The sequence below is a fragment of the Lynx canadensis genome, chromosome A1 (genome assembly GCF_007474595.2).
Source record: "Lynx canadensis isolate LIC74 chromosome A1, mLynCan4.pri.v2, whole genome shotgun sequence".
Taxonomy (NCBI): Eukaryota; Metazoa; Chordata; class Mammalia; order Carnivora; family Felidae; genus Lynx; species Lynx canadensis.
In genome coordinates, this window is record NC_044303.2 from 3,877,382 (window position 1) to 3,949,470 (window position 72,089).

Below are 72,089 nucleotides of genomic sequence, written 5' to 3' on the forward strand. Positions count from 1 at the left end.
AACCCTCCTAAGCTTTAAAAAAAAAAAAAAAGCAAACAAAACCTCAAGGCTAAACATGCATTCTATTTTATGAACAGGTGGCAAATGAACATGTTATCCTTCCTTAAATCTGTCTTTTTCCCCCAAACGAGTTTGAGTTTTCACTAAAAAGAAAGCTTTACAGAGTTTTCACAAGTAGCATTTTCTTTTGGTGTGTAATATGCAGGGTGCTTAACCCTGCCATCTGAAACTACTACGTAGGGGTAGGGCTGTCTAATGTTTTATCCGTTTTTAGATTTCGTAGATTCTCACTGATGGGATCTCTCTGATTTCGTAGACTCTCACTGATGGGAAGTTAATTTCCTTACTGAAACTAACACATTATTTCTGGATTGGTCAATAAGGCATATACACTCTAGTGGGATTCAAGCACGACACAATGGTGCTTTATACTTTATTAGTTATATTTTCATGCAACGCCATTCAGTCAGTGAGGGATTCCTGGGGAATTATTTTTAATACTGTTTTTTTTTGTTTGTGTGTTTGTTTGTTTCTTTACCTCATTTCAGATTAGAGTCTCCCACACGGAGTCTAAGCATGGATGCCCCAAAGGGTGTTCATATTAAAGCTCATGCTGGGAAAATCGAGGCCCTATCTCAAATGGATATCGTTCTCCAAAGTAGTGATGGAATGGTGAGTTCAGTGCGCCAGCTCCTGTTGTGTATTTCCTGGTGATCCTCACATCCATTAAGGTATCGTTAAATTTATGGCCGTCTGTACACCGACTGAAAAGAAGGCAAGAGACGATCGTGCATTTCAAGAAGAGCCAAGAAAGGTTAGAGTTATTCTGTACTGGATCCAGACAGTATTCTTTGCCTGGTATCTGTGCTGTCCAGTCTCTTGTTATTTTCATCTGGGAAAGAACACTGCAGATTTTCCAAGCCACTTCCTGTGGATGCGGCTTCTCTCAATATGGCGGTCACTGGGAGCTCCCCATAAATGACAGCCGCCAGCGCGTATTGCCTAGAGCGCTACGCTTTCTCGCACCAAATTAAGTTTGCGTGCAAGTTAAATGTGAAAAATAAGAGCTATAAAAGCCACAAGAAGGATGACATCTGGAACTTCAAGTCCAGGGATAAAACGTCACCGACACAAGCCAAAGTTCATAACAAAGCAGTAGAGCGCTTGCTACTCAATATTGATTGTCCTAGCACCAGGTCAGTTCACAGGTTACCTGTTTGAGTTTGGGGAAGTTAACAGGCCTCTCCGGACCTGGACCTGTCTTCTCATTTGTCAAGTAGGGAAAATAATACTTGCTTAACTAAGTCACAGACGATACCAATGTGATAATATGGGTGACAACATTTTTAAATTATGTTAATTTAATATTAACAGGAAGGGACAGTAGTAGCAAACGTAGACCATGAGAGGTGGCCCACGTGTGTGGACAGGACCTGTCCAACGGCAGCCTGCCAGGAGAATAGAACAGTCATCTGGTGAAGCCCCTTCACGTTGTAACTTAAAACGTTATGATGTCAGGAGCAGATAGATGCAAACGTGAGAAGAATTCTGGTATCTCATTACCACATCATAATGTGACTACGTACTTCAACTGTATGACCTTGACAAAATACATACCAATTTTAATTCTGAAATAATGTCACTTGTTTCCATCAATGAGGTCATGTTTATAATTGCATACAGCCTGACTCATAATTGAAGTTGCTGTCCCTTCTTACTGGGAGCTAGCTCCAAGTGAGGAGATGTCTGGCCTCCCACAAGATATATTCCCGTAAAGACCAACGAAGACGAGCAAGGAACTGGTATGCGGACTACTAAGTGACTAGAGTTTGCTAGAAGAGCAGGAAAAAAATAACTAGAAAAGAAACATCACCAAGTAACCATAAGAAAGGAGAGCAGACAGAACCCAAAGCACTGGACAAGAGCATGAGTAGGTTCCACATTTAAAAACAATACAGTACACATTTCCCTTCTTTTCCTCTGACCGTGTCCCAGACCACAAGGCAAAGCTTTGCTTCTAATACGGTTCCACCCACTACTTCACACAGGAGTGGCCAACTTCCCGAGGGTACAGACTGCACGCATCAGTTTATATATATATGATCGGAGGAGGGCACCCGGATGGCTCAGTCGGTTGAGCATCCGACTCTTGGTTTCAGCTCAGGTCATGATCTCACGGTTATGAGTTCGAGCCCAGCACTGGGCCCTGCACTGCCAGTGCGGAGCCTGCTTGCGATTCTCTGTCTCCCTCCCTTTATGCCCCTCCCGCCCTCCCTCCCTCTCTCTCTCTCTCTCTCTCTCTCAAATTAAATAAACTTAAAATTTTTTAAAAGTTAAAAAAATAAGATTGGAGTTTGTAGATAAGAGTATGTAAATAAAGAAGAGTCCAGCCTTGTTTGCAGAGAAGAACATTCGGCCTGCCTGCGACACACCTTAATTCCTGCTAACAAGCGAGCACCCTGGAGTGGGTGAGATTTGGCTACTCGGTGAGAGGGTTCTTCTTTCTTCGTTCCCAGAATTTCAAACCGCAACTAATGACCATTTGTTTACATTTCAGTTTCAACTAGAATAGGAGCAAAAACCCCAATAGCTTTTACTCGCTTTCAGTTGGCGTTAATCTGTGTGTCTGCTGTTCCTCCACACCTACGAGAAGGCAGCAGAGTTTCAAATATTTGAGAAACTAGGGAAATGGTTGGTGGCTAATCGGATGAATGTAATTGCCTCTTCTAGGAAAACAGAATCAACAGAAATCCCAACATTCACAGGTAAAAATTGTGAAGGGACGCCCGGTTGGCTCAGCGGGTTAAGCGTCCGACTTTGGCTCAGGTCATGATCTCATGGCTTGTGAGTTCGAGCCCCGCATCTGGCTCTGTGCTGACAGCTCAGAGCCTGGAGCCTGCTTCAGATTCTCTCTCTCTCTCTCTCTCTCTCTCTCTCTGTGTCTCTCTCTCAAAAAAAATAAATAAATATTAGGGGCGCCTGGGTGGCTCAGTTGGTTCAGCGTCTGACTTTGGTTCAGGTCATGATCTCCCAGTTTGTGGGTTCGAGCCCCACGTCAGGCTCCATGCTGACCGCTCAGAGCCTTGGAGCCTGCTTCGGATTCTGTGTCTCCCTCTCTTTCCGCCCCTCCCCTGCTCGTGCTTTGTCTCTCTCTCTCAAAAATAAACATTAAAAATTTTTTTAAAGAAAGAAACTCTGATCATATAATGATCATCTAAGACTTAAGTCCCGTGCCTCATTTCATTTTCTATGCGGAGAAAAAACTAATCTGTTTGGAGCATTTGGAGATACGAGTTTCATGCTGTCCCGCTCATCCCACTGGACCACTTCATCTCTTGTTTTCTCCCAAACAGCTCGTGCTTGACGCTGAAACCGTGTGTTTACCCAAGTTGGTTCAGGGGACTCAGGGCTCTGCCGGCAGCTCACAAGAACTCTATGAAATCTGTGTGTGTCCAGATGGGAAGCTTTACCTGTCCGTGGCTGGCGCGGGTACGACGTGCCACGAAAGCAGTCACGTCTGCCTCTAAACCACCTGCATCTTCCACCGAACGCCTGCCTCATGTCCGTGAGCTTTACGGTACCGACCTCAGGCCTTCACACTGAGCAACTTAACATCCTATAAAACCGAGATGGTGGATGGGAAGTCGGAGGACGGAAAAACGTGCCAACGGAAGTAGGATGCAACTACGCGCTCTCAGAATGGTGTCTACTTATGAGACACAGACGTCTAGCAACAGCAAACAAGGAAATGTTTGTTCCACTACATTTATTTTCATCAGAACCGCTGTGACTTTTCCTTTTCTTCCTTGTAGATGATCTACAGTGAAAGATTGAATTGCTGTGTGGAATTAACTTAGGCTGTTCAGTTGTGAATGTCTAATTCCCCACGGAAACAGCATTGGTCTAAATGCCCCCAAAGTTCAATGTGGTCCCATTATATCACTCAAACCCACACACATTTTAACGCACAGCGTGTCAGGTCTCACGAGAAAATCTTCAGGTTTTAAGGGGACTTAGGTGGATCTGATTTTCAACATGTAGTCAAGGGAATAAATTCTACAAAATCAATCATGTTTTCTTTATACATAGTCAACAAGCAATAAAAATCAACCTACATTTTCACAAACTTCAGTTTGTCTTTTATGTCCTCTAATCCTCACTCCGGCATTCTGAGGTAGGTATCATTTTCCCCCAAGTTCCTGGTGATTAAAAAAAGGTTCAGCTAGGACAAGTCAGAAGGTCATCTAATAGCCGGTGAAACGAAACCGAAACGTGAGCCTACATGTCAACGGCTGTTCTCGCTTCAAAAAACTCTGGCATATTGTCTCATTCCATCCAAACACCAACTACATGGTAGCTGTAAATGGGATGATATTCATTTGACAAGTGAAGTAACCCAAGTCCAAAGGGGTTTTGTCGCCCACCAGGATCAGAGAGCCAGGAGGGGGTGGGACTCATAACTGCCCAGCCTGTGTCTTTACTTCTGACACAACAGTAACGGACTGGCTGCTCCTTACACTCTCTTCATTTTTGAAAATATGTTTAATACCAATTGGTTGCACATGCCACTGTAGAAATCAAACAGGACACACTGAGCCTGTGAAAACGGGCTAGCTTTGTGTGAATGAATCGCTCGCTCATTTTGTTAAATGCCGGTCGTCACAGAGTGGTGGCTTTTTGGTTTTTTAATGTTTTGTATTGTTTTGTTTCGTTTTTGTGTTTTACCAGTTGCTGTAATTAGAATCTCCAAGTAGCACAAGACGTGGTAGGACCAACAGCTTTGTAACTTCCTATTTATAGGATTTGTAACTATAAACACCGGTTCAGATTCATTTTCTGCAGTCTCAGAACGGAGAGCAGAAAAGGGAACCCTGTTTCTAATATGTTAACAAGGTGTTCATCTAACAGTGTAGCCCACTTACAACAAATCCTGGATTTTCAAATTGCTATGTGCGTAAAAACTGGAAAGTACAGGGGCGCCTGGGTGGCTCGGTCGGTTAAGCGGCCGACTTCGGCCCAGGTCACGATCTCTCGGTCCGTGAGTTCGAGCCCCGCGTCGGGCTCTGGGCTGACGGCTCGGAGCCTGGAGCCTGCTTCCGATTCTGTGTCTCCCTCTCTCTCTGCCCCTCCCCCGTTCATGCTCTGTCTCTCTCTGTCTCAAAAATAAATAAACATTAAAAAAAAATGGAAAGTACAGAGTGAAAATTACATGTGTCCTGGTTAAGAGCAAACTTGACTAGGGCCGCCTGGGTAGCTCAGTCGGTTGAGCATCCAACTGTTGATTTTGGCTTAGGTCATGATCCCAGAGTCATGGGATCCAGCCCGGAGTCAGGCTCCCCACACTGAACTGGATTCTCCTTCTCTTTCTGCCCCTTTCCCCCATTTGCTCGCCGTCTCTAAAAAACAAAAGAAAACAAAACAAAAACAAAAAACACAATCTCCAGTTTCATAGGGGATGGGTGTTTTTAGATTTTAAATTGGCATTTCACCTTTTTCCATTTAGTTAAGCCCTGATTTTTTTTAAGTTAATGTCTGCTTTCTTGTGACAACATTCCTACTGTCACGGTAAATAGTGTTGCCTTTGTTTTGTTTTGTCACATGCTCTCCTGCTCCCTGTTTGTGCAAAACAAATGTCTTCAAGCTCGGTTGACGCAAGGTCAAGAAAAAGAATCAAGGAGAAAGTATGGGGGATGGAACCCTTTGAATAAAAGACACAAATTAGGTGTTTTTCCGCTCTTTTGCTATCTGGAATCATCATGAAAGAAATTGGTATGGGTGGCTGCATTCTCCAGAGTGGTAAGGAATTTATCCTTGCTTAGAATCAAAGCTTTTAGATAGGCAGTATTCTCAGATGTATTACACACACCTGTCTTTTTGAACACGTCAATGCAGCGTCATTTAAATTTTCATTAAAGGTGTAAGATCATGACGATGACCATCCCTAACGGACATACCTGATGCGTTATGTGCACTGACACTCCTGTATACCAGGTGGTTGTATGTAGGCCATCGAGTGTTGATATGTGACCTCAAAAACAGCCCCTCTTTTTCCATTTCCAAGCCAGCTGAGTGGACACGAGTCAGAGAGGTGAAGAGCAAAATGTTAGCTTTCATAGTAGAAACAATTTGATCTGCAGCAAGATGGACTGGCCTCCCTAAGCCTCGACAGCTGCGTATCACAGGAAGCTCTCCCAAGCCGGGCAGGACTGTGGGCCCCTGCCTTCGGTAGCCGGCCATGCCCAGGGCAGACGGAGGCACCTGTTCCGAAGGCAGCCACATTCCAGGTAAGAGGAAGGGGTGAGCTGCACGTGCACGAGACCTTCCGGCCCATCCACCCACCAGGTTCATCTCGGCTTTGGGGGTCAGCGAGAGAGCAGAAGCTGCTCCTTTCAAGGCAGAGCCAGCCCCTCACACTAAGGCCGTTAGGCGGTGTGAGCTTTAGTCTTTTGCCCCTTCCTTCCCCAGAACGCTTCCTACTCAGTGGTAGCAGTTTGCCCTACGTTAGGTTCCACTTCAGACTTGCTGTGGTTTCAAAACCAAACGCTTGTTATCAGGTAGAACAGGTGGCTCAAAGGGCGGCGCTAATTAAAATCCATTTTTTACCGTGGAGACAGTGCAACTTCGATTTTGTCCTCTTAGATCCCAGCTTTGTGGTCAGAGTATATGAGGGTATTTCCCGAGCCGCTTACCAACCATGAGAGAAAGAATATGCATTTTAAACACATAATTCTTAGTTTTAAATAAAATCTCATGCTGGCTTTAGCACACGAGTAGACTGGGCTCCCAGTGCAAACAGACAATTCTCACTGGTCTGTGCAAACCGACAGCCAGGGTGGAACGCGGGCCTTCACGCCTCCAACACCTGCCCTAACGCCTGCGCACAATGCTGAGGGGCTGTTGAATGAGTGAATGAATGAATGGCACTACTTTCAGCCATATCTGCTCAATGGGAAAAGCTTTGGAAGCCAAAGGGTGAGGACGGTCCACGGGCAGACTGTCTCGGCTTGAGCCCCGCCTGGGGGAGTTGGCCGCCTGTGGTGTCCCCCTGCCCTCTGGATTGCACGCTCGCCAGCCCCCACAATCACGGTCACTTCCCGGAAATAGAGGTCTTCACGTATGTGTATCCGTGCACCTTCTGGTCCTGGGTTCTCAGGTAGAACACTGCTTAATGCAGGACTAATTAAAACCTGTAATCGGTCGTTTCTCCCAGCACTACAAATTTTAACCTTGAGATCTGCAGCACGTCTTTAGTAGGGAAGATGTCCATGGCCACTGACGGGAGAGAATCCCACACACCTGCCTATCAGACCCGTGAACCCCTCTTTATTAAAACGATTTGTACATTTTGCCAGCATCATCCTTGGGCTCTCAGCGTCCCCCCCCCCCCCCCCTACTCTCCCCGCTGCCTTTGAAACTGGTCTGCAGGGGGTCTCCCCGAGTTCCCCGTGGACGCTGTGAACAGCTCAGCCTGCAGGGGGCGCTTCCCTCCCCACCTCCCCACCCCCCTACCCCCCCTTTGGCAGTGAAGAACCAGCCCGCTCCTTCCTGGACTGCAGCTGCAGCACACGCAGGCCCAGTTTCCATTTTCCAAAAGGAGGAAAAGCAAACTAGGGGGAAAGCATAAAATAAGAAAATACAAAAATGAGTTCACGTCAAAAATTCCCTAACCCTGAATTCCAAAGTCCAAAAAGCTCCAAAAATCTGAACACTTTGCAAATGCGTCTGCTGCAAACTACTGGTGGCAAGATCTGCCCTAACTTAAGGTGAGGTTATTTATCACGTCTGCGCGTTCAGCTTAGTGTGAGTGTCCATTGGTTTCCCGGCAGGAATTTAATGTGTTTAAGAGCGCTACCCAACCCTGATGGGAATGCTCGTATTAACTTTCTAAAATCTGATTTCTGAAATAGATTTGGATCCAAGGGTTTTATATAAGGGATTATGAACTTGGTTTTTTTTAAAAAATAAGTATAGAAAAAGAACCCCAACTAACCTCAACTAGCATAATGGCCAGACAAGGTTTTCTGTGTAAATTTCAGTATCAAAAAACAGTAAAATATGTTCCAAGTGCTAAGTGTGAGTTTCAAAGGAGCAAGCTCTTCTCAAGACAGTTCCAGACAGCTAGCGATCCAGAATTTGCTAAACCCCAGAACAGTAAACTCTTAGCTCTGGTCTACCTAGCCTTGAAGACCTGTGCCTCGGGTGTTAATGATGAACATTTTCTGTTAGGGCTCAAGTGTAAATTAGCCCCAGACATGCGGCCCTCTGCTGGGGCAAGGTCAATATCAATTCGGCCTCCACCTATGGAAGAACCGTATTTACTGGGTCTACTTCCAAAGATACATATGTACATATGTATATACACCCATACTGTATATGTCAGCTAATCATATTCCCTAAAAAGGAAAAATGAAGTCTTAACAAAACCAATGAGCACCTAATAAACTCAGTATATATCAAGTACTTTATATTCAATCATAAAAAAGAGCCTACTAAAATGCTAATATAAAATGTAATAAAAAATTCTACCCTAAATATTTCCAATAAACATACATATATGCACATATCAAAAACTTTATATAGGAAGGTACTAAGTTTGCTTTTCAGGAAATACCAGTTACAATAATTTCATATGTACATTTGCTTTATTAAAAGTATGGCACTTAATATAGTAGCAGAAGTAATTACATAGCTTCACATCCAGAAGCAATACAATAGTGGAGGCACAAACATTCCTTATTACCAATAAAAGTAAAAAAGTTTTAATATGTTCCATAAGCCCTTAATCGCATAAAATATTATATTTAGCATCATTTACAGCCAGCACACTTATATAAACTAATAATTATCATTACCTCTCTTTTACATTCTGCCGAAGAAATATGCCGAAGTGAATACGATATAGGAGGACACTCAAGCATGAGAAAAATCAAATGTCAGTTCTTAATCATTCATGGGGAAAATGCAATAAACTGTCACAAGCTACTGGACATTGTCACAAGGATTTCACACTGATTTTTTTAACGTCTTCAAAAGTAAAATCCAAGAAACTCCACTAAGTGCCATGTGGAAAGAAAAGCTTTGTTTTAACTGCAGCACCTTTAGACAACAAAAGATTGCATCCTGTTCAGTCACGCTATATAAATTATGATTATTTGTGGAAAATATGTACAAACAGAAAGCGAATGTTCTAACAGTTGACAAATGTCGTTTTGGTACGCAGTTCTTGGACGCGATATTAACATCTGGTGATGAGAACTGCGGCCGTTTTGAGTTTTCCAAACATCATCTTCATGAGATAAGGAGCCTGTAAACATAAGGTGTAAAAAACCACTTAAAAGAAAGATGTAAAGTGCACTCAGTGCACCCTAAGGAGTACTATGTGCATACTCTTAATCAAGTAATATTCAGGATTAAAATACTGTACCATTTTTTAAATGTACTATTTACGATGTAAAATTGCAACAAATTCATAATCAGATCCAGCTGATAATGATGCATCCAAAAGAGGATCTAATTAAAGAAACGATCAGCTCCAAAGACTTGATTCCCCTTATTTGTTGAAACCAGTGATATGTCCAGTGTTTCATAAGCTCCTTCAAAAATACCGCGTTAAAAACGTAAAAGATACCTCCATCCTGATCACGGACACACACAGACTCGCATCGAACAAACCGCTAAGCTTTGGTTACATAAAGTGCAGTTCAATAATGTGCCATCCTAGCCATTCAAATACATCTAGCAATTCTGCAGCTTACCATCTTCAAATAATTTTCTTTTAAAGTCGGCTAAGGTCCTCTGTTGATACGCATGTTAACAACAACTCCAAAGTTCTTCCCAAACAACCTGCAATGTGCTTTACCATTCTTAAATAACTGGCAATGAAGCCTAAGGACGTACAGCATTCATATTTGTGCTACAACACAGTCAAGGTCTGGCTCTGCTTTTTTTTTTTTTTTTCCTTTAAATACCTCACACCTTCTGTTGTATAAAATTTTCAAGTTTTATGATGATACAGGCGGTACATTCCATCACCCTCATAGCAACCTCAGAAGTGAACCTGTCGTTTGGGATCTGCGGGAAAGGAAGCAGATCAGGGTATCTTGTTTTTAAACTGTCTACGCCATAGGCCTCCAGCGTGTGGACATCATTCGTCAGTCCTTCAAGCTGCTGACTGTACTCCTCTATTTTCTGTGCGAGTGCGGTGGGCTTTACATCTTTATCGGACTTCCCTCTCACAGCGTAGTCAGCGGCGATCAAAGCTAACTTGGTAGAGAGGTGACATTTGAAGCACACCCATTCATTGGCGTTTTTATGAAGGTCATTCCTGGCAGCTGAAAAATTGGCTCTGGCCTGTCTTAACCATCTACGCGCTTCAACCGGATTGCCAACTGACTTGAAAGTGGGAGGGACAAAGAACCTCTGAGAGTAAGTCTGTCCAGCTGAAGGTGTGCTTTTTTCCTTATTTTGTTGTTGCCTTTCAGATTTATGGCTCGTTGCTTCTTGATTCCATGAAGTATAAAATCTTTGAAACGAGTACTTGTCTGACTGAAATCGGGATGCTGAGGTTGAAAATGTTCGCCTTGAGGCTCTGTCTGCATTTTGATCTAGAAAAGCCTGCTTCTCTAGCCTGTTGATTTCGTTCTGCAAATGTTTAAAAACTTCATTAGCAATGTCATGATTCTCTGGATTTTTGTCAGGGTGCCATTTCAAATACAACCGCCTAATAATCTTTTTCCTTTCCGATTCTGGAAGCTTCCAAGCTTGCTCCACCACTGATGTCACTTCTTTTAAAATTTCTGGTAAAGAATTCACCTTGAGCTTTTTGGGGGACGGATGCTTCGAGGATGAGGTCTTTTGGCTCTCTCTGCCGGAGAAAAGAGGAGGAATGGTTCGTAGACCAGGGGCTAGGAACTCGGTAGGGCTGGTCGGTGTAGAAGGGGCACTGTCTCTGCTTTGAGAGCTTTCCTCGGGCCTTGAAAACTTATAGAGATCGAGAGAGCTAACTATTTTATATTCACTGTAACCAATATCAATCTGATAGATCTTTCCCAGAAAACTAGAATTATCAGCATCTTCTCTTTCAACTTCTTGTACGATAATTGCATACGTATACGTTGGCTGGTACGATCCGTAGATATCACCACCTTCAGCATCAACAAGGTACCCAACGTATTCTCCCGGGTAAAAAACATTCATTGGATCCATAAGCAGAGTATAATGGATTTCAGCAGGTATTGGAGTGCCGGGCATCGGAAGTTCAAGTTTCGATGGTTCAGAAGAGTCGTATTTTACTCCTAAACTGTCAAGTTTCTCACTGATCCTGTAAATATCATTGCAACCTAGCATAGCAATTAAATACGAAGTGTCAGAGATCAGATTGTCCGTCGCAGACTTCAGCGTCATTGCCAATGCTAACAGGAAATTAATGTCCTTGCTGTCTGAATGCTGTATGTATAGCAGAATGACCGCGTTGCCAAATCTCTTCAAAAAAGCGAAAGTTTCACTTCTGCTGTGGGGAATAGGGTTAAAACCTTTAACTCTCAGTGTGGTTTGAAGCTTTTCAAAACAGGACACTTTCAATCCTTCTCTTAGGGCTTTGCAAAGTCTTATGGCTTTTTCTTCATTGGCCAGGAAAGCATTATCATTTTCATGCTTCATAATTCTAATCAGTCCTGTGATGAACTGTTCCGAAGACAAGAGTAGCTGCAATCTTCCCTGAAGAGAACACAATGCTCCAAACTGACAAACTTTGGGAGTCTCCTCGTCTAGCTGTTCTTCAAGTATACTGCTCAGTAAACGAGGTCTAAGTTTTTGAGGAAAGAGCATTATCAATTTAGTGTGAAAGCCGTGGTCCTTCCCTAGGTAGCACTGGCTAAGGTCAACCAACATCTGCACGCCGATATTCCCCTGGATTCTACTTTTGTAATGTGGCGCGTCATCAAACACTAAGATGCTCGACTTCACCAGTCTGCCATCCTGGCTTGGAAGGTACAGCGCGAGGTCTCGGACGTTCTCGAGATCACTCCTCACCTTGACCGAATCATTTTGCAGACTCTTGAACAAGCCGGAAACTACTCTCTTAACCGTGCGCATTTCATTAGGATCTAACTGTTTTCCTTCAGAATTTTTGAATATGCGGCTCAACACTTCAACATATTGCTTGGTTGAAATAATATCTTCAGTACCTAGGTGTTTGAACAACTGGTGAAACGTGCCAAGTTCTAAAGGCAGCTTGTACAAGTAAGGTTTAAAGTCGGATTCGTATTCTAGATTTATCACTACCTCCTCAGGCTTCAGGAGTTTCCAACCATCTTCCACCATTACAAAAGCAACACCCCGCAGCTGAAACCGAAACTCCCTTTTTTCTGCACTGAGAAATTCATATATGCTCCTTAAGACCTTTGCTCTAGTTTTTACCATCTCTTCATCCAATGTTGTTATGTTGCATATGTTTCTGCAGTTATTAATGACCTTATCAAGAGGAGGATCCAGGTTAACATTAAGCATACTTAAAACTTGTTCGAGCTGTTCCTGCGGACCAAGGTCACTACCTTCTTGTTCTCTAATGCTCAAGGGTGTGGCCTTCTCTGGAAGAATAGGGCAGGATGTCCATAAGAGCTGGAGCACATCACACTGCTTGAATTTGGGGTTTACTTGTGCCCCATTGAACTTTATGAGAGGAAGCGTTCCATTGACCTCTTGATATTGAGGATGAAACCTAATGAACTCTGCAGGGGCCCGCTCAGGACACAAGAACGGTATTAGAGAAAGTTCTTTCAGAAAATTGCCAGATAACAAATCCATTCGTTCTTGGAATATGTGATGGAGAAGGATATCAACTGTATTTTGCAGTGTTTCCTTAGACCAGTTTTCTGTATTAGCTCTCACGCTGATTTCCTTAGCAAACTGCAGCAACTGTTGCTGAGATAGGATGTACTTTAGTCCAATGTTTCTCAAGAATTCCACCCAGGAGGTCATAAACGTGGCTTGATTTTTGGGCTTTATAAGCTGTTCCAATTTTTTAAAGAAGTCCTTAGGAATAAACAATTTTTCGGGAAGCATAACTTCAAAAACTCGCACCGTTCTATCATAAAAATGTTTCGCTTGCTTTAGTCGACTGTTCGCATCGTGGATTATCAGTAAACTTTCCAGTTTTTCAAAAAGTTGTTCCTTGATCTCTGACAGTTCCTCAATACTTGACAGCCTATTCTTAAGATAGATCAGGTGCTCCAATTTTGCATCGTAAGAGAGATTTTCAATTTTGGGTAAGAGGTGCTTCAAATATACCTCAAGATCATCTACAGGTACACAGCCAAGCAACTCATAGAGTTCTTTTAGGTGTATTTTTTCTTCAAGAAATGCAGATGACGACGACTGTGTCCATTTTTCCACTTCAGCTGAAGGAATACTTTTTGTGAGTACATAGCATGTTCCGAATTTTGCGATGCTCATGTAGCGACCACTGATGGATTTGTAGCATGGAAGTGACTTTAAAATTTTTATGTCGTCTTGGGACATCAAGTGACTGAGATTGCAGTTGAAATACATCAGAAGTGCTTCAAAGTCATTTTCTACTAATTTTTCGGTTCTAAAGGTTGATGTTTGAACCATATAATGTACGGCCTTTAAAATGCTTGTGGGGCTCTCTATGTTTGCAGTGTGATGGGACAACAGAGGAACAAATGCACTGTCTTTGGAGCAGATTTTGTTCAAAGCAAGCTGGATACAGCCAGCTTTCATGAGCGCATGAAAGACTTTATCGCTCTGGGCATTTGGAAAAACTGCAATGTGCATGAGACTCAGAGGAAGCAGAACATCACCTTCAGGGACTACAAGCTGGTTGGCTGAAACGGTGAACTTTGTTCCTGGAAGCAACGCCCAGTCTTTTAGGGTATCGACAACAATGTCAAATGTTGGTTGTGTTTCTTCTTGATCTTCTTTCACGTTTACAGCCTCGCTAATAAAATGCCACGCGTTCTTAAGCCAAGACTCACTTGCAAAATTGTCCTTCCACTTGGTACAATTTTTGGTCTTATACTCACGAGGCAACACAGAGGATAACAAATCAGCGAAGCTGGAGATGTCAAACACTTTTGCAACCTTACAGTTCAATAAAATATTACTGTATTTCAAATATAACGTATTCATGAACAAGTCTTTGCGGGATGGAATCAACTCATGGTACGTTGTTAGAAACTTGGGTCGTTTTGCGTCAAAAGTCTGCAAAACACTGTCCAGTGTAATGAGAAGGGGCAGTCCCTCCACTTCAATCTCATTTTCTTCTGCGTCCTTGAAACAATAATCCACTAAAAGTTTCAAACTATGAAAAAGCTTTAGGTTAGTCTGCTGGAGACGACAAGGCAGCTTCCCAATGTGGCAATTAGTGTCAGGAGAAGAAAAGGTCATTAAAAAAGATCTAACATCAGCAGGGGTGACGTAACTAACAGGGATATCCGCATCTATAAGGCAGTGGTACAGATTGGCAGTTTCATCACAGTTATAAACCAAGTTGAAACCGATTTCTAAAAGGAGGTGTTTCAGTCTATAGACATTCTCTGCCACCGTCTTGCGGGTCGTGATGTTATAATCTGCATTCTTCAGGTGTTGCAATTCATCCTGCAGTAAGTTGTCAAAAAACGGTCTGGTTTTATTTGAAGTAGACATATTAATCCAAGTAATTATAACCGCAGAGTGTAAATCCGAGCCATCGATATTTGGAGCCCGTACAACAGGTAAAAGGCGTTTCATGTCTTCGTGAATGCAGCTGTAAAGTGCTTTCACTAGACAATATAAATCTGGTTGTAGGTCAAGCCTGTTAACTGGGAAAAACGATAAAAACTTCTTTAAAGTATCCTTCACCACATGAATCGGTGTGTTCTGCAAAACCGACAGTGTTGGGTCAGAACCGGGGAAATAGCGCTTTTTTAGCTGGATTAGCAATTCAACATATGCAGGAGCTATTAATGCTGTCATTAAACTGTTATTCCAGTCACTGCGAACACCAACTCCATTATCGTCCCGCCACAGATTTCTTCTGGCTGAATCTAGAGCAAAATGGCCGTTCACGTGGAACGGCAATCCCGTCTCTAAAGAGAGGGGCAAGAAACAGAAGGCCCTGTGGGGTTTTTTGTAGTTGTGAGTAATGCAGGCAGCTACTCCGCCACGTGGAAAGAGAGTAATATCTTGGTTCTTGTGAGCCGATATAACGCTCTTAGACACTTTTTCCATACTTGAAAAACCCGACCTATTACAAATTAGCCACGTAGTAAGATTTCCTTCGGAGTCTTCAGTATCCATAGTATAGGTTATCTGTTGGACTGGTATGTCTTTGAGCTGTCTCTTTTTCGTAACACTATCGATTACAGATGCGTGAAACTGTTTCCTTTTCAGTCTGTCCCCGTCGGTGATTTTGCCCTTTACAGAATACAGCACATTCAGGGCTCCAGTACCTTTGTCTATTTCACAAATAGAAATCTTTTCCATGTGATTAAGAAACATTAAAAGTTCTGCCCCATCTGACCGCAATTTGTCCAAAAGGTTCTGGACCATTCTGTCTGATGACGGAACTGAAGAAATTTCCGAAACTTTTGCCATTTCTGCGTTACGAAGAGGAAATCTAAACATTGTGCAATTATCCAATTTAAAGTGGGTTCCCAAGTAAAGATCCAGGACATCTGAGAACTGTGTCCTAAAATCTGCATCCAAATCTCTAAACATGCGTCCAGGACTGACGGATGTGGCTCCTGGTGCGTATCTGGCATGAGGATCAAAGATACACAGGATGTCATTGCCAGAAATGAAAGAAGGGCAGTCGGTAATATGATACACAGAATTGAATCCTATTCCGTACTGCCCAGTTTTACAGGGATTTCCTTCTTTGGTGCCTTTTCCAAGGTTCTGAATTCCCCTGACGTCATCCTCCGTGAAAGGTTGGTTGTTGTACACACAGAGCGCTGGCCCTTGCAGGGGGGCCCACTTATCATCAAATATTCTGTCAACTGGATGCTGTCTAGGATCAAACACAAAACAGATTTCTGTGGCCTTTGCATCATCGGCATTCTGAAGAAGTTCTTTCAACATTTCCTTTTCTGAAGGATAGGCGTTAAGGATACTCTTGATTCTGCTGGTCAGCTTCTCTTTCTGCCCAAATTCCGTGCCAAGTGTCGTGAAACAGATGTTGGAGGCGTACCTCTCCAAGGCTTTGTGTCGCTTTGGGACGGCTCCTAGTTTCACGGCTACTTCCCTGGGTATATCAGCATGACAGTATTTCACAGTGGTGTCCTTAACTTTTATCCAGGGACAATCGTTGTAGCATAGAGATTTAGCAGGGAGAAGCTTAAGATTAGTATCTGGCAGTAATATTTTGCCATAATTTTTCTCACAAAATTCTTGTTTCTTTTCTCTAATGAGACTCCATATTCCTTCACTAATTATTCGCCGGCAAAGCTGAAAATTCTCTTCTGTTATTTGCTTTGTTCCTTTCTCCTGATCAATAGATTCCAAAACAAGGGCAAAGTCCTCAACAGTAAATGACTGCCGCACGCCCACACTTTCAAAAAGCTCACGGAAATTGTTTTTGTATTTATTAGGCAGCTGATAAAGGTAGGGTGCTGCCTCGAAATTCAAGTGAAAAGACACTTTTTCTGAGTCAACATATGCATTCTCAACTAGAATGAAGCTGAAGGGCTTTAACTTTTCAACAATTGACATCTTAGTGACCTCATTTTGCATCATTGCATCATGAAGGTATTTGTAGCAAGCATTGGTGATGTTCTCCTGGTACAATGTTATCCCATCGTCAACTGACTTTGCAACTTCTTTCAGCTGGTTCACAACCAGATCAACTGTCGGCTTCCTCAGTAATCCCAAAAACTCCTTAACAGCCAGTGACACCGAACCACACCCCCTGAAGGAATGGGAGTTTTCATTTAGAATTGGTTGCAGGAGACAAACTATATCTTGGTGCTCAGCCGTGTAAAGATCAGTTGCTGCAAACATGGTTTCGGGCTTAAAACTGTTACCTTTCCAGTCCAAAGAAAATCCTGCCGGCTTTGTCAGAAATGGAAGGAAGGGGATTGTTTGATATTTTGCAGCAAAATCCTTTGCCCTAGGATCCCTGATTTTCAGCTTTTCATCAATGAGACTTAACAGGATGCTACTTCTCAGACAAGCAGCAGCGTGATCGCTTTTATTAATTTCAGCCACTGACTGTGCACGTTCTAGCATGTCGTCCCACAGAATGTCATCTTTGGCCATACCTAACTGAACCAGCTTAATCAGAATAATAGGATTAAGATAATCCTGAGTGGAGCCATAAGGAAAGCGTCCATCTTTAGTATCAAACAACTTGGCGACGCGTCCTTCAGGGTGGATTAGCCTTGATGGCAAAACCAGAGGATGCCCCTGCAAAGAGCAAGGGATACATGGGGTAACACGAAGAATTCCTGAGAACTCCTCAATTTTCTCATTTAGAACAAAGTTCATTAAAGGATCTCTGAGCTCTGCTTCGATTTCTTGGATATTTGGGAAAAACACTTCAGAAAAAAACTGCTTCTCTGAAAAGGTATTTTCAAGCAGTATCTGTTTGCAGCCAGCTTCTTCAAATCCTGCTTTTACTGAAGAAGGAAGTTCAACAGCACAGAGGTTCTTTGACCCGGTCTTCTTGAGGTATTTCAAAAATATCTTGAAGGCTGCTGGGCCAACATCTTTTCTTTTAAGTATAGAGTCATCCAGAAATCTCACGTTCTTCATGGAAACCCACGTAGATCCGTCAGAGAAGACTTTGGTCAGTTCTTTCCCTTTTCCATGAGCTATGTCTTCATAAAATCCTTGGCAAATGACAGAAAAATCATCATGGACTAATTCAGGATCGGGCCACACCGAGTAGTAAGTATAATCCATTAGCTCCCCATTAGTAGCCAGGTCGCGTAGGACGCTGAGGGCCTCCAAGTAAGCCCGCACAATAACGTGCCTCATGAAGGTGGCATTCCATCGTCCTTTCGTGTCTGTCTTCCAGATTTCTTTTCTGTTTGAAGTAACAGCAAAACACCCATTGATGTGAACCGGCAATCCTGTTTTTATTCGTAAGGGTAAATAGCAAAACACTTCTCCCACATGTGGCTTCACAGCCCACTTCTGGTCCTGGATTTCGGACAGCAGAACCCCCACAGCCCCACAGGGAACCAGCCCTAGTCTTCGCCCGCTTTCATTCAGGGAAAACTTTAGAGCCTCTCCTGTGTCCATGCAGGTGCATATCAGCCATGTGGTACACTCTACTGTTTTTTGAGGCAACTCATCTGACGGCTTTTTCGACTGGCCAGACTTAGCCATCTCGAAGAGAGCCGTTAGGTCATCCTCTGGACCTCTGAAAAGCGGTGACTGCAAATCAGCAATCCTCCTGAACACATGGTGAAATTCTTCAACTGTGACCTGAAGAATGCAAGACGACTTGGGGGCATCGGCAGGAAGCTTTTTATTACTGCTGCTGCAACTCTTCATGAGCCTAGAAGCTTCTTTTAAAACACTTAAGACAGGGGCACTCACTGCTTTGGAAGAGCAGGGGCTTTTCTTAATGATCACCGTATCTTGCGCCAAGCTGGGATTGCTCTCCTCGATTTTCAAGTACTTCAAATACATGGAGTTCACACTCTGAGTGAAAATGATAAGCCTGTGACCACAGAGACTAAATTCATCCACAAGAGAGTAAATATCTGCCGTATTGTAGCAGGTACTACTAACTTCACTCACTTTGGCTTCCTGTTGCGTTCTAAAGGACAGTCGGAAAAGAGTTCCATCGTAGCTGTAAGGGGCTTCTACGGTCAGAGGTAACCGACAGCCAAATACGTCTATAAACGGTTTGAACTGATTGGGAAATTTCCGAAGTCTTTTCTGCTGTTTACTCCAATTAATCTTGATCCCAGGATTAGATTTGTCTTTAATGTGCTTACTGATGTGGTTTATGTTCGGATCGAACATTATCATGAATTCTCGACTCATAATGATGGGAATGTCGGTGATATGGTACACGGAATTAAATCCCAGACCAAATTTTCCAACTTTGTCAACCTCTTCCCTCTTTAAAGATTCTCCTAACCTAGTTATGTTCACAAAATCTGAATCGGAGAATTGAGAATTATTGAATGACCACAGAGCAGGTCCGTGGCAAGCCGCCATCCCCGGGTCTAGAAGATTCTCTCGAATGTCCATATTTCTTCGCATATCAATCATGAAACTGCATTCTGTTGCATTTGCGTCATCGGCATTTTGGAGCAGTTCTTTAAAAATATCTGACACTGATGGGTATTCTTCCAGAATATTTTTAATTCTTACAGTAAGAGGTTCTCTCTGACCTGACTGCTCAAATCCCATGTTCTCAGGATTGATCAGTCTTGTGCTGAGGCATGGAACTTTCAACCATTCTGCAGTCTTCATGGGTATGTCCTCGTGTACCAGAATGATTGGCTCCACCGAATCTTCCAGTAGATCATTGAGGTCATCAACTTTGATGTCACAGTAACAGCATTCATGAATTGGCTTCATGACAAGTTTAGAAGGGTTTTTGCTGTGATGTATAGGAACTGGTGTGTTGGGACTGGCTGGAATCTGATTGCTATACAGCCACCTGATGATATTCAACATAAGATGGAGATTTTGCTTGCTTTCCTGATCGCTGAGATCTTGGTCACTTTTGAGATATACCTTCTGAATGACTACGGAAATATGATCCGACGTCAACTCCTCTATCGAACCACAGACCTTAAACAGTTGGTGGAATTTTGCCATGGTTTTAGGCACACCGTGCAAATAGGGCTGAAGATCAAGATCATGGAATGGTTTTATCACAGCCTGGGCGAGGGGACAAAATTTCTTGCCAGTCCAAACCCACGGAAATCTTAAGGCCCTGAAAGCATCCTTCCCTTCATTTAAATGATCATGCATGAAGCCGTAAATTTCCAGCAAAATATGTTGAAACTGATAGTAGTCCTCATCACTAAAGGTTTTCGAAGTATACCAATCAACAACAATTTTAAAGTGTTTTAAGACCGCACTGATGCTAGGTTCTGTGAAGATGCCCAAAGCTTTTTCCAAGTTCACATGGACGCTCTCAACAAGAGGAAGTGACGAGCCAACCAGGATTGCGTGGGCTACATCACACATATCTGGTGGGGCACAAAGGTCGCAGACATCTCCCTTCCAGACTAACGAGCCTGGATAGTTTGGTGGCCTTTCCTTGCAAGCCGGGACCCATTTTATTTTCTTCAGGGTCATCTTTCCTTCAGATGACTGCAACAGCATATGATTCTTGTTTAAAACAAGTAAGAGTGTTTTGGCTTTCTTTACAAGAACCTCCTGATTCGGACAAGAACTGACCTGTAAGGCTTCGATTTTTTTTGCCACTTGCACAACATCAGCTTCTTCGAGGCTGGCTTCGTTTTTTAAACCAATCTGTCTTAAAGAGTGCAGGATATCTGGTGAGGTAAAAGCTGCGGGTGGGAAACAGGTTTCTTCTTCACTATAAAAGAGATCCTTTAGTACTTCTAGATCAGGATCAAAGAGTTCGCCGGCTGACACCATCCGATCCTGCGAAATCTGAATGAATTTTAATGGCCTTAACCAATCAAGCACATTCGGATTCTCGTTTTTAAGGGAGGACAGATTCTCAAGGGTCCATAACATAAGGCGTGTCAACTCATCATGTGAATAAAATTCATTTTCAATATCTTTTAAGATGAGCTTGAAGCAACTGGTGGTCTTTAACTTCTCTATCTTCAACATGTTTGCCAAGCGAATGGTAGCTTCGCCACTACTGTCTATGACTGAGAGAGAGAGTCGCAGATCTGGTGGAAGCTTGGCGGTATGGTGCAAGACCTTACAGCCTTTTAGTTTTGTATACGAGGAAATGCCCTGACCAGATAAGTGGTTAATCCGCTTGAATATTGGCAACTCCTGAATTATTCTTTTCTCTTTTTCACTGCTATCAGTTAAGGTAGCTAAAAACTTCCTCAGGGCATCTTTGTGCGTGGGAAGTAGCGAAGCTATCTGATTACACAATTTCTGCAGCGGCATCTTCTCCATTATCTGCAGCACGGCACTTGGTAACGGCGAGTGAATGTATTTTTTAACAAGTGGATGCTGTATGGAGGCATCTAATTTCTTAAGGACAATCCCTCCAAGTTTCTGTACGATATCTGCTAAAAATTCAGGAAGCTGCGCTTCGGATTCATCATCTAAAATGACTAACGATGGAGTCCTGAGTCTAATGAGCTCCACGCACGCCTGACCATCTTCTAGTGTAGTTCTGGGGATAAGTGGCATCTCATCAAATAGAGTCAAATCCTCTGAAAAATGTATATAGAGATTCTTCCACACCATTTTAAGCCAAGAAACAGATGGGTGATTTTTGTCCTCATCAGACGGATACCACTGAACAATCAACTCTCGGCCAGGCCAGAATGTATTCATTACTTCTTTGATAAGACGTGCAAATCGTTCTGGATTTAGAAGCTGCAGCTGGGTACACGGTCTTCCTGTAAATCATACACAGAGATGTTATAAATACATACAACCCTACTCTAACTTGTCTAGCCTTCTAGTCTTACAGATTACGTAGTACTACGAAGCCATTTTTAGAAGGTTTAAGGACACTGTAAAAATGCGAACATTCAGCATAACTGGGCTAAAATAAGTTTTAAGTAACGACAGAGAATCTGCATATGCACTTGTATTTATGGGACAAGTGATTCTCTTTGGAGAGTGCTTATTTTAAATCAATCCATAAAATGCATTTACATGCATTTTTAAAATGATCCTGTAAGTTTCTACAAATAGAATCAACACAGAAAATAACTTTCAGTGGTTATCTGTCCACCAAAAAAAGCATCAAAGAAAATGTGGGAAAAGCTTAAACAGGTACCATTCTACTTAAGGCTAAGTAATTTATAAGGAAACGCAATACAAATTTTCCTTTCTCCGTGTCTCCAGGAGCTGCGCAGGATGAAGGGAGGGGCATGATAATGGGGTCCCAGATGCAAGTGACCAGCACTCTCTGAAGCTGAGGCCGTGAGGAGTCTTCCACAGTTTCCTTCCACGTACTAACTGGATGCCTAAGGTAGGTGTCACTCAATCTTGTGGGGCCCTGAATCCTCTCATCCGGAGAGAGGACGTGGATGAGGTTCTCGGTCCCAAGACTGCTCCGTTCACATGCCCGAGTGTAGACCACATTCACAACTTTTCCCGGCAGCTTTTAACCTCTCTACTTCTTACTGACTACGGTGGGCTCTTTGGAGCCCTGGGATTTTTCGGAAATGCTTCGGGGAGAAACAAGTGGGGCAGCCAGGTGCCGCTGGGCAGGTGGGACTGTCCCCAGCCAAGTGGCTCTACTTCCAGGTGGTTTATAAATAAGACTCTAAGATTTTCGTCTCGGGGAAAAGACTGTTGCTGATTTTTTAACCACCGGTCCAGAAAATAACATTCGGGCTTGCCACGGCTTGTGTACTTAGTGCACAAGCATTTGCACCGAGTGCATTTAGTGCCTCAGAGTAGTTATAACACCAATGGGAAAAAAATGTTTACATAATACTGTGTACCTATAGGTATGTGTCAGCAAATAAATAAATAAATGGCATTTCAAATTCAATCTTCTGGAAACCTAACAATTTTCTTCCAACATACATACAATTTCTAGACTCTAAAAGGGTAATTTTGGGGAAAAAAATGATAAAAAAAAAAAAGGGCACACCTCAAGCCCCTTGAAACTCTGGTTTATCACTATTTTTTAACCGAGAAAGGACACCCTTACCTCACAGTCTTACACCTCAGGAAGATGACTTTACCTTCTACCAAGAAAAGGATCCCTCGTGTTACAAGGAGACATTTTAAAACGACTGCCACAGAAATTGAAGCCAGGGCACAGTTTTGCAACCTTTGGGAGATGTCAATACCCAAACGCTGAACACTCTCAGTTTCTACATTGTGTCATTTAGGGTAAGTCACGTAGCTACACTTAAGAAATCCTAAGAGCTCGTCAGCAATTGGACCAATATAGCCTCCTTGACCTATGTGCCCCATTAAAATAGACTTTGTATAATTAAGTTTTAACAACAATGTTCTTAAAAAAAATGTTTACTGAATTGAGTTAATAGACTACCCAAGGCAAGGATATGATTTTGCAAGGGTACAAAAAAGAGTTAGAAATTAAAATTCGGAACACTTTGAAACGAAACATTAAATATGCACCACACTGTTCTATGTTAATAGGGGCCACATGACGTGCATTTTGTAGATACTCCCATCTAGTATCCTTGCGCGCAACCGGCAACTTATAAACATATACCCACCTTCAGGAAAACAATCTAATATTAACATATAAGTAAAATGCCAATAAAGCACCCACACCACATATAACATGCAACTAACACACCAGTCATGCTCAACTGAAAAAACGTACGAGAAAATAAAGGAGAGAGAAAATGAAGTTAAGACACAATTCTAAGTGCTTCAGATAGATTCAATCTGAAGTCCCGATTTCTATTTAGTTTGTATTTAAGCTTTTCACCCTGAAGTATGAATGTTAACGCAGAAAAACATCTTCACTCCCCGGGTCAGAAAGCCGCTGAAAGGCTGCAGCGCCTCCAGCGGTATCAGCCAAGTAAGTCTTGTGCCATTTTGATAAACCACTTGGCTTTTCTCGCCTCGGCCTTTCAGATCATCAGCACTGTCAAAAGAGGTCAACTGTTCAGGACTCGAGGAGTCCCTGCAGACAGAAACGTTTCACCTAACCTGTCATCAGACAGGACTGTCTAACTCCGAAGTGACTCTTTTAAAGAGCGGTTTTTGCTTTACTGTCCATCTTTCCAAACTAGTAACATCAACCCGCTGAATCACTCTTCAAAGACTGCGCTGCTTTGTGTTTATATTTGTTCGCTTGTTCCCGTTCACTACTAACTTCGGGACACGTTTGTGACACGGACAAAAGGATACTATAGAGACTACTTCCACGTTTACTTTCCAAGAGACCCCAGTCCTGAACGCTCTCCTTAACTGGGGGCTCACTACACTTGCGCCGACTGGTCGGAGGCGCAGCTGGCTGGCCACTCTGTGCATCGCGGCCGCGGGCACGGCGACAGCTTTCCGTGCTTCGCTTGCACAGAAGGCGGCAGCGGCAGCTCTGACGGCTGATGGGTTCTAGCCACGCTCCACTGCGAAGGGACACCCAAATCTCCCTGCAAATACACGTGCGAGTGAAAGTCCAATGCAACGGTAAGCTAGAGGGGGGTCACTCCTTCCGAGAAACAAAAAGGAAGGAGGGGAAGGAAGGACCAAGTCAAGAAGGGAAAGGGAAGCGCCACGTCTGCCCGCCATCACTCCATCTGGCACCGGGCACGTCTAAATGGCAGCACCGCGGGTGCCACGGGGGTCCGGGGGGTCGCTACTCTAACACGGGCCACGCCAAGGTGGCTCTAAACTCGCACTGGTGACCAAATTTCTTCCCGGGAAGTCCACGCTGACACTCTGCGGCTGCCTTCCTGGAGTTCGTCTAGAAGAGGAGAGTGACCGACTGGAGAGGTCACTCGCCGGCATCACCCAGAGCGCCCCCACGGCAGGCGGAAGCCACGCCGCCTACTCCTACCGCCGTCGCGCTTTCCGCTTTCCTCTTTGATTACACCTCAAAACTACAGGCCCCGTGAAGGCTTCAAAATATCTAGTAATAGTAGCTGTGGATGACACGTCACAAGCCAGAAACCAAATCTCGTATTTATGGGAATCATCAATATAACCAATGACTTGGTTTCCCAATCAGTTTGAGCACGGGTATACGTTACTTCAAAGAACTGAGCCACTCCAAAAATAGTATTTACCATAAAAGCAATTTCCATAAAGCAAATCTTGCAACCTCTAATTTTCCAGGTGAAACGTGAACTGGGGGAAAATAATACCAGTTGGGTCAAAATATTTTTATTTAAAAAAAAAAAAAAAGACGGTCCGTAAAATGACACACTAGGCTCCGTAAGAACAATCGGCCGACTGCTCCTAAGGAGCGCGGTGTCAGCCACTTTGCTTTCCTCGGGGGGGGGGGGGGGGGGGGGGGGCCGAGGAGGGGGTGCTCCCTGCCATTGCCGGCTGCGGCACAGCGAGCCAGGCTCCACCAGGGGCGCCATAGGGCTCCTCCCCACGGTCTCTGGTCCCAGGACTGGCTCCCCTCTAGCCTTTTTAATCGCAGACATTTATGTGTATCATGTAAGAAAGGGGTGTTCACTCTCCTACTCCCCCACTAGAAACCACAGCTTAAAATACAAATTTCAGCAGAATTCTTTCATTTGAAACTAAGTGTTCTGTGAAATGGATGTTTTCAAGTCATTTAGGTATGGTTTTACTGTCGTATGTCCAACCCCCATCTATACACCTATATTGGTACAGTTTCCTCTCTCCTTTAATATTTATTGGCATCAGAAAAAAAAAAGTTAACATAATTTCTAGCTACTTAGGTAAATGAAAAAACAAGATTCAAAGAATCAAATGAACAAAAACGTCAGGCTACAAATAAACACAACATTCAGTTATCATACCTGAATATCCCCAGAGTAGTTGTTGTGCTAGAATACAATTAAATCCGATCTTAGAAAATGCCAGAATTGTCACAATTTCACATGATGGCTACAGAAATTATTCTATATCTTAAGATAACACTGTCTATGGAATCTTACACAACATATGTAAAAGAAAAGCCATACACAGAAGTCCAAATATAGCAGAATATACATTTAAGATTTAAAAACGTATTTCAATGCAAACTAAATCCAAACTACATAAAGGTGGGGAATCTTAGTTTAGAAAGAGAGCAAAGACAAGAACGGTAGGAACTCTGTATGTATAAATTACATTTCAACCACATAAGTAAAGTCATTTGATAAGCTCCCAATGTGCTTTTGTACAGATGACCATCATGTGACATTCAGATATACTAGGTAAGAATTAAGAAAGGGAAGACGTGTGATTTGTGGAGCAAATCACTCCATAAATTGGGGTGTCTCTACAAAGTAGGTGCACGAGTTTTGGAGTATCTCTGTGAAGTAAATAGAATTCTGACTCCATGATAAAGTAAGGGAGGCTTTATCATACATTTTCACCGCTTGCCTATGGTAACCATAAATAATTTCAAACTTCAAAGAGCTGCTCCATGGCCATCTAAGCCATGATCAAGTACGACTCCACAGCTCTGTAGATGTGTGCATATTTGGGTACCTTAGGCTACACTTGGCAGCTAACACAGAGACCGCGCTCTTGTCAACGGAAGTTAAGCTCTCCTAACCTGAATACCCTTCCAATTACATGAGACGCAATACTGACTGTTAGAGATAGAGAAAAAAACAAGACCTCGCGCCACGTCTCACAGTCTAATGGGGAAGGCGGGCCTTAGACATGATTATAAACGATTAAGCAGGTACGCGGGTATGGGTACGAGTGATACGAGGAGCTCCGTGCTCCATGGGGACACGCGGGCCATGAGACAGACGAACACGAGGGAGCCAGATGGGGGGGCAGAGGAAACCAGGTGCGCACCTAAGGGAGGACAAGGACAGGCTGTCTCCCAAATATGAGAAACATCAAGGGAGACAATCAAGGAGACTATTAAAAATAATCACAGTGCCAGCCAACACTGATATACCCTTTCCATGTACCAGGAATCTTTAGAACACCCAGAAAATGGAACCACATAATGCAGGGCCTCATCAGAAACGTTAAGAATTTTGGCCTTTGTTCAAAGGAAAAAGGCAGAAGCCTTTGAAAGATTTTCAGATAAGAAGTGGGAAAAACTTCAGAAAGATCATCGTAGCCGTACTGTTGCTGTATTAACTAGAGAGGCAAGGACGGACGTGGGGAGACTTTGAGGTTATGCCGTATTCCAGGTGAAACATAACGGTGGCCAGAAGGAGGGTGACGGTGGGGTTGGGAGGCGTCCTAAGACAGGGCCCTTCTGTCCAAAAGGCAGCTGTGAAAGTAGGAACCTAGAACATCCTCACGGCACAAATCCTGCACCAAAATCTTTGGAATACTGCTGATCTATGTATCTGAGGTTGGCACCTGAAATTGCTTCTTCTGAAAAGTTCTGCATATATATATATACGTGTATACATATGTATATATTTGTGTGTGTATGTGTATACACATATATGTATATGCACATACACATATACATACAGGACTGTCTCCACAATGAACTGTAAATCATTGCATAGTGTCAACGTGGACCAGGGGAATACACAGCCCCTCCAGACACAACGTCTGCAGTCTGTCCCCTGAACGTCTGAGATGGAACATGGGGCCAGCTCCTCCATGAGGTCCCCCACCCACCCTGACCTGCCACGCCCTCCTTGCACGGACTCTGCTCTTAGTGTTTGACACATGACCCATCACACTAACTGGCAGGGTTATTTGCACTGCTGTCCCCACTGGGTTGTGAGCTCCTTCACTTCTACTCTTCTTTCTGTTGCTTCCGTTCAGCATGATGCCTGGTACCCAGGGGGAAATTCAGAGAAATGGTTACTGGGAGTCTTTAGTCATGGAACGGAGCAAGGCAGGAGGCCATATGTAATAAGCAAGTATGAAAGTATTTTAAATAATAAACAGGATCCTGCTGCTAACCTAACAGGCTTTCCTACCATTTGTCTGATTTAACTGCTTTTTCCCTCCTGATGTCCTCCAAAATCCATCTATCCGCTAACTACTCTCTAAATTCTGACAGTCAAGCGTTTACTCAAGCAACGTAACACTCAAACGACTCCAATGAACACGACAATATACGGAGAGCAAGTGAGAGGACAGAAGATGCTCGTTTGGGGAGGAAGTACTAAACCACGGGCACGACCCCAGGGATTCCTCTGCCGCTTCATCTTCGCGCTCCTGCCTGCTGCAACACCATCCCCAGCCCCGCATACGGAAGCGTGAACGTGTCCAAGCGCGCTTGTCAAACGGGCACTGCGAGTAAGAAACAAAATAAGGGATCGTCCCCGCTCTCAGGGATTTTCTAGCCCAGCACGGCAAAGTTAGGACCGTGAGAAGGCCAGGGGGACTAAAGGGACCGCGTCCTGAGCTCCCCGAGCAGAGGAGGGGCATCTACCCCCGCTGAGCAGGGCAGGGCACGCGAGGGGCGGCCCACGCGAGGGGCGGCCTGTTGGAGACACGTGTGGGCTGAAGAGTAGGCGACGAACACAAGCCAGCGGGGCAGGTACAGGACGGGGAGGGTGTTCCAGGCGAAGGGAACGCGGTGCACAAAACCACAGACACGACAAAACTTTCACTGGGGTAAAAGCAATTACCGAGCGGCCGCCGTGACGCGGCTCTATGTGCTACGCGGCGGTGGCAAGTGTCACAGGGCACAGGGCCCTGCCCTCACCGAGCCTCTCAACCTACAAGTGCTTGTGACAGCGAGAACAGAAGGGGGACACTGTGGGAACCAAGGCAGGACATGGCGAGGTCCCCACCACAGAAAGCCCTGTCGCCCGCACGAACCACACCAGGTCTGCCCGGGAGGAAGCGGCGTCCGCTGGGGATCCCGAGCAGGGGAGGGGCGCGTTCGGTGAAGAGCGAGCCCGGGAGCGAGGGGCTCTGTGAAAAGCCGCCTCGGCTACCACGGTGGCAGCACAGGAGGAGGAAGCCCGACGGACAGAACCGGGAAGCAGGGGCAACGGATCTGGGGGAGGAGGACTCGAGTCGTGAAAATGTTGATTTCGAGACACTTGCAGACCTCCGAGTCCAACGCGGCAACGGCGGCCGTTCCGTCGGTACTCACGAGGTGCCCGGGAGGGTGCTGAACCGTGTGCACCGCGGACACGTCACGCCGCGGTCACAGTCATGACTCCTGCGAGTGAACAGCACGGCAGAGCTCTTCTCAAATGAGCCCTGCCGCGGCACCGCAAACAGAATAAAGTCCAGGTAGTACGTTGTGACTGCCCGCCTTCCCTGACCCACCCCGTGTTCGCCTGCCATTAACCTCGAAATAAAGCGATCTTGCATCGGGTATCGCTGAATCTTGAGGGCCTCAGATACACCCTCGTGGAAGGATGTTACTGTATTACCAGGTTACTGATCAGGAAACACAGGCTAAGTTGTTCAAAGTCACACAACGGAGGAGGCAGGAGTGAGCCCAGATCTGCGTGACTCCCAAGTCCTGACACATAACCGCTACGCCACACGGTCCCTCCTGGGACTGGGATGGTAACTGGAGATCAGCGGCTCTTACACACACCTGGCAGTGGGCCCGGGGCCGCCTCACTCAAGGACAGCGAGGAGCAAAACAGAAGAGCGCAGAGGCGCCTGGGTGGCTCAGCTGGTTAACTGTCTGACTCTCGATCTCGGCTCAGGTCATGATCTTTCAGTTCGTGAGCTCGAGCCCCGCCTCTGGCTCTGCGCTGATAGCTCAGAGTCCGCTTGCGCTCGCTCTCTCTCTCCCTCTCAAAATAAGTAAACTTGAACAAAAAAAGTCAGCGCTGAGAAGAGCTCCTGAGCTAGCCCATATGCGGTGGATAAACTCAGGTACAGAATTCACAAAGAATTCTGGGAAGCAGGCATAAGAACAAGGACACAGAAAGAGAATGGTGTCATAAAAGCCAAGGAGTTCAAAGAGGGTGTGAGCAACAGCATCGAAGCTTCAGGGAGATGAGGGAAAAGTGACAAAAAAGTCCACCGGATTTAACAAAAAAAAGTCATTAATGGGTGACCTCGGCCCGGCAATTTTATCAGAATGCTAGCAGAAGCAAATGTTCATCTACAGTGATAATGGATGATAAGGAGGTACAGACTTGATAAGCACGCCCCACTCACTCTAGAAACTGGACCGGGACAGACTGCAAGAAAGGAAATCAAAGTCAGGCTTTGTTCTGTTTTCCCCAAGAAGGAAGAGACTGGAACACGTCCACAGCTAACAGTAAAGGGGCAGTCGCAGCAAAGAGTGAAAACACAAGCAGTAACTTAACGTTTAGCTCCGGATTCTAGACGTGATACAAGTAAAACTATCAACTAATGAGACAGATCTTACTTGAGCTATGAAATCAGAGAAGTACCCACGGCAGAGAAAAAAACCCTCGTGTTTTAATTCTATGCCCAGAACTTTCAAAAACGGGCAACGGATGGTTACTGAGAGTCCAGTTCCTGGTTCACAGCTTTAGATCCTGATGGTAACAGCACTGCACACTCCTGGAACTTGACTCCTGGAACTTGGACTCATCTTTAGTCTGCCACCCCCATCCCAATTCCCTTCCCTTGTATTTAAATAAATACGTGTATGATCGGTAGCAACTTGTCCTTTACTCATTATCTTCAAAAACACCATATACCGTAAAAGACATCACAAAGAATATGCTTTATACCCTTAACCAATGGGACGAATCCAGAATTTTTCAGGCCAATATCCAACTTCAAAAAAGTTCAGGCAACAGTTCCCTAATGGAAAAGATGCTGGTGGAAGTTGAAAGGTGACATTAAACTGAGAACCATGGTGATTTTGCCCCCCAAGCCCTTCTGTCTTTTCCTAAAAAGAATTCGCAATATAAAGGACACCCATCCTTTGCCAAGACCTCAGGAGCCCCCTTCCTGACCCTTCCATCTGTCTGCAGTCCCCGGAGCTGACAACGCACAGCTGCACACAACTCGGGAGGGCAGGGCGGTATGGGTGACATAAGGCTGGCGGGTGCGAGACCTTAGCTCTGGGCACACGGGAGCTCCTGACCTTGAACCGAACCTCTCTCTCCTTCCTCTGTGCAATCCAACCGACCACAGCTGTGCCCACTACTACACAGGCTATGAGATAGGAGACTGGGGGGGAGGGGGGGAGAATGGGGGGGGGGGGCAGGAGAGGGGTCACGTGACAAAAGAACTGGGAAAGCATTAAAAAGTTGTGTAAGAAATTACCATAAACGTACACCACCCGACCGTGACAGGAGAGGTTCTGGAATACGATACCTGCCACCTTTCGATTCTTTTAGATGTCAGAGTGTAGCACTGAAACACCTTAAAATATAACAATTACAACAGGCTGAACCATCTGAAATCATGACTTACAGATCTAAAGTGGGGAACTCCGGGCAATTTCATATTGGTTCAACTTCATAGAGAACTTTTAAAAACTTTGTATTTTTAAAAATAGGTTTATGTAAAAAAAAACTTTATATTTTTAAAAACAGGCTTATATATAAAAAAAGAAACTAAACAATTAATACCTCGGGTTTGGGCAGCTTCCTTTAAAGCAGCTATAAGATGAGGCTTCAGGCTATCCAAAATGAACCTTCCTTCAAGACCTGGGAAAAGGGACCTAAAACGTGAAAGGAACACAGCAGTGATAACCTTCTAACAACTACAACATATTCATTTATTATGTCATTTCAAGGCAGTTAAACATGCTGGCTTGCATAAATCACACTGCCCGCGGTGTGATCACACGGCAACACCTTTTGAGCAAATCTTAGCCAGGCTTCACTAACTTAAAACGTCGGCAGGCACCAAACCCAAGTCCAGAGGGGTCTAAACATCTCAGAATTCATTTTGTTTTCTGAAATGTCACGCACACGCTCAGGTACGTTGACTTCATGTACTGTTCCCATTCAATCGAATTGCCTCAAAACAATTCATCGCTAACTCCCCTTACTTCGTTATTCCTAGCACTTTAGGACCATGGCTTTCAGTGGCCCGCGCCTGCCACTCCGGAGAGCAGCAGCAGCTCGGGACACCCTCCGGCGGGCCCAGCCCCCAACGCTTTTGCACCTCAGCGGGTGCAAAGGGACCCTCCCGCGGGTGCAAAGGGACCCTTCGGCACGTTAACAAATGCTTCCGCCAGAGGGCCCCTGACCGCCGCCTCCCCGCCCCCCCACGCGGCCGACAGGTGGATTCCCACTAAAGGGGTCTGGGAGTCGAGGCGGGCAGGGGCGGGGCCGTACCTGGGATAGTCCTCTGAGGTAATGTAAATAACATCTTGATCTGATACAGATGACGAGAAGGGCACAAAGTTCCCGTTCTGCACGGGCAGCAGCTCCAGCCCCAGCAGCTCGCTGTAGGCCTGGTCGGAGAGCACGAACTCCAGGAGGTGGAGCTTCTCCTGGGCCCCGCCCGCGGGCGCGCTCTTCCGCAGCACCTGCCGCACCCACGCGGGCGTCACCTTGCGCACCGGCTTCGCGGGGGAGGCGGCCAGCTGCACGGCGGCCGCCAGGTTGGCCGGGACCTTGACGATGTGCTTCCCTGAGCTCTGGAGGTAGTTGAGCACGGCGGCGGTGCACTCCGCACTCTCGTCCAGCTCTGAGAAGTACGCCTGCTCTAGCCGGACCCACTGGTTGCTCGCGGAGTACAGGACCGCGTTCTGGAACAGCTCGTTGAACAGAGGCTCTAACACGGGCTGCCAGTGCACCTTGACCTTGCCGGCGTCGGGCCAAAGCCTGTAGATGAGGTCCGCCGACAGGGGGAAATCGGCGCTCCTCTCCGTCTCCAAACGCTTGATGGAATCTAGGATGAGAGTCGCGTAGGCTTTGGGGACGACGTTCACGACCAGAAACTCGTTCCACAAGGCCGCCGGGTCTCTCCACTGGTCCAGCTCCCGCCACTTGATGCTTCGGCGATTGTCGGTCAGGCCAAAGAACCCGCTGACGTGAACGGGGAGGCCCGTTTTGCTCTCCTCACCCGGCGGTAAAGGAAGAAAACAGAAGGCTTTTCCTGAGAGATCAGCTGTGGCTCCTTCTTCGTCACCGTCTCTCGATAAAGACATGGCTATTCCAATGATGGGGACAAACTTCAATTCGTCGGCTAAAGAATCAAGCTTCCCGCTGATCCCTCGCCCGCCCACACTGTTACACACCAGCCACGACATTTTCTGGGCGTCCTTCCTATCCTCGTCTTCTACAACTATATTTATATGATACGTGACACAGGTGATGCTGTTGCTTGGGACCTTCTTACAATAGTTGCTTATGGCAGTCTCCAGGATCTTCACAGAATTCGGCCGCTCGTGTCTCAGGGCCTGATTCTCGCTCGCAGTCACTCTGAACACCAGTTTCTCGGTTCCGTCGGCCTCTCGGACGTGTAAGGAGACGTCCTGCACGCTTTTCAGGAAGAGCAGCACCGTGTCTGCGTCTGCCCTGAAAGAATCGAACAGCTCGAGAACCTTCTGCTTATTGTATAGGTTACTGCTAAGCTGTGAAGGCTGGAGGCGAAGGGGGAAACGGAAAAATGTTCCCGGAAAATTGGCATTTACAAACGTTTCCTTGGTGCTTCCAAAAATGCCGATAAATGGCGCAAACTGGTCTGAAAGTTCACTCATTTCTTTGCTGTCGTCTTTGAGATTCCAACACTGGCCTGATTCGTGAGGACCAAAAAGCGTTTGATGAGGATCTAACATCCCAATCTGGTCACCACTAAAGATACAGGGAACATCTGTAAAGAAAAATTCGGCACTCATGAACAACTCTGAAATTTGATAGACAATTATAATTACAATGCAGACTGACTATCAAAGCATTACGTGTGGAAGAGCACAAACCATAAAGAGACTCTAATGCGGACTTATCTAAAAACAAACTAAATTTAGCTTCAGAAATTTAATTTCTCTGAGCATGAAACATAATGGTTTCTCTTTTGATTCCATAAGTATCAGGCAGGGAAACTTCTAATGATTACTGAGAAAATGTAAGATGTATCTTCAGACACCCGTTAAACGAGATATGCAACGACTACTTGGGTATTTATGCTCAATCTCCGCAGCCGCATGAACCCAATTATGCAAAACGCAACTTCATCCCAGGCTCACAATAAAAATTTCAGCCGCAGATTCTCTGAAAAGCAGGGGAGAGAAAGCACAGCACAGCGACTGCCCGCCATGCTCCTCAGTGAGCAAAGGCCCCCGAGTGAGTCTGCAGTGAGCCCCGGGTTCGCCTCCACCCCCGGCCGCTCACACTGAGCACATCTCAGAACCACGCAGAACCCAAGTGTGGTGCTGCGGGAGGCACACTGCGGGCACAGCGTGGCTCATAAAACTGGTACTAGCTGCTTCGCCTGTTTCTCAACCAAAGACGGAATGACACTTAGACACTGGCAAAACGACTAGAATGTCAGATGCTCCGTACCTACAGAAATTCTTCACCACGGTGCCCCTGTAAGGACTCCGTGAGAGTGATTTCGACATGTTTTTCCCCACATGCTGACGTTAGCACCTAACCTTCAGGCAAGACACACCTTCAGTATCAACGGTCACCAACAGCAGGCTGAGCTGTCACAAACACTGACTCCTAAGCTCTCAGGTATTTTAAGTGTGAAATGTGACGTCCCCCAACCCAGCCACTAAATCGATCAACAACGTGGTCGGATGGCACTCTTGTCTGTGCTCCCTTTACACCGTGTCCACACCCCCGTTACTTAAATTATGTCAGGGAGGGGCGCCTGGGTGGCGCAGTCGGTTAAGCGTCCGACTTCAGCCAGGTCACGATCTCGCGCTCCGTGAGTTCGAGCCCCGCGTCGGGCTCTGGGCTGATGGCTCAGAGCCTGGAGCCTGTTTCCGATTCTGTGTCTCCCTCTCTCTCTGCCCCTCCCCCGTTCATGCTCTGTCTCTCTCTGTCCCAAAAATAAAAATAAACATTGAAAAAAAAAAAAATTTAAATTATGTCAGGGAGACTCCTGACAGTTATAAAGCATGATGCCGGACCTTTGCAAATCCTGTGATTAGAGAATAACACTCCAGTTAATACTGTCCCACATAAACGTGCTCATTCTCAAACAGGGAACAATCCACAGCATTTGCTGGCTGTCTGCTAGACTCTCTGACTAAACAATTCATTCCTGTACAACAGTCTCCACACTCATGCAATTCACGTCGGTGCCCCCATAAAATTTTAAAACTTCCGTATGTCAGGGACCTACAGGGTACCATGCAAATGGCTGAACACGTGAATCTTCGCATTCGGGTATAATGGTTATATAATGCTGTGATATATGATTTAGTGTATTATTTACTTACAATACTATATAATAACATAAATGCAATTTAAAAAACAGGCTTAGTAAAATTGGGCTATATAGTGAGTGTGACCCTATGTCCCCCCACCTGCCAAGGGTAGTCCCAATTCAGGCCAGCTGGCCAGCTGGCCAGCTGTTTGGGAACAATACCACCCTCTTGTACTCTGACCAGTGTCCCAATGTGAACAATGAATTATATGGTCACCCTAGCGATAGCTATAGCCCTGCCCGCTCAATCCTTCCTTCTCTTTCAAGTTCAAAACGCAAACAGAGTTTTGAAACTAAGGTGCCAATTACATTAAAAACAAAAACCTTTTACCACAAACTACAGTAAATACCGAGAGCTTTGACTCTGGAAACATAGTCATCCATTCTTAGACATGTCTACACCACAAGTTCCAAGTATTTCCTGCTCTAACTATGAACCAGAACCCTCATATTCTTTCTAGATTCAACACATGATTTCAAAGTAATCTTTAAAATACTTTGAAGCTGGGGGGGCGCCTGAGTGGCTCAGTCGGTTAAGCGTCCGACTTCGGCTCGGGTCACGATCTTGCGGGTTCTTGGGTTCAAGCTGGTTCGAACCGAGTTCATCGGGCTCTGTGCTGACGGCTCGGAGCCAGGCTGCATCAGATTCTGGGTCTCCCTCTCTCCCCGCCCCTCCCCCACTCACACTCCATCTCTCTCAAAAATAAATATTTAAACAAGTGCTTTAAAAAAATAAATAGAACAAAGTAAAATACTCAGAAGTTTGAGAAGAGCAAAAGTTTTACGAGGAAAATGTAGAGAAGCCAGAATCAAAGATCTTCACTTTGGCCGTCATTCAATACTGCTGGGCATTACACTTTCGTCTTTAGTCGCTTGATATTTAAAAACGTGTACAAGAAAATCTATGAAAATCAGTTGGTCTGACTCAAAAGAGGTTCAGTGTGAAAATTCTGAGAGTAACAATTTGTGTAGGCATTTCAAGGGCTACATTTCAAACCTCACGTAAAGTGACTTAATAGATACTATCACACCGGTCCCACTGGACCGTGAGGACATTAACTTTTGGCATCACATGGTGACACTTCGGTGTGGCTACCGTGGCAACTTCAGAAAACCCAAGACACGCTGATAGTTCACTGGCATATTTCTCGCCGCTGCCAGAGAATTCGGGAGATGCCTCTGAAACCGCTTTCATCTGGAAACGATGCCTTTAAGACAGTATCATCTCCAAAGTGAACCAAATAAATTACAAAACACAGGTGAAAATACTTGGCACTGGTGTGACAGAAAAGGCGAATACTCTACCTGTTATATGGTAGACAGAATTAAACCCGATCCCGAATCTTCCCACCTTCAGAGGGTCGTCCTTCTTCCTGCTCCTTGCGATCTCCTGAATGCCATGCCAGTCCTCGGGGGTGAAGACTGCATTGTTGTACACGTAGAGAGCCGGCCCTGCGGGGGGAATGCACGTTCAGGCGTTCAGAGAGAAGTAAGCCAGAGCGTTCGGCCCTCTCCCAGGAGCTTCCTCTACGTAAAACCGCTTACTTGATGGCAAAAATGGAAAAAAGTGAAGGGAATGACTGAATTCTGCACCGTAATGCCAACATTCACGGTAAAAACAAAAACATAAGCTAACAGCAAAAATTATTAGCAGAACAAAACATTATGGCTGGTCAAAAACCCAAAAAGGAAAAATTAAGGATGTTATGATACTTAGACATCCGAACCACAGGGCACACAAGGAAATTAATCAGAGTACACTATTACTGTGCAACATTCCTTCCTAAATAGCATGTTTAAATTTTTGTTTTGTAAATGCGATAACCTGTACATGTACGGGAGGCCTTGCTATCTACGACAACCTTGTTAATATATTATTTCGTAAGGAGGAAAATAATCCTTCAGTCATGTTAATAATCACCTTGTTTGTTTTTGTTTCCATCAGCCTTTGGATTTTTCTATTCAAGGCATTACTTGTCTAACTACTGTAATCATTAATGTGACAAATTTTAAAATCAGCACCTCAGAATAATGCTACCCTGTCTCTAAAGTAGTTCCTTTAAAAAGTTCTCAAAATATTTGAATTTATAATCTGGATTTATAATTCAACATATTTTGGGGGCATCACTTTTTGAAACTTCTCTTCAGAATCTCTAACATTGTTTGAGTATGTTCAACTATAGTAATTCATCATATTTAAAAATAATTAACATTTTTCTTTTAAAAAGCTACTGAAGTAAACACACACACAGTAAATACAAAGACCTTACACATGAGTGGCCTGGATGAACTCTGACAAAGTGAATAAGCCTGTGAAGCCTCCAACTAAATACAGAGAACATTCCAGCACCCCCCAGAAGCCTCTTCACGCGCACCTATAAATTCCAGCTCCGATACGGGGATGTTGGCCATTGTTCGCTTTACAAAAACGGCCTGACGGCTGTGTGCAAACCAGTCCAAGAAGGGAGATGAGAGTTCGCAAGCTTGTCTGAGGAGGAGAAGCCCACAGCGGGTGAAGGGGACTCTGGGGCCAGGGCAGCTGGATGTCAGACCCGGATCCGCCACTGCCAACTGAATCACTTCAGGCAAACTAAAGCCACTCAGGCTCAGTTTCCTCGTCAGTAAAATAAGGATGAGAACAGCACCGCACTCGCAGATGAGATCATACAAACGAAGGCCCCGGCCCAACGCCCACCACAGAGGAATCACCTACACAGTCAGATGTTGTTACTGGTGCGTACAAGTACTGGCGACTAACCAAATAACTGTCATAGGGATCTACAAAATAAGTATCGTACCGCCCAAGAGCTCACGACAGCTGGTTTAGAATGGCATCTAGTGGGCAGTGTCTGGTTCTGCCTCCTCCAAATCTCCATTAAACATACCTCTGGAGACACAGAAACGGGGACAACAAACACTGACCACACAGAACACGAGGACTGGGAGCGAGGCTCTTGCCAGGATCTAGAAAGAACGTGCGTAACTAGCAGGTCTACGGAGGGGATTAGGAACCCAGCGGGAACACATCAGGTCACAGCGCCAGGAAGGAGGCACAGCGGGCCAGCCTGAAGGAAGACCCGCCTTCCTCCGCGCCAGCAGCCAGAAAATCCCTTGCTGCCCAGCTGCTTTTACAAAACATTTGTCAAGTTACCAAATAACAGATGCACGTTCTTACGAATTCAAGCGGAGTGCTTCACGGGAAAAGGAATTTCCTCCTCACATTCTCGATCTTCAGGGTTTACTGACACATCAGAACTGTTCCGATGCTATACATCCACAGGTGACAGACCCCCTGCACGTGGAACCGCCCTTACTCACTGGCTTCTGGAACATTCCTTCCACGAGGGCCAGTCGGTGTCTGAACGGGGTGGTGCACAGAGGAGCCCCCCCACCCCACCCCGCACAGGCAGCAGAGAACTGGGTGAGTCAGCTAGACGCATCGGTCCTCACAGGCCTCCACACCCAGCACGTATCACCCAGTTCTTTTTTCATGGTTTCAATCGAGGTGTTATCTGATCATACGCCTCCGGGACTCAGGAGGAAACTGTATGTATTCCACCTCTGTGTTCATCTTGAATCTCACCGAATCTCCGCCTCCATCGTGCAGATCAATTTTAAAATACCCCAATCTACCCTGATCAAAAGAACATCTCCTGGTTCTGAGAGTGAGATAACAAAACAATAAACCTCTTGAGAGAGAGAATTTTCTCTAACAAAAGTTGCAGTTATCTGGGAAGGAAAGGTTAGCAGCAGGCCTGCAATCTACTTTCTCCTTTTAAAAGGGAAAATGGAGGTTGGGGGGAGAGAGAGACAGAGAGAGACAGAGAGAGAGAGAGAGAGAGAGAGAGAGAGAGAGAGAGAGAACCCAGCCCAATCTCCTTGCAAACACGCTGACGACAGACCTCTGGGCAAACACACTCATGCTGTTTGCTAGCCGAGGAGTCTAGTGGAGGCTTCAGAACTTGAATATAAATAAACCTGGAATTTACAGATTTATGAGACACAACGTCCTGAAAAACTCACAAGCTACTGAACTACCGGAGAAAAACACGTACGTGTTTTAGGACCGTGTAGGTGCTGGCCTTCGTGCATCATTCCCAGGCCACCTCCGCTAACTCTAGGCCCAGGTGTGCCCTAACACAGCACGAACAGACCCAGCAGGAAGAGCGGGGAGTCCGACCCTTCTCCAGCCTTCCTTCACCGTGTCTCTTAATTAACCACATCCTTGAAATCCTTACTGGTGGGACACTGGGTGAGATCTCCTCATTCTTATGCACCTGATTTGACAGACTGAGTCTTTTGTCATCTGGTTATATAAAAATATAAGAACAAGAATAAGGTGGACTGAGAAGTTCTCATTTGCAAAACTAAGTATCAATAAAGGGGAACAAAACTAAGATCCAAGATGACACCAGCTAAGACAATATTCACATCTGAACATAAAAGACAAGCTCAAATATGCAAGAACATGTAGGGCCCTCAACAAATATTTGTTAAATAAAAAGATCAGAGATCACTTCTACCTACTTTTATGTGGCCAAGTTTATTTTAAATCGGCTAATCTGATAATGCTTTCAAGAGCCCATCTACGTATACAGCTGACCCTTGAACAACACGGGTTCGAACTACACAGATTATACATGGATTTTTTTATAAGTTCTAAAAATGTATTTTACTTTTCTTATCATTTTCCTTACGTTTTCTTTCCTCTAGTTTACTGTAAGAATACAGTATAGAGTATATATAGCATACAAAATATGTGCTAACCGACTGTTTATGTTACAGATAAGATGCTCTGGTCAACACTAGGCTATCAGTGGTTAAGTTTGGGGGGAGTCAGAAGTCATACAGGGATTTTTGACCACACGGGGTCAACAGCCCTAACCCCCATGTCCCCCCAGAGTCCACTGTACTTGATTCGGTTAAATAATTTTTATTTCAAATACTTTTTCAAATGAGGTAAAGTCAAGGCTGGAAGCAAAAATCCTAGATGCTGGGTCGGAGTTTGAAGCAAAATACTTCTAGGATCTCCTCACACTGTCCCCTTCGTGCCTCTAAGGTACACACATAATGACTAATATCAGTGTGACACCAGCCGTAAAACGTTATCACACAGAGGAGCTCTCTTCACCCACAAAATCACTGGGAGGCAGGTTTTGTTCTTATTACCATTTACAGGAGAGCAGACTGAAGCGAAGTGGGGCCAGGCCGTCCGCTCGGTCACGGTGAGTGAGTAGGTGGATCGGAGCGGCCGCCAGGCGAACCGGTGCCCAGGGGAGATGTGCCAGGGGGTGGGCCCGTGCGGGAGCAGGACCTGAACCAAAGACCCTCCCTCCGATCCACGCCCGGTATCTTCCAACCACGGCTACAGGAATCAGGAATGCCAGAACCAGGACGCCTGACCCGGCAGGTGTCATCACGAAACCGGACGACGGCAGAGGGGCCGCCTGCCCCCATCACCGAGGCAGGAGCAGCCCGGTCCACACGGGCAGCCGCCAGGCATGGCAGGTGTCCTCGCGCCTCGTCACACAACACACACGTGCAACCTGCCTGTCCCAGGTCTGACCAGAGAACGATATGTATCAGCTCTAATAAGTGTTAACTATATAGCGTTTACGTAGTTAACAACAGTTTTGATCACCCTCCTAAATCCTAAAACATGTTTTCAAAAATAGAGGACCTGCACCTCTTTAAAATATATTCAGGGATGTCAGAATCAATCCTTGTTATTTTCAATAACTTTCTACCATATATGGTCATATACAGTCACATATATCCTCCATCTGACTTGTAAGTTGCACTCAAGTTATGAACGTTCTCTTGAACACAGCACGTCCCAGAGTAGGACCGAGGTATCTGGGGTCTATTGGTCACGGTTATCTTACTGTCTTACCTTTCGTTGCCTTTATTCCCTTGTCTCCTTCAAGCCCTCTTCCCACCCACATCAATCAATAACCGATTATCGATTCTTACCCTGATATTGTGCCATATCTTTTGACCAAAGAGTCTCCGTTCCATACTGAGTTTCATCGTATAAAAATTTAACTTCTGTGGCCCCTGCATCTTCTGCGTTCTGAATTAATTCCTAATCAAGAAAATACACCAAAAAATAATATTTAATAACACACAATCTATTGCCCATCTTTGAACTTCCTATACTATTTAAAAAGTAATTACATTTCAGTCACAGAAACCAACGACCGCATCATTACCTTTAAATCCGGTGGGGATATGACTGCAAGTAACTGTCACACGCATATGAGAGCACGGTTGAGAGCTCGTGAGTCCCTCTCCAATGACACACTTAAAATGCAACCTTTAACTTGTCATCTCCTGTCCCCCAGTACAAATCCTGACACTGTTTACAATGCTGACTTACAATCTATACAAGCCTTCATTCAAAAGAAATGACTCCACCTCTGAAAGGTGCACAGGTGGTTCTGGTTCTGGGACGGGCAGCTTGTTCTCAAGCAGCTACCAAAGACAGACCTTTATTTACCAGTCCCTTACCAAACTCACCTTTTCTGAGAAAAAATGTATCAGTTTATATGTACCGCTTAGTAGTCTGCATGCTTGAGAAGTTGCAGTCTGACCCTGTCTTTCTCCTGCACTAAAGCTAAAAGCTTCTTCACAGTCAGGACTGACTCATTCCTTTCCCATAAAGAAGGCAGCAATGTTATTTGTTTGGCGGATTTGTTTGGTGATCACACCTCTGCAATGTAGAAAGGAAAGAGCAAACTACAAGGCTTACACACCCATCGGTAGTCCCCCCAAAATCCTTTTTCTCAACAGCCCCAATCACTCTGGCGTGCCCACCAAAAACATCTTGGGCTCTGGTCCATCTGAAGGGAGCTCTGCCAGACTCTGAAATAGGAGTCCAACTCTTAAAGCCAACACCGGCATCATGCATCTAAAGTAAGGAAAAGGCAACAGATGACAACTCCCGGATGAGCTCTGACACAGACTAAACCAAATCAACTGGTTTCATTTTTGATGGATGGGTCTTTAAAATACAGTAATTCCGTCTGTAATATTCACCCTGAAGGAGAGGAGGGAGCAGTCAAGGATGGACGAGAAGTGAAGAGAGCTTATACTGATCCCATGGCAATGCCAACAGCAAAGCCTTTATCACGTAGGGAACAGATACGGTGCCCACGGGACACGACACCACCATGGCCGAATGAGGGGACACAGCAGAAGTGGAGAGCTAATTCTGAGACCAGGGATGGCGTCAGGGTTCACCCAATGCACACCGAAAGGTGGGGGGATCTTAATCCCACCTGCTGTTCAACCCCAAACACGAACATTTGAACCATGCCCTTAGCTACCTCCTTATCATCTACAAATTCCTCCTATTTACGCAACTGTCTATTTCTAAAAAGGTTTTTAAGACCTATCCCTACCCTATTCACTCTAAAAGAATCCCTAAAACATAGCAATCTTATTTACATTAGGAAATTATAATATAAAAGACAGAAATAAGAACTATCGGTAGCAAAATACAACGTTCACCTACAAAACGAATAGCACTTTAGAAGCTGGATCTTGTTTCCATTTGGATATCTGTGAGTGATTTCTGTGTATTTTACGGAGCAGAGAGGAGGAACACTGGAGATAAAACCTGTTAAGTCCCAGGCCCCAACTAACAGTCTCAAGTTGAACAAAAAATAGGATGGGATGCCTTTTGTCAGGGGATCTCTTCCAAACTAATTCTGAGAAGAGGCAATAAATATGCCAATTTGCACACGATCTTGGGCAAGTCACTAAACTACGTCCAGACTTGTTCCAGCAAACATCACAGAGGACAGTGACCTGAGTGTAGGTAATTTCTATGATTCCTATTAATTACATCTCTAAGTGCCGAATTCGACCACAACATCCAAAGAACAGAGATGATATGGAGCCGGCTCACACACAAATGCACGCAGTAAGGAGAGCGGAGGACCGCGGGCTGCTTGCCAACTTTAAGGTGTACAAAGACCTCGCCCAAACCCCTGCCCTGTGTCCCCTCAGTCCCCAGTCACTTGCTTCTGAACTGACGAGCCCCTACTCCCATTACCACCAACGAAATCTTCACTTAAAGTCACTTAGCTTTGGGGCGCGTGGGTGGCCCAGCGGGTTACATGTCCGACTCTTGGTTTCGGCTCAGGTCATGATCTCACAGTTCGTGAGTTTGAGCCCCACATCGGGCTCTGTGCTGACAGCGCGGGGCCTGCCTGTGGTTCTCTCTCTCCCTCTCTCTCTCTGCCCCTCCCCTGCTCACTCACTCTCTCTCTCTCTAAAAATAAAGAAACTTGAAAAAAATTTTAAATGGATTCTATTCACCTCTGTCTACCCCCTGACAATCCATACTTTCCCCATACTGTCCTAGCATCTTGAAATAAAATAGTTTCCAAGCTCACTTTCTGTGAACCACTGAAGGTTCTGTGAACCTTCTGTGAACCTATGCTGAAAGATGACCTTAATTTGCTCCAACATACCGTCATTAAAATCACTAACGATGGGAGCAATCTGCAACCAGCACCTGTCCAAGAACAACTACTTAAGTTCAATTAAATACACCTAATCCTTACTTTCTAGAAACTTACCATCCAAACTAAAACATATAATGAAGACCAGGATATGAAAGGCAATAAACATTAAAATAAATTAGGGGGAAGAAAAATGCATAATAGTTGATCTACTTTTACAGTTAATTGAGGAGGTTTCTTATGAAGCTTAAACACCAAATAATTTTTGCAGGTTCTTCTATTAGTGCTTTCTTTTATGGTTGTTTGGTTTTTTGGTTTTTGGTTTTCAGTGAGTGTATTCAAACTAAAAGAATACACTGTAAATAGAAATAAACAACTAAAACCATTTTGTAGCAACGTGGATGGAACTGGAGAGTGTGATGCTAAGTGAAATAAGTCCTACAGAGAAAGACAGATACCATATATTCTCACTCTTATGTGGATCCTGAGAAACTTAACAGAAGACCATGGGGGAGGGGCAGGAAAAAAGAAAAAAAAAAAGGTTAGAGAGGGAGGGAGCCAAAACATAAGAGACTCTTAAAAACCGAGAACAAACTGAGGGTTGATGGGGGGTGGGAGGGAGGGGAGGGTGGGTGATGGGCACTGAAAAGGGCATCTTTTGGGATGAGCACTGGGTGTTATACGGAAACCAATCTGACAGTCAATTTCATATTTAAAAAAAAGAAGAAGAAGTAAACCTCTTTCTGAACCCAGGGGTCAAATGTGCTCATGGCCCCTGAATGTGGGTTTGCATTATTTTGTCCATTCGGTCAACCGGTTGGTTTGCAGCGGCCCCACACGATGTTCCACAAAAGTTGTAAAATTACATTATGTATTTACATAAGATTATTGAAAAAAGAGTTCCTAGAGCCACACTGTGCTTGACTACAGCACCCAGCAACCGAGCGGGCTCCTTTGCCTCTGAACCCTCGCGTCCTTACGACGGCCGCACTCACAGCCCGGCCGAGCCAGCAGGCGCGGAGGGAAGGAAGTGCAGCTGTTCAAATCTAGGCAACGTGTTTCAAAAGTCAAACGCCACCGGGACTCCCAACTCTTTTTTTTTGCCAAAGTAAGTTCACACACGTATACAACACACGCCCTTACCTTAAGGATCTGTCCTCCTTCCGGATATCTTCTTAAAATGTCCTTGAGAAAATCAACAAGCGGTGGGGTTGTTTGACCAAACCGACCTAAAGCACAGAACGCACTTAAAAACTGATTTTAGAAGAAAAATCCCCCGGCTGTTGCCCACGTGCTGTTTGGTTCCAAGACCTAAGGAAACTTGGACAAATTATGACTTCACATGAGCTGTCGCAGCTCTCGGCTCTGAACGTCTACCTGGCCAGACACAGTACGGAGCAGAGCGGACTCATTTATCAAGTCTCCACCTTTTTAATCAAAGTACAAAATTCGGTTTTTAAGAAAGGCTCACAAACAGACCATATATCACAAAAGATCATTCATTCAAAGACGGAGAGCATGGGGCGGGCTGTCGCCAGGCTCCAAAGCAAGCGAAGTCGATGGCAGTCTTTTGTGGGTGCTCTTGCCGCTAAGAAATAAGCCAGAGATAGTGGCGGCTACTAGGCCATGGTTGATATTCTCAAACCCAACTGACGTTCTGATTGCGCTGAAATCGGCCCAGTCACTGTCCCAATAGCTGTCCAGTTCAAATACCCTTAAGCATTTCCTCACCGAGAGATGCTTAGAATTGACTGACCCGGTGACCTTCGGAGAGCTGACAGGGAAGTATAGAGAGGACGGGGAAAGGGAAGTAACTTCTCAGACGCACAGAAAAACACACAAACAAAACTGGGCGTAAACTAGCGAAATCATCACTACAAGTTTATCTGCATCGTCGGGGTGCAGCACCCAGTGGGCCCAAGCCCCAGCAGGACTCTGCTTCGCAGGGTACTATGCCCCGCACGTTCTCACAGAAAATTCGCTAGCTCCGCCCACCCTGGTTTTCCAGCCTGATACAGCCTCATCACATCCCGTGGAATACACCTTCGTTGCACTTTTAAAACATAACCGTTATGCAACTAAAAATGGCATAGGCTCCTGGTAAAATCAGTTCAATACCTCCCCCTTTTAAGCCTTTTGATTGAAGGTTTACAAAAAGATGACAGTTTCTGAAAGTCAGATCTCCAATCTTGATCCAGTCAGATAACTGAAAGAAAAGAAAAGAAAAGAAAACAGTGTGTATGAAGAGCAACGTTGTTCACTCAAAACTACTTCCATCCTTTTACTCACTTAAGAAATAATGCTTGTTGACCTTTCTTAGTAGGAAATCAGTTACTGTGGAGAAGTGAACATTTCAAAGAACAGAAATTTAGTCAAAAAGTTTCCTTAAAACCTGAAAGGACTTTTCCTAAACTAATTACAAAACAGATAAAGATACATATCTGCTTTGAAACAACGTAAACTTTTAATGATAAATCGGGATCGTCAACATAAACAAAATCTTCCTTTTTACAGTTCCAAAATGTACCGCTCAGAAGCCAAGGCCAGATCAACCTTCTCCCCAGCATTCCTCAAGTGCTAAGATGGGGTGACCTCTCACAGGTCAACAGCCTGCAAAAAGTCACCCAAAAGCTCACCTGCAAGAATCTTCCTAACTTAACACTCCCCGACAGGGTGCGAATGACCTCATTCACCGTATTAAAAAGTCAGTGTTTCCAACCGTCTACCATCATCCCACACGGAGATCCTCCAAGGTTCCTAAAGCTCAACCCGTCAAAAGTGACCTCACTGGGTTTCCTTCCAAACCCTCCTCTGCTATCTTTTATTGTATATCTCTATTAATAGGGGCACCTTCTACCTCTGCACCTCGGAGGGAACGCGGGAGAAGCCCCCTCTCTCTCTCTCTCTCTCTCTCTCTCTCTCCCTCTCTCACTCTCTCTGCAAACCACATGGCCAATTAACCTTCCAGGTGCTACCAGGTCCATCCCCAATTTCCCTCAGACCTAACTTGCTCTTCTCCGTTTCCAAGTGCTCATGCTCAGACTCTCAGTATTTCTTGGATTTTTATGACAATCTCTCATCTGGCCTCCTTACTTTCTGTGTATCATCATTCTAGTCCCCATTTCTAAAACACAAATACATATCATTTACATGTATTACATATTATATAGTGTATATATAGTATTATATACTATTATAGTAGAGTATATATAGTATTATATACATATAATATACACAATATATATAATACTATATGTATGGTATTATATATAATAATTATATATAATTTATATTATATATAGTATTTTATATATATATATATACACACACACACACACACACACACACACACTCCCACTGAATCTTAAAGTAAGCCTGTAAAAACTAAAAACTCCCTGCACAGGAAATATGAATAAGAATAATCCTAGCAGTACTGTTGCTAACCACAATTATTTTAGAAACAACCCCAATTCTGTAACATATTGACAGAGCGGAACATCATCCAACAATGAAAAAATGGGTTAACTAAGCTGCACATAACTCTGGGTGAATATTCATAACATAATACTGACTTTAAAAAGATAATTCCAAGTTACCACATATAGAATAATAAGCTTATAAAGTTCACAAAGAACTAAAAGTAAACAGTGTATCACTCAGGTTATAGACCTAGGTTACAGACCCACACATACACACATATGGATATATATGTTCCTAGGTATACATATGTACACACATAAATATACACACTTATGATAGAACGACTGAAACAACTACAAAAAAGGCAACAGAATAATAAATGCAAAGCGGTAAGGGAAAAGAGGCACACGGGCTGGGGCGGAGAGAAGCACACAGGTAAATACAAACTACCAACAGTGCTCTTCTCCAGTTGGATGATGTCATCAAAGTTGTTCCTTCCATAGTTAGTTAATTAACTACTTAATTACTAAGTGAGAGCCATGCATAAACCAAGGATTACTAGTCCAATTTAGCACAGCTGAGGTTTATCTGAAGGAAGAAAGGCAGGAAGGGAGGAAGGGAGGCAATTTTTAATGCAGGAAGAAGTTTGCAGGTCTTAAAGAGGCCTTGAAAAGGAAGAAGACAGGGTAGAATCGCGTTCGTAAACACGGATGTCACTGGCTATGTGAGTCTGACAGCGAACGCTTTTGGTGCAGTGTCATCAGTGACCTGTCTACAGGGAAGTGATTCTCCCAAAGAGAAATCGAGCAGCACAGATAACTGACCTCAGCAGGGCTCTCAGCTTTCCCCTCCGGAGTCTGCCAAGATTAAGGAATTTGGCTGGGGCCTCTCTCCTTCCTAGACCCTACACCGCTCCAACCAAGCAAAGTAACATTGGTCCTACTCCTCTCCAGAGACAATGAAATCTTAAAAGTTGCCCAGTTAAGTCTTTAGTATACAGACTTAGTATATAGACTAGTATACAGACTCCCTCAAAAACTTCAGAGATGATCATTTTCATGGACTATGAAACAACTCTTTCCAAATTACTAAGCAAACAATACGATATTAATTACAACCTGGATCTCCCGACCCTTCTTCCTTTGTTCAGTTGTCAAGGACACAAGGAGTTGTGAGACTCAAGACTCAAGAGTTGACAGAAAGGACATTTTTGATCAATTAAAAGACAGGAAAGTCAAATCATGCTTCACACCTCCTGGTTTGAGGCTCGACCACATTCGGTGCAGAGGAAACAGCTACAATGAGACAGTCTCTTCATCAGACCGGAGGCAAAGTGAAGAACTTAGAAATTCCACTTCCAGGCCAGGGAAGGCAAAAGAGGGACAAGGACGATGAAGGTGGCGGATGGCCCGGAAAGACTGAGGACTGAGAAAGTGCCTGATGCCAACTATGTCCCAAACAGACCCTAACCCGTGAGTGACAAGGAGTCCTCAACAGCTTTTGCTTCCTGCTTACCCTGACATATTTAGGATTCCATTATCTCTGGGTCTGACTCAAGGCTTGTGAACATCCCTGGCGAGACCTTCTGCCTCTCTACATCTACCCCTCTACCCTGCGCACATGCACACACGCACATCCGTTTGTACCAACTGCCGTAATCATATCTCTCCAAAGCCTCCTGTATATCCTTTCCTTCTAGCTTCACTGTGACAGTCGGTCACGATCTAGAACCTCACTAGCTCAGGACAGCACAAGCTTCCTAACCAGAACCCCCTCACCCAGCCACTGAATCTGAAACTCTCTATGCACCACGGCCACATTCACTATCCCATACCAATGCTTTGCACAGACACCTCCAAAAACACTTCTAGAGGCAAGACTGAGCCACGACTGAGCCTTAGGGTTTGACCACATGTAGGGGACAAGATGGCAAAGCACACCCAGAGGAATAACCAAAGAAGTGGGTACAGAACCAGGAGACTATAGACAGGAAAGCTAAGAGACAGAGATGGGCCCAGAGAAAGAGGTAAGAATGACAAATATTTACAGAAGAATAAGCTTCTTAAAAATTTCATAATTTGCTCCTCAATTCTGTCCAAAGTCCTCTAACGAGTCACATGTCTACGTGCTACCAAATACGTAAGAAGGGCTGAGCTGTGGAGGAACATAAGAACAGTTTAACTGTGAACCTGTGTCTAAGTGGTCAAGAGACCATGGTGTGGGCCCAGGTACACAGACGGTCAAGATTACATTGAGGGATTGAAAAATACCAATGTTTGTACCGGATATAAATCCGATACTTGTAAGGTCATTCTGTGTGGCTCAGTATTCCTTGTATATCTGTTTAACATTTTTTTTGCCTCCTCTAAATCCTGGAAAGGCTCTTTTATCCTCTAAAAAGTGAAGGTATTTATGAGGATAAAAGAATGGGTCAATTTTCAGTAAAATGTTTCCATTTAACTCCTTTAAGGAAATTAAGTTTTTTCACAACTTAAAGAATATATAGATCACAATATGAAACATTCCCATCTTTCAAAGTTTTGATTGAAGCCATTCATTTGCACCCCAGAAATTTTAATGTGAAAGAATAGTTTCTATAATATAGTCTGAAGATCCTTTGCCTAAATTTCTGTGATTCAAAACTGGGGGGGGGGGGTAGGGGGGTGTGTGAAGGTGAGGATTATTCCAGTTAAGTATACAACACAATTAGAAAAATCTGGGGGCACCTGGATGGCTCAGTCGGTTAAGCCGCGGACTTCAGTTCAAGTCATGATCTCACTGTTCATGATGAGTTCGAGCCCCTCGGGGGCTCTGTGCTGACAGCTCAGAGCCTGGAGCCTTCTTTGGATTCTGTGTCTCCCTCTCTCTCTGCCCCTCCCCCACTTGTTCTCTCTCTCTCTCTCTCTCTCTCTCTCTCTCTCCCTCCCTCCCTCCCAAAAATAAAAGATTAAAAAAAATTTTAACATAAAAAAAAAAAGAAAAATCTGAGTAATGGTTAAGTCACTTCAAAACAAGTAAACCAGCACAAAAACCCTCTGGCTACAATGCCCATCGAAAAAGTACCTTAATTTCAGGAAGTGAAGATTCAGACGAAACGGCGGGCAGGGGGCAGGGTGACACAAACGCTGAACCGGCAAATCAATTAAAATTGCCACTCACGAGGGGAAACCCCGTGCGCTTTTTGATCGTGTTACTCACAAAGCATCGCGTCCCGGGTGATCGCTAAATCCACCTCTGCCCTCCACGACGCGAGAATGAAACCCGCCCAGTTTCTCTCTCAGCGAGCCCACTGACTTAGCAAGTGGATGCGCTACAACCCCGAGCACAGAGGCGGGCCCACCGTCCTGCAGGGAGAGGGGACCGGCGCGCCGTACCTCCCTGTCGCCGAGCCACAGCCGCTGCTCCGACACCGGGAAGCCCGTCTCGGCCAAGATGCGCTCCTTGATGTCGCGCACGGTCCAGGACGCCCGGACGGCCACGGTCCTGCAGCCCACGCAGCCGGGGAGGACGGTCACCCGGAGCCACCTGTGCAAAAGGCAAAGGGACCTTCAGTGGGGGCCACGTGGGGGCCCTCCCGCGCGGGGTCTCGGAGGGCGGGGAGCCTCGCGGCCCTGGGCTCGGCCCGGCCCGGGCGGGGTTACCTGTCCCCCATCGCGAGCGTCCCGGCCGAGCGCGGGCCCGCGTCCGCCCCAGCGCGCCGCGCCCGCTCACGGCCGCCTCCGCCGCCCCGAGAGGCCCGGGGCGGGCACCGAGCGCGGGATCCTCATGGCGCAGGCGGGCGCCGCCCCGGCCCGGCTCAGCCGCAGCCCCGGGAGCGGCGGCACGAGCCGAGCTGGAAACGCGAGAGGAAGCGGCGGCCGCGGAGGCGGGGCGGGGCGGGGCGGGGCGGGGCCGGCGGCGGCGGCGGCGGCGCGCTCCCGGCCGGCGGGGCCCCAGGAGGCGCCGCCCGCGGGCACGCGCCCGCCCGCCTGGACCGTTAGCCGCGTGGGCGCCCCGCCCCGCCGCGCGCAGGCCCCGCCCCGCCGCCCGCGTCCGCCGAGGCGCCAAGGCCCGAGGACTCGAAACACTTAAGAGTCCGCGCGGAGCCCTCGCGGAGAAGGCGCGTGTGTTTTCCCCGGCGGGGTTCAACAGGCACGGGAGCGGCGGAACTAGACATTCCTGGGGCCTACGCCGCCGTCGCCTTTAATGACTTTCCATCTCTGGCAGCGTCTCCAAATAAGACTTCTGGTGGCCTCGCAGGCACAAGCTACCGCCGTGGTGGCTGCAGAAAGAAGAGCCTTTCGCGGTTTCGTGATTGTTTTTAAGGCACAAAAGGAGGATCAGTGATTCAGTCTGCTGGAGGAAGGAGCAGTAAGAAAGGAATAGAAAGTAATCGATGACGATATACGTGAACATATCCTATGCCGTGTTGAAATACACGTAACTTATTTTGGCCATATTTTATGGTTGGTAGCCTGTTTTCCCATGACGCCTGCAAGCTCCTTGATATCAGAAACAGGCCTCAAGAGTCGATGGAGGGGCGCCTGGGTGGCTCAGTCGGCTAAGCGTCCAACGTCGGCTCAGGTCATGATCTCACAGCCTGTGGGTTCGAGTCCCGCAACCTCTGTGCTGACAGCTCGGAGCCTGGAGCCTGCTTCCGATTCTGTGTCTCCCTCTCTCTCTTCCCTTCCCCCACCCACGCTCTGTCTCTCTCTGTGTCAAAAATAAACATTAAAAAAAAATTTTTTTTTTTTAAAAGAGTTGATGGAATCACCCAAGAGTAACTAATGTTGCCTTGTAATTTGAAAGCGTGCTAGCTTGACGAAGCTTCAGAACGTACCATTATTTTCCTCTGGCTTATTTCTCAGAGGTAAGGATGAGACACATCAGGGGCCGGAGGGGGTGGGGGGGCAACATCTATTACGACAATTCAAAGGCTATGTCCTGAGGAAGTAAACTTGTGTGCTCCTTGTTTAATACCAGGAATAGAATTAAATTTTAGTGTTGGCGCAAAAAAAAAAAAAAATGATATTAATGACTGTTTTTCAGTTATCACTTTTCTCCCTCTTGCACAAAAAAATATTACTCAGAATTAGTTATCAGCAATAATAGAGTACCCATACAGAATATTCCATCCCTTCCTTCTAGCCACATTTAAAAAGGAAAGGCTGGGGTGCCTGGTAGCTCAGCCCGTTAAGGCTGGGACTCTTGATATTGGCTCTGGTCATGACCTCACCATTGGTGGGACAGAGCCCCGCATCAGGCTCTCTGTTGAGAGTGCACAGCCTGCTTGGGATTCTCTCTCTGCCTCTCATGCTCTCTCTCTCTCTCTCTCTCTCTCTCTCTCTCTCTCTCTCAAAATAAATAAACATTTTAAAAAGGAAAGTCTGTAAATCATGCAGCTCTTCCCCTACTTGGAACGAGTACGCACAGTCAATCAGAGAAGAGGCCAGAAAACCCTAATGGATGAATATTCCCTTTCTCAATCAGGCAACACTGTACATGCAAATGCATTAGAATATCACCAAGGAGAAAATCTCACTGAGCTGCTGAGCACGATCCCCCAGGATAAATCCTCCACGCAGAAGTCCTTTGATAACCCCCGGGTCTACCTGCTTTCCTTATGCTCTCTCCTAGGGAGACAGGCAAACGTGATGTGGTACAGAATTAAAGCCTTGAGGAAGAGAAAGGCCCCTAATGGAGGGGATTTCACAAGATGTGAAGCAGATCTGGCTGGGAAAGGGGGCTGACCGTAAGTATCTTCGAACATCTGGGGTTCGAAGTATATTCAGGATACACTCTAAAGCATTAGTCTGCATGGGAAATGTAAATCTGGAACTCAAACAAGATGTCAAAGCTAAGGATATAGATTTAGAAATCATTTGTTTAATCATTCAGATAATATTTGTTAAACCCCTCCTCTGTGCTAGATGGACACATTTCTAAATGACGGGAATAAACAATGAACAAAACAAAGTCAACATCTCATGCTTGCATTCTAGGGAAGGAAGCCGATTAATAAATAGACAAAGGATATATGAATTCCTCCTATGGTGGCAGCCAAGTAGGGATAAGTACTATTTAAAGGTGGGGGGAGGGAGTTGGGGCAGGACAAGATAAGAGAGGAAAAGAGCTAAGATGGTCGTAGAACTTTCTAAACGACATGTGAGAAGAGGCCTGAATGAAACACAGGAGAAGGAAGTTATCCAGAAGGAGGTTATATGAGAAGGAAGGGGGGGCAGAGCAACACTTGTAGCCCATGCATCCATCGTCTCTGACCTGGATTTGGGGTCATCCCTTCCTACTTGTTGCCTCCCCTCTATTTCTCTCCTCTCCAACCCATGCCCCAACTGGCCACAAAACCAAAGTTGGAACTGACGTCTGTTCTGTTTGCTGATAGCTTCCCAGAGCCTAAAAGAGGTCCTCACACAGAATAGGTGTGCAGTAAATATGAAGAAAGGAAGGAAGTGTTGAGGGAGGGAGGGAGGGAAGGAAGGAAGGAAGGGGGGAGGGAAGGAAGGAAGGAAGGAAGGAAGGAAGGAAGGAAGGAAGGAAAAACAGAAGAAGGAAGAAACGACATAAGGAAGGAAGGAAGGAAGGAAGGAAGGAAGGAAGGAAGGAAGGAAGGAAGGAAAAACAGAAGAAGGAAGAAAGGACAGAAGGAAGGAAGGAAGGAAGGAAGGAAGGAAGGAAGGAAGGAAGGAAGGAAGGAAAAACAGAAGAAGGAAGGAAGGGAGAAAGGAAGGAAGGAAGGGAAGAAGGAATTACATAAAGGAAATGAGGGGAGAAAGAAAGGGAGGAAAAGGAATAAATACATATCTGGAAAATACAGAAAAGTAGATAATAGCTCAAACATTATACATAATTCTAACACCCCACTACAAACAACATTTTTATGGCCATTAATTTAAGGGCTTTTTATATGATTACAGTAATACTATGGGTACACAGTGTTTTTCCAATTTTTATCACTGTAATAATTGTATTGCTAATAATTGCCGAATTTTCCATTGAGAAGAAGTATCTTAGGCTACTCAACCCTACTGATAAATACAAGGGCATTTTAATTTTTCAGAAGTGCACAGACCAATAAATATCTTTGTTCATGAACTTTCACCACTATTTAAGATGAGAAAGAAATTTGTAAAAATGATGCATTCCAGTAAATGTCTAGCTGAGCCCTAACTCATTCTGTAGGAGTATATTATAAAATTCAGAACAGCAAAAGCCAAAACCATAGTCTCTTCTTTTAGAATGAGTCCAGACACAATAAAAAAAAGGGGGGGGGAGTCCTGGGACCATCCTTTCAGCCTATTTCAGTTGTAGAGACGAACAAATAAAATTATTTTATTGCACAAGCCAGATTCAGCAGGACAGAAGCAGAAAACAATGTTGTTCTCTCTCACGAGCCCTGTTTTAATTTGTCCTGGTACTTATTTCTTTCCCTTTCCCTGGATGACAGAGGACGGCAGGGCTTGGACCCTAGATTCCCCATCACTCCTGGATGATAAAAACTCTCCAGTTCCTTCCAGTCCCTAAGATGACTCATCTTAGTAATTGAAAACCCTCTCCAGGGTAACAACCAAACCACCAGTCCAATCCAATGTAAAAAATTCTGAAATAGTAACCGGGCTTTATTCTGTCTCACCAAGTCAACTGCAGTGTGGAAACGTAGCTCAAGGCTGAGCTAATTTCCCCTGAAACAACATTTTGTGGTTTTATGAAATGGAATGTGCCTGATAGCATGTCTTTGATCAGAGGGAAACAAGAAATTAGTCCCTTCTGGAGAATGTGCACCAGTTATGTAAAGACCGAAGAGTGACAAATCATTGTTCCTTTGTTTAATGAGTCAGCGTGAGGCTGGTTGGCTTGAAAATAAAAAGATGAGAATATTGTGGATATGTGAAGTCCTAGAAAAATGAGTAAAACCTTAAGCCAAACAGAAAAAGGAAAAAATCTCTCAGGGAGAAGAAATAGGACCTCTAAAATCATGGAGTCAAAAAAACAGCAATAAAGCTGAGGCATCCCAAGTAGCTTCCTATGATGGAATCCGAGGGGAGGATTCACGCAAAGGCACAGAAATGTGATCCGAGAGCACCTGCAGGGATATCATGAAATCCTTACACTACATCTGCAGTTACGTGAGGGGAATGGGAGCCACTTTCGGATTTGAATCAGGTTAGGTGATCTAATTTGCATTCTAGAAAGACTGAGGATGACTTGGACGGAGGCAAACTTAAAATAGGAACAAAACCAAGAAAAAAAATGCTATCTGTGAGATGAAAACCTTCAAGAACAGTATCAATCACGTGGATAAAGTGGATAAAGTGCCCGTAGGATTTGACAACGAGGAGGCCATTGTTGGTTGACCTCTATGCTCCAGAACCTGCAAGAATTTCCCGATGACTGTAGGATCAAGTTCAGGTTATCCTGCATGGATAAGGCCCATCACAATGGAGCCCTGGTCAACCTTCTCAAATTCCTCTGAGGCCGTCCCACTGTCTGTCTCCATGACCAGATGATAGTAACACGTAAACGTTATGGAATATTTACTATGTGCCAAACACCTACTAAAATCCTTATGTGACTTAGCTCATTGGATCTTCCCCCCAAACCCTACAAAGTACATAAACCCTTAATTTCCAGGCAAGGAAAATGGAACCACACGCCTTACTTGTAGCTGCACAGCTGTTAGTGGGCGAGCCAACTCCATGAGCCCGAGCCCTATTACTATTAAACTATAATATTCACAGAATACAATCACTTCACATGGCCTCGCTGCCCCCTGCCTGCACTGTCCTCATCTACTTGCAGTCCCCTTCCCATCACTTTCCATCTGATAAATCTCTAAGTCGTCCTCCAAGATTGACTACTGGTCCCAGCTTCCCCCATCTCTTCCGGGCTCCTTCTTTCTGCATAACGTGTATGTTGCGTATTCACTGTTGGTATTATAGCACATATCATGTTTTTTAGTAACTATGACTCATTTTTATTCATTGCAGTGGGAGCCCCATTGCACTCCTCTTGGTACCCCAAGGGCCTAGTACAGAATACTAGTCCGTGACTGTTGCTAAGATGTTTGAGACGAATGAACGGGCTGCATATAGGGAAATAGCAACTTCATTCCTAACACCAATCAGGCTTTGTTTTGTTTTGTTTTGGGGTCTGTTCAAAATGCTTTGGGCTGCAAGTAACTGATTCCCCGACTAGCAGTAGCTAAACTGATAATGGTTTGCTTTTCTCACGGGTCAGGAAGTCTAGAGGAATGCCATTGTTCACCAGTCTCAAGACTAGCATTCCAGTGATGTTTTGGGACTTTCCTTCCTCGTCATAGAATGGCTCATCCAGTTCTAATACTTCCATATTCAATGTAGGAGGACGGGAGAAAGGGAGAAAGGGAAGAAAACAGTTTTACCTCTTTTATCAGAAAAACAAGAATGTTCCCACAGACTTCTGCTTCTCATTGGCCACCCCTAGCTGCAAGGAAGGCGGGCAAAACCAAGCCTCTACAATAGAAGGTTCTAGAAGGAGAATAGGGATTTGCAAGTGACTGTTGGGTCAGCCTACAACACTATCTACAACATTGCTCTAATATGCATGGCAAATGTATTTTTTCTAATGTTTATTTATCTTGAGAGAGACAGAGACAGAAAGCAAGCAAGGGAGGGGCAGAGAGAGAGGGAGACACAGAATCCGAAGCAGGTTCCAGGCTCTGAGCTGTCAGCACAGAGCCCCATGTGGGACTCGAGATCACAGACTGTGCAAGATCATGACCTGAGCTGAAATCGGACGCCCAACTGAGTCACCCAGATGCCCCGGCAAATGTATTCCCAAAGTGTCTACAGAAATATTGGAAAACGATGTAATGGGTAAGTTTTTCATAGCCTGATTAGTGACATACCAAGGCACATCTTTTGAAAGGATAGTAGGAGAAGTGTTTCATGCAACTAATCTCTCACTGCCTTGGGATGGGGATTTGGGTAAATCCTATGATTTTTCTGTTCACTTTTCTATAATGACAGTCCCTAAAGTCATTTTAAGTTACAAAACAGAATTTCAATTCTCTCATTGGGATAAGTTCCAGGCAAAATCATTAGATAAGATTTCAACCTTCCGTCTTCGTTCAAAGGTCACCTTCCTCTTTCTGTTGCCATCACCACCCCACGCTAAGTAAGACCCATTGTCAGATGCCGCCCACCTTCCAGGAGGTGACAGCTGTGGAGCCAGGAGAAGGCAGGAGGACGGGCTGTTCGTTGGCTGTGTGGATCTGAGCCCTACGGGTCTGGCAGGTGATTAAGCTCACCATTTCTCCCGTGGGACTCTTGGCGAAGTCCTGTCACTGGGGACCCCAGCGGGAGTGGGGGGCGGGCAATGCCTCTCTCCACTGAGTGATCGCTCACGACTGCTTCCACAACCTTCTGAGTCCACACCACCTCCCACCCCTTACTGTTCTGGCCCTACCTCAAGCAAACCGCATCGAAGAGGCCCCGACCTGATGCTGTCCCACATAGTTCAGGCGTGTTCTATGGAAAATTCTCTCCTATCCCTTGCCCAGCAAGCTTGGGCAGTGCAGGCCAGAGACCACGATGGCCGCCTGCTGCCTCAGAGTGCTTGGTCCCCAGGCCTGAACTGGCCTTGAACCCAGTCCCAAGTTCTTCCTGTGGTTCACCAGGCTTGATGTAAAGGAGATAAACCCCTCTAATCCTGTCCACTTGGCAACATCTTTCTCCAAAGAAATCGGTAGCAAACTTCTCTTCCCTCCCTATACTCTCACTAAAGGGGATCACACAACAGGTCCTGAGGCTCTTTGTAATTGTATATGAGGGCACGTCTGTCCCCCAAACACTTTCCAAACTGAAGTAGGAAGCACTTACTTTTAGCACTTTTTTACCTTCGATACGCATCAGCCATCGGAATAATTCAAATTGCGTTCACAGAGACCAACAGAAAAAAATACATGAATAGCATGTAAATCAAAAGAATATATACGCGAGACATGCATCATTATATATTCATCAATTCAAAATTCAAACACCACAGTATACCAGAACCATGGCAGTTAAACAAAACACCAGCTCCTATGAGGCTCCCATTCATAATGGGGAGGCAGAAAATAAATAAATACACAGATATATAATATGCAAAGCAGAAATAAGGCCTATGATGAAACATGGTGGGCAAGGGACGGAACATGGCACGGGCTGGGATGCTGTCATCTGAGAACGGAACCGAATATGCAAAGTGAGAAAGCATAGAGAAGGAAGCCTCGGGATGAAGCTGGTGATTGAGAAAGCAACCCTTACCCAAAGGCAAAGTGTATGATCTCTTCCCCATAAAAAACAAAATTTGCTATTCTAGTTCACTCTGTTTAACTCACCTCACCTTATTCCCATAACTCTGCTTCAAATATTTTAAATTAAGAAAGTACTCATCAGAATCCTAAGTATTTCACCCACTACAAATTTCTAAATGGAGTATCTCTTCTAAAGGCAATTAAACTATTAAAATGAGGTATTCATCCAAATGATGAATATTTTGTTTCATATTGGTTTTCCCAAGCTTATTTATTAATTTTGAGAGAGAGAAAGACAGCATGCGTGCGAGTAGGGGACAGGGAGAGAGATTGGGAATCCCAAGCTAACAGCACGGAGCCTGACACGGGGCTTGGCTGCATGAACCATGAAATCATGACCTGAGCCCACATCAAGAGCTCAACCAACTGAGCCACCCAGGCGCCCTTATTTAATATTGGGTTTTTTTTTTCATGTTTATTTATCTTTGAGAGAGAGACAGAGAGACAGAGACAGAGACAGAGACAGAGACAGAGACAGAGCGTGAATAGGGGAGGGGCAGAGAGAGAGGGAGACAGAGAATCCGAAGCAGGCTCCAGGCTCTGCGCTGTCAGCCCAGGGCCCAACGCAGGGCTTGAACTCACAAACCACGAGATCATGACCTGAGCTGAAGTCTGAAGCTTAACCAACTGGGCCACCCAGGTGCCCCTGATATTGGTTTTATTTTTATTTTATTTTTTTAAATCTTTTTTTTAATGTTTATTTTTGAGAGAGGGAGAGAGAGAGACAGAGTGCAAGTGTGGGAGGGTCAGAGCGGGGCGGGGGCGGGGGCGGGGCGGGGAGACACAGAATCTGAAGCAGGCTCCAGGTTCTGAGCCATCAGCACAGAGCCCGACGGGGAGCTCGAACTCACGAACCCCAAGATCGTGACCTGAGCTAAAGTGGGACGCTCAACCGACTGAGCCACCCAGGCGCCCCTTAACATTGGTTTTAAATTCACTCAGTGAGACTTCAAGGCGAAGCACTTCGTCTTTGTCAATATTCGTACAAGCGGCCGGTGGGTGCACCACGTTGTGTGTGCACCACGTTGTGTGTGCAGTGGTGAGTGTGTATGTTTGGGCGTGTGGAAGACAGCCGCTCCTGCTGTTTAACACACCGTGAGTCTCTGTGCAACTGAATCCTAATGCACGGTCATCACTGATGGAAGCAGGACTCCCCGCTGTCTGTGCCCAGAGACACTGTGAGCAAGTGAAGGGAGGAAACTTACCTCCCCGCTCATCTCCTGCACGACCTAAGACGCCCAGTGTGGTTATGGCAGGATGTCCCAGCAATCAGGGGAAAGGTGGCGGGTGGCACCCAGACCCATGACATCCGGGCTAGACGGTGCGTTGATAACGCTGTTACCTCCGCTGGCAGAAAGCCGCACGTCTGCAGGCTCCTGTCTAGACCCTTCTTCCCTCTGGAGCCTTCCTTCCTTCTTCTCTTCCTTACCCCTGTTGTTACCGACCCGGTTCGGTGTGATAAGCCCCTTCCAGCGCAGCCTTCTGTCCGATTTTGTCAGGCTGGCCCTTCAAGGTCATGGTAAGACCTTGGCCCAAGTCAGGCTCGTGGGCGTTCCCCCCGCTCTGCCTTTCTGCTTTCTTAGGGCACCCCCACCCTTCCCCCGCTACCGCCTCCGGCCCTCCCGCCAACCAGCTGCTCTGGTAGTATCATCAGCCTCCTCCTCTTCCCGCTCCTACACCTTTCTAGAAACATCCACTCACGTACAAATTCTGTTTTGACAATTTTGCGCTCAGCACGTGACTGCGAGGGAAACGACGACCCAAAGTCCGAATACAAACGTGACAGAGGACCGCAGGTGGCGGTCAGGGTCTTGGGGAAGGTGTAGCTACCGAACACAGGGGCAAAGTCCAGATAAAATGGTGGGCTGAAGATGGAAATTCCTGTACCGATGGCTTCCCACATCACTTAAAGGTAAAGTGAGGGTCCTCGGCGAGCAAGGCCTTAGTGGTCAAGCCCCCTGTCCCCGGGCTCGTCTCCTCCTCGCTCATTGTCCCCCTAGCCCCTGCCTCCTCTCCCTCTTGCTCATTCCACCGCAGCCCTCGGCACCCTTCAGTCCTGAACACGGAGCCACACTCCCTGCCCCAGGGTCTTTGCACTTGCTGTCCCCCCGGTTCGGCATGATCTTCGTGCAGATGTCATTTCTTACTCCCTCACCCCCTTTCTGTCTGCACTCAAACGTCCTCTTTCTCAGGATGCCTTCCCAAACACCCTGTACAAAATAGCAACACGCCCCATGCCCCCCCCCCCGCCTTGAGTTGCCTGATCCCTTTCTACAGCACCCATGACCATCTGCTACATACCCAGTTGTTTATCCGTTCGGTATCTATCTCAGCCCAATGTGTTGTCCACTCCGTGAGAGCAAAGCCATCGTCGGTTGAATTCACTGCTCTCTTCCCAGCATGAGAGGGGTTCAGCCACGCCACAGGCACTCGGGAAATATTGTTGAACATACGAATGGACGAACGCTCACTCTACGGGCACCCTGGACCCCGGGCCGATGCCCGGGGTATCTCTTCCCCCACACCCCCCACCCTCGTTCCGAGCTTGGCTTCCAGCCCCTGCCCCCAGGGCTCCGGCACTGCCAGGCTCGCTGCAGCCACAGCTGGGGCGTGGCTCTGACCGTGTCCTGCCTCACGCGGTGGCTGTCCCCCGGCCGCACCCCTCTGGCCAGCAGCTCTCCACTGTGCCCCAGGGAGCCCGTGAGCTGCTGTCCCACACTCACTCTGCAGGTGCCAGCTGACCCCAACTCACAGGTCACTTAGCGGGACAGGTTCTGCCACTTTGGCTTCCTTCCCAGGACGCGTAACCACCAGCGGATGGGGAGGACAAGGTCACCTTCACGTTTTACTCCCTTGATGGAGATTCTCGCGTCTGCGTGAGAACCCACAGAGGAAGCATTCAGGAAACCTGTGCCTGGGGTTTAAGGTGGAGAACGTACATCCTGATGACTCTCGCTGAGAGACGTTCCTAAGAGACGCATCTCTGTAGGAGAGACCGGTTTTGTCGCACCAGACACTGCCGGCTCTTGCATTGTGCTCTCCCTAGATCCTCCTAGGGGGCCCCAGAGTCCCTTCCCGTCTGCAGACACGTCCTGCGCCTGCCCCCGTGCCAGTGCCACCGGAAGGGAGGGAGTCCCAAAGCCCCGGGGCACGTTAACAACCCCCTGCAGTGGGTGTATCACTAAACGACACTCTTCGCTCCCCAATACCGCAACGTGTACTGTCGCAGCCTCAGGTAGGGCGAGCCCTCCACCACCAGTTTGCACACCCCCCACACACACAGCTCCCATCTTGTGCTGAAAAATCTGTCCACGCCCGGAACACAGCATCCTCAGCGAAATGAGCCGAGCACTCAGGACCGCACGTTACAGGCTTCCGTTTGTATGAAATGTCCAGGGGCAGCAAACCCACAGACACAGCAGGTTGTCAGGAGCTGGGGAGGGGGGCGGTCAGGAGTCACGGCTAACGGGCTTCTCTGGGGGATGTTGAAAATGGTCTGGAATAGTGACACATCCTGGTGAGCATCCTAGAAGCCACTGAATTGGACGCTTTCAAGTGGTGAACCGTCCGGTAGGTGAATTCCAGCTTCCGAAGAAAACGAATACGAGCATTGCAGTTGATGGACATCCCTCTGGGCACAAAAATTCTTTAATGCGGCTACCTTGACCTTCCCGGTGGTTTATCGAACTGTCTTCTCGAGATGGTCTCCGTCGCTTTCCAGAACGGTCAGAACGGACGGCTCTGTCCCGAAGACACACGCAAACAAGACACGACGCAAACTCCCCATCGGCTCATCCGAGTTCTCCTTCTCGCCCTCATCTCTCACCGGCTCCGGGTGACTTTCCCCACCTCCCACCTACCTTGCCTCGCCACGCTCCAGCCTCCTCAAATGAACCCTCTGGGGGGCGCCTGGGTGGCGCAGTCGGTTAAGCGTCCGACTTCAGCCAGGTCACGATCTCGCGGTCCGTGAGTTCGAGCCCCGCGTCGGGCTCTGGGCTGATGGCTTGGAGCCTGGAGCCTGTTTCCGATTCTGTGTCTCCCTCTCTCTCTGCCCCTCCCCCATTCATGCTCTGTCTCTCTCTGTCCCAAAATAAATAAACGTTGAAAAAAAAAATTTTTTTTTAAAAAATAAAAAATAAAAAAAAAAATGAACCCTCTGGGCCCTTCGTGTAGCCTCCTTCCCTCCTCAATGTCCACTCCACCTTCAGACCCAACCTTCTTCAGGGAGCCCGATGCTTCACAAGGCAGCACAGCCACGAGCCTGTCTTCTACCTTCTCCATCACTCAGGTCATTTGCGTCTCCTCCCCGAGCTCGCGGGGTCAGGGCACCGGGGTCCTGAGCTCCACTTCCAAAGCCTTATGCAGAGTAACCTCTCTAAGGGAAAAGGAGGTCTTCAGCCGGCACTGCAGGTGGCTCAGGCAGAATTTATCCAGCCCCACGTAAGACCCAACAAGCCAGACAAATGACAAAACTTCCCTTCTCTTTGTGCTAGTGTAGACACAATCGCTTGACTTCTATTTTTAGTTACATTGGACGTGCTCTGGGAAATGAGCTCATGCTTCTGAATTAACATTCCTGTCTGTTCTGCTTCCAACGAGGGTACTACGAATTCCCCAAAGCGCCGTCAGAACGATGAGAAAATCGGCTTGTCCAGACTTTCTTTCCCTGACGCTTTTGCATCCATATCGCTAATGGGGATAAGGGCTAGTTGCTGGGTTGCCAAAAATCCTAGGTGATTCACAACCAGCTTTGCCAAAGCAAAATTAACCAGTAGGGGCCTTATGTGTAGTCACGCGTACATACACCCCTTGACTGATCCAAACGGACGTCGCATTGGAAAGGAAAAATAAAATAAAAGGACTCGGCCCCCTGGATGTCAGAGATGACACATCTTGAGCTACATTTGCCATTTTGAGGACGACCAAAACCACATGTGAATTCCTCTCAATTCTGAATTACTCTTCCTTTCATGGTGACCTCTGGTTAAACATCCTCTCCTGGAACATTTTGTAGAAAGCACGGAGGCAGCGTGAGCCGACGAGAGCAGTATGCACGTTAATATAAATGTGCTGCTTGTTAATAATTAGAAAGTTTGAATGGAGTCTCAGCCCCAGACACAATAGCAGGAAATTCATGATACAAACCTATCCCCTTACAAAACTAAACAAGTAGAACACAGAAAAGGAAATGGTAAGGGCAACAAATACTACAGTTCATTTCTTCCTTTTTTCTGCCTCTCCCGCCTACGGTTCTTCTTCCGGTCAGTTGGCTTTCCTTCTTCTACTTGTCCTTTGTTCTCCCGCGTTGTTGTCCTTCACTTTCTGCCCTTCTCCATCCTCTGCCCCCTGTGTGGTAGTGAATTGAGGGTGAGCCTCCCCCACGCCCCTACCTCACACCTGCCAGCCGGGGGGATTGACACGCGTCTGAGCTCACTTTCCCACCTGCCCACTGGACTGATTGTCAGGTTACTGTCAGGTGAAATGGGGCACCTGGGAGGTGCTCATTTGTTCGTCTAAAAAGAAGCATAGCATCCACGGTGCCCCGGGCACCGGTATCAGGCTAAAAGAGCACGTTCCTGCCTAGGGGGCTTGTCACCTCCCGGGAACAGCAATCAGGCAGAAATTGCAAGATGGCGGCCTCCACCCCCTTTTCTTTTTCTCACCCCCAGTCTTTCCCTTCACGCTTCTCTCTTGCTTGGGCATCTGAATGGCCAAAATCAACATTGACGGGGCTTTCCTGGACCAGCACCATGGTTCGTGAGCCAGTCAGGAAAGAGACTGCCCTCCTGGTGGATTTTATATCTGGAATGAAATCTGTTGTGTTTTGTTCTTTCTTCCCCCATTAGCTTCATGCCCACGCACACCGCAGAGTTCAGCTTCCAGGCAGATCTATCTAAGACACCGGTGGCGGCTTACGGCCCAGTTAGGGCACACTTCAGGTCCTCTACATCTTTCCTGCGCATGAACAAAGTCCCAGTCGAAGGGGGTCCTGGCATTCCCTTCCCCCGCATCCTCATTTGTCTGTGCGTGTTTGTAGAAATGATTTGTCCTTCCACCTCTTCAGACCTTCCTGAGGAAGGACAGCACAGACAGAATAACTGTCACCAGCGCACTCCCACCACTCTCAGGGGCCAGGGAGCTGTCCTTTGATCACCGCTTGCTTCTTCACACAGGAGGGCAATGACAGGCTACTCCCATAGCTAACACCTCCCTCCCAAGTATATTTGTATTTTAACAGGGGATTCTTCATTTCTGCTGCTGGGTGGGAACTGGGTTCATATTTGGGGAAGTTTAGTCACCCGATTCCCCCTGAAGTCATATCTCGAGGATAGTTGTTCATTTTCAGTAGCAATGACGACGGTGAGAAACTCAAAACAAGGTCTAATAATAATCCCTGCCATTAATTAAGTACTTACCAGCCACCAAGTGCTTATTTAAATCTTCACTAAAACTCTATGAGGCATTTTTATTACTATTTTATTCCAAAGGATGATGAAAGATTCAAAAAGGTCATAACTGCCCAAGACCACACACAGGACCAACATCTAACCCCACTCGAAGTGAACCCCAAACCTGGGTTTTTAATCACTGTCCACATCCCCATACGCGGTTGTTACTGACAGAACTAGAGATGTTTATCCTGGAGAAAAAAAAAAAAAAAAAAAATGACTCCCAGGGACGTCTTATGCTATCTAAATAGAGGAACGTTTTTCATGTATAAATATTTCTGTGGCTCCAGAGACAGACAAATTTGGGGTTCACTCTGATGAAACATATCCCAACAACTAGAACAATTCTCATTTTTATTCATTTACCACCAACTACCTGTCAAATCCACATCCACCATTATATTCACTCCCCCCATGTGCCTACAAAGAAGACATCATCCACACTTAGAAGTCAGAGAAGATAAATAATCTGCCTCAGGTTTCCTTGCAAATGCAAGTGTCAACATTGGAATTCAGGTCTCTGCTCAATTTCCCTTATTCTGTGCTGCTCTCCAGAATTGAGTGAGGAGAAAAGGCTTTGCTTGAGATTTTAAAAACCGTGCATGATCAGCATGCCCTGGAGACAGCAAGGTCCTAGGTTCTCTTCTTTAAAAAAAAAAAAAAAAAGTTTATTTATTTTTGAGAGAGAGAGAAAGCACGGGGGAGGGGCAAAAGAGAGGGAGACAGAGGATCCAAAGTGGAATCCATGCTGACAGCAGAGAGCCCAATGCCAGGCTCGAACTCACAGGCTGAGCTGTGAGATCATGACCTGAACTGAAGTTGGACGTTCGACCAACTGAGCCACCCGGGGGCCCCTAGGTTCTCTTCTAAGAGCTGATCACGGTCTTGTATTTCAAACATGGTAATTTTACAGGCTGGCCAGATGTAGGCACGTGTTAGCTCTCACACATACACACGGGGGAACAATTCTAAACATAAATTTACAAGCATGAATTACACAATGAAGATATAGACATTCGGCCAAAAAGGGGAGATTTTACAAATTAACTACGTCCTTTCAGTTAGTCATTTAAAACACACTCCGCTTTATTGAATGGTATCTCAAATAGAATCCCGAACATAATTCGATTAAACTAACATCCTGTAGTCATAAGTACGTGAGAAACAGTTTATTTACGAAACATACATGGAAATCTTATTGATTTTTGGCCTATTTTGACTACTTCCTGTTTATATTCACTAAAGATTTTGAAAAACAAACAAAAAAAAAAAAACACGTTCTTATGAATCCCATTCCTAAACATCTGGGCTCAGAGTGGTATGGCCAATGAGGAGTTCAAAGGGTGAATTATTTTATCTCTGTGCAAAGCCAATGCCATAACTTGGAAACCACACATCTGTGAATTTGTGAGAAGGAAGACTATTTTTTTTCCTTTGCTTTATAGTAAAAGAGGAGAGCCTGGACAGTCTTCCTCACCCAGAGGGTTTATAAATGGCCGCACACACATGCTGTCTTAGGGAACAATTATAGCGGCTGGCAGGAAGCCTCTACTGGAGGGGACACAAAGAAAATGCTAGTTAGAAATAGGTCAAGGGAGTTGTTTAAGGACAGTGACAGTGAATCCATTAAAACACAAAACAACTGAATTTTACACGAGCGCTACAATCCAATAGAAGCTTCATCTATTAAAATTCTACATTTTGCTCATTTCCCAAACCATTTCAAATTTTCTCTTCATAGGATCTCGTTGGGTGAATTAAATTGTTAGACGCTGGAAAATGAAGATGTCTGCTTACTCACTGCTTATAAAAGTGACTATTTCTTAAGTACCAAGGACAAAATTTTTAAATAAGGAAAGCATAAATCAAATGTACATTTTTTTCAGAAGCCACCCAAATCGGAACTTAAGTTCATCCAAAACAAACCAAATGATTGCTCACTATTTATATCCTCTTTATAAATATAATGGCTAAGTAACTGACATATAAAACTCATCAATTAGGAAACTATTTAGGGCAATTGAATATGGTTCAGAAAACGTATTTTTTTTAATTTTTTTAATGTTTATTTTTGAGGGAAAGGGTAGACAGAGCGTGAGTGAGGGAGAAGCAGAGGGAGAGGGAGACACAGAATCTGAAGCAGGCTCCAGGCTCTGAGTTGTCAGCACAGAGCCCGACGCGGGGCTCGAACCCACGAACTGTGAGATCATTACCTGAGCCGAAGTCGGACGCTTAACCGACGGAGCCACCCAGGCGCCCCAGGAAACGTATTTTTAATTGCATTGGTAATTAAAATTTTATGTGTGTTTGTCTTTTAAGTCTTTGGTCACCTTCTTGTTTTCTAAATATTTTCATTTTTTGAGTACATAATCTACAGATATCGTAAATATAAGACAAATATTCCAAAAAGGAAATATTGCTTATTCTCTGCAAACCCTGCACCTACGCGTCCAATCAGCTGCCACGTCTGAGTGCCCCATCACACTAGCTATCTTCGAATCCGTTCCTTCCTGGTGTTCATATTAGTTTGGGCTTTCCTCTCTCTTGCTCAGACCATGAGGTCAGGGCCCTAACTTTCCTCACTGCCCCAAATCCTTTCCCTTCAGTCAATCCTTCACAGTGCCATTGAGTTATTCTAGAATGGAGTATGACAAAGCCTCTCCCCTTCATAATGATGTTCAGTACTTCAAGTTACCCTCATGATCAAGGTCAAATGCTTCAAAGACAGGCTCACTTTCTAGCCTTGTCCCCTCCCCTCCTTCCTGAACATCCCCCCCCCAACCCCGCCACCAAGAACACTGCAGGCACGTTCACGTCTTTGTACTTGTTTTTGCACATTTCTCGCACATTCTGTTTCTTCCTACAGCATCTGCCTCCTCCCTACCTCTTAAACTCAGTACCCATCCTTGGTGGCCCAGCTCAAATACCCCTCCAGTTTTCCCTCTCAACCCAACACTGCCTAAGGAAAAACGGGAATGGGGCCATGACAAACAAGGCTGTCGGGCCCTTTCTTATTCTCTTATAATACTTATAATACCGTGTACTTACATGGCTGCATCCCACTCTGGAGACAGGGAACCTTTTAAGAACAGAAAGCTGGTGTCGGTATCCCGCACCCACCCCCCCCAGAGACTGGCACACGATCCAGCCAGTGCTTATGGAGTGAGTGAGGACCCACGAAGGTAAGCTGGGCAATTGCAAGATCTTTCTCTGAACGGCTGATGAAAAGCCAGAACCTTAGACTCGGACCGCGCATCGGGGGAGCACTGATCTTATATTGAAGCTGTTAAGTGTGTGAACGGGGGACGTTGGAAACACTCCTTCGCATTTTAGGAGACAGCTATAAAACACTTGAGAGATGGGAAGAACCTGATAATCACGACTACCCAGACCCTATCCGTCCATCGATGCCCAGCCAGCAGAGCAGAAGGCTTCCTCTAGCGGAGCCGATGAGAAGAAACCTCTGTCTTCTTGAACATCGTTAGCACTTAACTTTCACGTATGGGTGACTGAAGAAGGAATGGATTGTCTTTATTCATAAACTATGGAAACGCCTCTCGCTCACAACCTCTCCCGTGTCGTTCCATGTCCCACAACATTCACGGCTGAAAACCGGGAGCCCGAGTTTTCATATACTTGGTTGCTCATGACCATTCCCTAGAGGCACTTCCCCACCTCCATACAAAGTAAGAACTAGAAGAAAAGTGGGTTGTTCTTATCTTTTTTTTTTCTTTTCTGTAATACTCCTCTTAACGGACAGATATTAATACGTGGCACCAGAAAAAACTGGGAGCTGGTCTAACCTTTCATCGCAAACTCCAAAACAGTTTCTCACAGCTTGGGGAGAGGTACACTCCTTCACGACACAGAAGTTGGGGGAAAGCAATGATTCAAAAAGAGAAAAGAAAAGCAACAGGGCCAAAGGGAAGTTGGGACTCAGCCTATGGAAGATCAGACGGTAAGGAGTTATTGGCATTTGTGCGGAGTCTAAAAACTGTTTGTGGTCAATGCTGTGAGCATTTACTGGTCACTTCCTGTACTAAGGGCTTCCTTCAGGAGCTAGAAGTCTTGTTACACATCAACTGATTGCTCTGCTTGCCCCATACACTTTAAAGTACACTCTATGCCCAATGTGGGCCTTGAACTCATGACCCCAAGATCAAGAGTCTCGTGCTCTACCAACTGAGCCAGCCAGGCACCACTAAACGTTTCGTTTTTGTCTTAATATATAGGTGATACCAATCCATTTACACGTGAAAGTACCATCTGCTCAAGTAGGATGATGATCTGAGATCTGGTGATGAAGCCACTGGGGAGAATCTCTGGAGCAGAAGACCCTCGGTGGGCCATGAAGTTCAAGTATGTAATTCCTTACTAAGTCCTTGCAACTGAATTTGTTCCTAAAACCTAAACTTCCTCAAGCTTAAAAAGTCTTTTCAAGTGTGAGAATAATGAATTTTAAAACTTCCATTTTGTAATAGATGACTACCCACGAGAAAGATATTAAATAAAACAATGTTAGTTATTCCGCTTTAATGACCTTACGGTAGAAATCTGCCACCAACACTAGGCGTGGCTTCAACAGTCGACTGACTGGATGCAGGAGGTTCAGAAGACAACTTAATTCATGGAGAATCCACTTTACCCATGACGGGCATGAACTAAAGAACCTTAACCCTTGGAGCAGACGTCGCTAAGTAAGTTTAGGCAAACTGATAACATAACTCGGAAAGCGCTTACTTCCAAAAAGCAAACTAACAATTGCCTGTTTCAGAATTGGAAATAAGGGTTTGTAACAAGCTCTTACTGTGACATGACCTATGGATCCACAGAGTATGACGATAGGCACCGCTATGCAGCAAAATGTAGATATGTTTGCCTTTTACGGTGACTGGTCAGTGGGCGGAGAAAAACAATCATTTGCCTCTGCACTTAATACGATGTCTGCAAAGCACGTGTTGTCCTTGAAAACCTGTCCTCTCCTATAACTCAACCGGAGTTTTAAGCTAAGCCTTCCCTCATTAGGAAAAAAAAAAAAAGGAAAAGATCCTTTTTGGATGTTTGGAATGCATCCTTCTCTTTGAAGAACACGTTTGCTTTGTTCTTCTGCATGCAGGTGGAAAGAAGGGATGAATTACAGTGTCTGAACTCTGTTCCTTGGATTCTGCATTTAGTCACCATTTCCTTGCAACATGGCAAGGGGCAGTTCCTTTCATTCTTTTGGGGAGAAGGGAGCAATTTACTTCTATGTCAGAATGTCATGGGGCGCCTGGGGGGCTCAGTCGGTTAAGGGTCTGACTCTTGATTTCAGCTCAGGTCACGATCTCACCGTTCATGAGTTCGAGCCTCACATCGTGCTCTGTGCCGACGGGGCAGAGCTTGCTTGGGAGTCTCTCTCTCTCGCCTCTACCCTACTTGCCCTCTCACCATAAATAAATGAACTTTAAACAAATTTTTTTAAATGCCGAGTTGTTTGGCCACGCCTACCTATGCCGGAGGTCCCAATAATACAGAACCACTTTTATACAGCCTTTCTGTTTTTCATATTTTAGAAGATCTTTCAAGGGATTTTTTTCCTATTCATTCTATGAGAGATTTTATATAGAACCTGTTACTTGGTCTAGAAGCCGCTGTAGGCTTCCGATTGTGTCTGGCTCTGAAAAGAATTAATGTTTCTGTCTGCACTGTTTTTCTTATGGCTGTGGCTTTCAATCATAATAAATTAGAAAAACCAGAATAATTTATGTCAAGAATTCATATATAGAGCATTTTTCCTACTGTTTAATTAAAATTTAAGATATATTAAATAAATAAATAAATAAATAAATAAATAAATAATAAAATAAAATTTAAGATATATATACATATATCTTCAATTTGACTCTAAGTTGTCATTTCCAAATGACATTTTTGTCCCCTTAAGAGAGTCAGCAAATGAGATTATTTAAAACCCTAGTGTCTTGGGGCGCCTGGCTGGCTCAGTTGGTTAAGCGTCTGACTTCAGCTCAGGCCACGATCTCACAGTTCGTGGGTTCGAGCCCCAACGGCCGGCTCTGTGCTGACAGCTCAGAGGCTGGAGCCTGCTTCGGATTCTGTGTCTCCTTCTCCCTCTGCCCCTCCCCCACTTGTCTCTCGCTCTCTCAAAAATAAATAAACATTAAAAAAATCTTTTAAAAATAAAAAAATAAATAAAACCCTAGTGTCTTATGCTGGGTAATAAATTAACTCTATATTCTTCTCAAGAAAGATCTACCAGTTGATCGTTCAGCGAAGAGTACCTTCTTAAGCAGTGTTTAAAGGGTGATGATTCCGGGGCACCTGGGTGGCTCAGTCGGTTGAGCATCTGACTTCGGCTCAGGTCACGATCTCGCAGTCCGTGGGTTCGAGCCCCGCGTCGGGCTCTGTGCCGACAGCTCGGAGCCTGGAGCCTGCTTCGGGTTCTGTGTCTCCCCCTCTCTCTGCCCTTCCCCCACTTGTGCTCTTGTGCTCTCTCTCTGCCTCTCAAAAATAAAATAAATGTAAAAAAAAATTAAAAAAAAAATAAAAGGTGACGATTCCAATGCCTACAAACATTAAATAACGAACATATTTACATCTCTGTTAATGCCCCCCCTCTCCTTCCCGATCCCTCTGGGGGATCGCAGGGAACTTCCTCTGGCACCACCCACAGAACTCCCCCCTTCCAAACACACCTGCCTGGAGTGGAGAAGCCTCGAGGGCTCTTTCGGGGTGACCCCTGCAGTTTGAGAAGGGCCACCACACAGCCGCACCCGCCGGGGCCTTGCCGTGGGGACCGGCACAAAACAGAGGGCAGGACTGGCTCTGATGTGCCGAAGTAAAGAGAAAGAGGGGAAGGAGCAAATTCAGCAGAACCTCAGTAAGTATTCAATCCGCCTAATGAGCGTGTGGGTGTTCATCGCAATGGTGTCTTCTACCTCTACGGGTGCCTAAGAGCTTTCGGGATAATATATTTTGAAAGGGGGTACGGGGGTCCGAGGGCCAGGCACACGACTTCTGCCAATCACGGGTAAAGAGGGTGAAGGCCCAGGCTCCATTCCAGCTACACCGAATGGCCTCTGCCTCTCAAGTCCACTCTCCACTTGGCTCACCTGGTCGGGACCACATCCGCAGAGCCTCGGGGCACTGTCGCCGCAGGCTGAGTCCACCAACAGGAGGGTCAACGCGAGAGTGACGTCAGAGAACCCATTCCCCCAACACCCATCCCACATCCTCACCCCACGGCCTGACGGTGTCTTTCAACCAAAGGTCACCTCTCAAGGGACGTTGTTCCTTGTCCTTCAAGGTTCAGGCAACCGTTTCCACCCTGGTCCCCCTGGCCTCGGGAGGTAACGGTGCCTCGGCTGTCATGTTCCTCGGCAATTGCCCGTCCCTTTTCACCATTGCATGTAAACCCTTGGCTTATCCTAAGCTGACTGCGGGGAC

At 45.7% G+C, this 72,089-nt stretch overlaps 2 protein-coding genes across 4 annotated transcripts in view; one reads left to right on the top strand and one right to left on the bottom strand.

The window, feature by feature from the left end:
• The window catches only part of SGCG (sarcoglycan gamma), a 127,031-nt gene extending 122,905 nt beyond the window's left edge, over window positions 1-4,126 (top strand). For both annotated transcript variants that reach the window (XM_030307794.1, XM_030307799.2), the window contains exons 7-8: window positions 549-672; window positions 3,354-4,126. In XM_030307794.1, the coding sequence (XP_030163654.1) occupies window positions 549-672; window positions 3,354-3,527 (298 nt within the window). In that variant the 3' untranslated portion in view covers window positions 3,528-4,126. The remainder of the gene's footprint in view (window positions 1-548; window positions 673-3,353) is intronic.
• Window positions 4,127-8,623: 4,497 nt separating this feature from the next.
• Window positions 8,624-50,535, bottom strand: SACS (sacsin molecular chaperone). 2 transcript variants are annotated; one of them, XM_030307821.1, is made up of 10 exons: window positions 50,507-50,535; window positions 50,240-50,390; window positions 45,564-45,651; window positions 44,589-44,674; window positions 40,948-41,059; window positions 36,280-36,426; window positions 31,929-33,411; window positions 31,215-31,306; window positions 25,566-25,592; window positions 8,624-21,527 (listed from the first exon to the last, which is right to left on the bottom strand). In XM_030307821.1, exons 1-10 carry the CDS (start codon window positions 50,515-50,517, stop codon window positions 9,970-9,972), a joined length of 13,755 nt encoding a protein of 4,584 aa, XP_030163681.1. In that variant the 5' UTR covers window positions 50,518-50,535; the 3' UTR covers window positions 8,624-9,969. The 2 variants fall into 2 exon arrangements, with proteins under 2 accessions (XP_030163681.1, XP_032448429.1); XM_032592538.1 differs by lacking the exon at window positions 25,566-25,592.
• Between the last annotated feature and the right edge of the window lie 21,554 nt (window positions 50,536-72,089).

Excerpts from the sequence above, each read along its gene's own strand:
- SACS (XM_030307821.1), bottom strand. Across the intron at positions 44,675-45,563 it reads AAAAGGCTTAAAAGGGGGAG|GTCGGTTTGGTCAAACAACC; the intron begins GTATTGAACTGA and ends TCTGTGCTTTAG. Across the intron at positions 25,593-31,214 it reads GGAAGCTGCCCAAACCCGAG|CACAACAACTACTCTGGGGA; the intron begins GTATTAATTGTT and ends ATTGTATTCTAG.